Source organism: Galeopterus variegatus, unplaced genomic scaffold (genome assembly GCF_000696425.1).
Source record: "Galeopterus variegatus unplaced genomic scaffold, G_variegatus-3.0.2 Scaffold376, whole genome shotgun sequence".
Classification (NCBI taxonomy): Eukaryota; Metazoa; Chordata; class Mammalia; order Dermoptera; family Cynocephalidae; genus Galeopterus; species Galeopterus variegatus.
The window spans coordinates 550,262-622,350 of record NW_007726487.1 but is presented as its reverse complement, the minus strand read 5'-3'; the positions used below and the strand labels follow the sequence as shown (position 1 = coordinate 622,350).

General features: G+C 41.8%; 1 protein-coding gene and 1 pseudogene across 1 annotated transcript; both read left to right on the top strand.

Annotated features, from left to right (window-relative positions):
* The first annotated feature begins 45,626 nt into the window (after positions 1 to 45,626).
* On the top strand, positions 45,627 to 46,308 carry IQCF6 (IQ motif containing F6). The gene is made up of 2 exons (XM_008568129.1): positions 45,627 to 45,731; positions 45,882 to 46,308. Exons 1-2 carry the CDS (start codon positions 45,627 to 45,629, stop codon positions 46,248 to 46,250), a joined length of 474 nt encoding a protein of 157 aa, XP_008566351.1. The 3' UTR covers positions 46,251 to 46,308.
* A 9,112-nt stretch (positions 46,309 to 55,420) lies between these two features.
* On the top strand, positions 55,421 to 57,198 carry LOC103586797 (annotated as a pseudogene).
* The last annotated feature ends 14,891 nt before the right edge of the window (positions 57,199 to 72,089 follow it).

The window sequence follows — 72,089 nt, the reverse complement described above, 5'->3', positions numbered from 1 at the left end:
ATGATGTTATGTTTTTTCCCTTCATTCTGTTGAAGTGGTGTATCACATTATTGATTTGTGTATTTTGAACCATCCTTGCATCCCTGGGATGAATCTCACTTGATCATGGTGTGTGATCTTTTTAATGTGTTAGATTCAGTTCACTAGTATTTCATTAAGGATTTTTACATCTATGTTCATTGGGGATATTAGTCTGTAGTTTTCTTTTTTGTTGTGTCTTTTTCTGGCTTTGGTATGAGGGTAATGCTTGGCCTTGTAGAAAGAGTTTGGAAGTATTCCCTCCTCTTCAATTTTTTGGAAGAGTTTGAGAAGAATTGGTATTAGTTCTTCTTTAAATGTTTGGTAGACTTTGGCAGTGAAGCTGTCTGGTCCTGGGGTTTTCTTTGTTGGGAGACTTTTTATTACTGCATCAATTTCTTTACTCATTATTGGTCTGTTTAGGTTTTTAAGTCTTCATGATTCAGCCTTGGTAAGTTGTACATGTCCAGGAATTCATCCATTTCTTGTAGGTTTTCCAGTTTGTTTGCATATTGTTGTTCATGTTAGTCTCTTAGGAGCCTTTGTATTTCTATGGTATCAGTTATAATACCTCATTTTTTATTTATGATTTTATTTATTTGGGTCTTCTCTCTTTCCTTCATTTGTCTAGCTAAAGGCTTACCGATTTTGTTTATCTTTTTGGAAAAAAAACCTTTCTGTTTTATCAGTCTTTTATATTTTTTTAAATCTCTAATTCACCTTTTTCTGCTCTGATCTTTGTTATTTCTCTCCTTCTACTGATTTCAGGTTTGGTTTGTTCTTGTTTTTCTAGTTCCTTGAGGTGTAACATTAGGTTGTTTATTTGAAGTCTTTCTTCTTTTTGATGTAGGCATTTATTGCTATAAACTTCCCTCTTAGAATTGCTTTTGCTGTATCCCATAGGTTCTGTATGTTGTGTTTACATTTTCATTTGTCTCCAGGAATATTTTATTTCTCTTTTTGATTTCTTCTTTGATCCATTCATTGTTTACGAGCATGTAGTTTAATTTCCATGTATTTTTACAGTTTCCTATCTCCCTTCTGTTATTGATTTCTAGTTTTATTCCACTGTGGTCAGACGAGATAGTTGGTATGATTTCAGTTTTTAAAAATTTGTTGAAATTTGTTTTGTAACCTAACATATGGTCTATTCTAGAGAATCTTCCATGTATCGCTGAGAAGAATGTGTATTCTGCAGCTTTTGGATGAAATGTTCTATAAATATCTGTTAGGTCTAATCCATCTAGAATGGAGAAAACCCTAATGTTTCTTGGTTAATTTTCTGTCCAGATGATCTATTCTTTACTGAAAGAGCAGTATTAAAGTCCTTGATTATTATTGTAGTAGAGTCTATTTCTCCCATTAGGTCTTGTAGTATTTGCTTTATATATCTGGGTACTCCAGAGTTGGGTGCATATATATTTAGAATTGTTATATCCTCTTATTGAATTGATCCCTTTGTCATTATATAATGACCTTCCTTATCTTTTTCTACTTTTCTTGGCTTGGAGTCTATTTTATCTGATAAGTATAGCTACTCCTGCTAGTTTTTGATTTCCATTTGCATGAAATATTATTTTCCACCCTTTCACTTCTAGTCAGTGTGTGTCCTTACAGGTGAAGTGAGTTTCTTCCAGGCAGCATGTTGTTGATTCTTGTTTTGTAATCCATTCAGCCACTCTGTATATTTTAATTGGAGAAATTAACCAATTTACATTTAGGATTATTATTGATACACAGGGACTTGTTACTGCCAGTTTGTTGCTTTTTTTCTGGTCTTGCTGTCTTCCTTTGTGATAAATGATTTTCTCTGGTAGTGTATCAGTCAGGGTTCTCCAGAGACAGAACCAATAGGATATGTTATAAATATATGATGGGAGGTTTATTAGGGGAATTGGCTCACACAATTGTGAAGAGGAGTCCCATGATATGCCATCTGCAAACTGAATACTGACAGCATGGCTCAGTCCAAGTCCAAAGGCTTCAGAACTAGGGAAGATAGTGGTGCCATTGGTGGAGGTCCTGGAACCCAAAACCTGAAGAGTTTCTAGCTCTGATGTCCATGAACAGGAGAGTAGAGTGTATATAAAGAGAGATTTGCCTTTTTTTCTCCATTTTTTTCTCTCTGGTCCCCCAGTGAATTGGATAATTCCCACCTATATGGAGGACAGATCTTTCCTACCCAGTCCACTCAGGCTCTCACCCTCTTGGACACACCCAAAAAGATAGGGTTCCCAGGTTCCTCAGTATCCTTTAGTCTAATCAAGATGACACTTAGAATTAACCAACATAGGTAGTATATTCTGATTTCTTGCTATTTATTTTTAGTACATCTATTATAGGTTTTTTTTTTTCCTTTTTGTCTTTTTTCGTGTCCGGCAACGGATTGCAACCCTCAGTGTCGCGCCCGTACCGGACCGGGACCGGCAACGGGATTGCAACCCTCGGTGTTGCCCCCACACCCCGCTCAGCCAGTGAGCGGGAACCGGTCTGCATGTGGGATCCGAACCCTCGGCGGGAGCGCTGCCACGCTCCCAAGCGGCGCACTGTAGCAGTGTGCCACCGGGCCGGCCCTATTATAGGTTTTTGAATTATAGTTTCCATGAGGCTTACAAAAATCATGCTATACTTACAACAGATTATTTTAAACTAATACCTACTTAGCTTTGATTGCTAAGAAAAGGAAAACACCAAAGCCAACTCTATGCTTTGACACCCCTCCCCACAGTTTTGACATTTTGTTTCAGGTTACATCTTTTAATATTTCCTATCTCTTTTACATTGTTGAATTTACTATCTTGTTGGGTTTGTTATTTAGTCTTCATAGGAAGGAGATAAGTGTATCGGTCATGGTTTAAAAAATGAAACAAAATTACACCAGACTTTCTTATTCACCACACTTACAACATTGGAATATTATGAGAATGTCTGCATATTTACTTTACTAGTGAATTTTATACCTTCAACTGTTTTCTTGTTACACTTTAGCATCATCTTCTTTCAGCTTGAAGAGCTCCCTTTAACAGTTCTTTTAAGGCAGGTGTAATATTGATGAATTCCCTTAGCTTTTGTTTGTCTGGAAAAGATTTTATTTCTCCTTTGTATCTGAAGATTAGTTTTGCTGGATACAGAATTCTTGGTTGACAGTCTTTTTCCTTCAGCACTTTGAATATATCACCCCACTCTCTCCTGACGTGTGGGGTTTCTACTGAGAAATCTGCTAAGAACCTTATTGGGGCTCCATTGAATGTTATGTGTTTCTTTTCTCTTGCTGCTTTCAGTGTTCTTTCTGTCTTTGGTTTTTGATAGTTTGATTATGATGTGCCTTGGGGTGCTTCTCTTTGGATTAAACTTAATCAGTGGCCTCTGAGCTTCCTGTACCTGAATGTTGTCATCTTTCTCCATACTTGGGAAATTTTCAGCCATTATTTCCTTAAGTATACTTTCTAGGTCTCTTCCTCTTTCATCTCCTTTAGGCATACTAATTATGCATAGGTTATTTCACTTGAAGGAGTCCCATAATTGCTGTAATTCTGTTTCATTTTTTCTTATTCTTTTTTCTTTTTGCTCCTCTGACTGGATAATTTTGTATGTCTTGCCTTCAAGTTCATTGGTTCTTTCCTCTATTTGGTCGAGTCTGCTATTGGACTTTCTATTGAGCTTTTCCATTCAGATAACATATTCTTTATATCTAGAATTTCTATTTGATTTTTTAAATTGATTCTATTTCTTATTTCAAGTTTCTTCTTCTTCTCCTGGATTGTTTTCTAAATATTATTTAATTTTCTATCTGTATATTCTTGTTCTTCCCTGAACATCATTAACAGGATTGCTCTAAATTCTCTGTTAGATATTTCATAAATCCACTGTCTTTCTGGGCCCATTTCTGGTACTTTTCTGGTTCTTTTGGTGGTGTCATATTTCTCTGCCCTTTCTTGATCTTTGTGTTTTCACACTGATGCTTGCACATTTGAGAAGACAGCTATCTCTTCCAGGTTTTATAGGTGCTCTTTGTGGTGTGAGACTTTCACCACTCAATATCAGAACTTTGAATCCAGTCTGTGGTTTTTCTCCATCCTGTGATGGACTAATAGCAACCACTAGCACTTAAGCATGGCCCTGGAACTAATCTGCTGTCCTCAGGTTAATTCCAAAATTGGGAGAAACTTCCTGCAGTGACTGGAACTTGAACTGTGTGCCTGAGCTAAATTGCTTACTGTTGTTTCTCAGGCTGGGGAAAGCTTTCTGAGTGGACTGGATTTTAATTGTCAGCCTTCTGGTCACTCCCAGGTCATGTGGAGTCACCACAGACACAACTGGACTGTGTGGAAATCCCAGCCTGGGACTGGGTCTTTCCTGCAAACTGCACCCCCTGCAGTTCTATCACACTGACCGGTCTCCACTGTGTGGTGCCTGTGCCTATTGGAAGGCAGATTAGCTGCCTACACTGCTCTCTGATGTGCCTCTGGTGGGCCAGACCTCCCTCCTGGCCATGTACACATTTTCCATGAGGCAGGTCCCACATGAGCACCCCACAAAAATTCACTGACCCTTGGCTGAATCCTTCCTCCCATAAGCTATGGTCTTTCCCTCCTGTGCAGGCACTGGGGAACCTTGCGAGCAGCTTTGCTGGTCTGGGAAATGGGATGGTGCACTCTGAATTTATTTATTTATTTATTTAGGTCAGCAGTCACAGCACCTTTTCCCCAGTCAGGGTTTTTTTTTTTTTTTTTTTTTTTTTTTTTTTTTTTTTTTTTAACACAAGCTGCTCCATTTTTATTTTGAAAACTTTCACAAGAGAGAGGGGAGGGGAGAGAGAGAGAGAAATGGAGAGAGAGAAACAGAGAGATTCAGAGAGACAGAGGAACAGAAACAGAGGGAGATGAAGCTAAATTGAGACATGACCAAAGGATTGCCAACCTAAATTTGTCTGAAAGCTTAAATGATGGAGCACCAGCTTTTTTAGAGAAAAGAGGAAAACAAATGGTCAGATAAGTCAAATTCCAATAATGTATAGAGCTAAAATGGAACCTATTCATTTTAGGCAAAGACATAGAGATCTTGGCTATATACTAAAAGGACACAAAGTAACACAAAGTTGGGGGTGGGGTACTAGAAAAGGTAGAATTTGCCCAAGGAAGAGAAGAAAAAAGGAAGAAGTGATCTCTTCTAAAGTCCATGAAGTTGTCAAGTGTGCAAATACTTTATCAGTGAATGCAAGGACAGGTGGGAATTCCAGCCATTGGGGACATACGGACATACAGCCATGAGAGAGGATGTCAAGTTATGAATGAGATATCCAGCCATGAGTGAAGGGATATACCCATGAGTGTGGATGTCCAACCATGCATGGAAAGATATGCAACCATCAGTGGATATGTCCAGTCACTGGTGCAGTATCCAGTAATGAAGGGGGTATCCATCCATGAGATTGAATGTCCAGCCACGGGAGGATGTACGATCATAGGTGGAGATGTATAGCCACTGGTAATTGGTATAATGTCCTGACATATGTATGGGAATGTCCACACACTGGTGGAATGTCCAGCCATTGGAGAGACATGTCCAACCATGCAGGAGGCACATCTAACTATGGATGGGGACATCCAGCCATGGTGAGGATGTTCAGTAATGGAAGGCAGTCCAGCCATTGGGGTGATACTCTGTTATGATCAGGATATTCATCTATGAGCAAAAATGTCTGTCAGTAGCCCAGCTGAGCTAAAGAGAGCTGAGCTGAGAGGTGTCAGAGTAGATTATTAAGACAACAAGCCAGAGGCCAGCAACAACAGAACCACTGCTGGAAGCCATCAGGCTCCTGAGCTGTGGAGAGGGGCACTGTGGTGCAGGCACGTGAACCTCAGCCCTGCCCTGCCCCTTCCCCCACCGCCATCAGCAACTAGGTCAGCAAAGGAGACAGCTGTGAGCCACTTCCACCCTCCCTCTCCCACCCCTCTGCAACATCTCAGAATGTAAAAAAAAAAATAATAAAGAAAAAAAAAGACAAGTCAAAATGAAAGTAACAGTCAAGGTTTTACTTACTTACTGTGATAGTATAAGCAAGAAGCTAAACTGGAGAAAGTACTGACTCTCCTTTTCCCCCCACAGAACAGCACACCAGTCAAGGGTCAGGTGGATCAGCATAGACACAAGGGGTCTCACTGCTGAGGGAGCCCTAAATAACAAACTTCTGCAGTTTTATGAACCCAGGGACTGGGAGGAGGGAGAGAGTGAAGGGCTAGGAATGGAAACATACTGAGTACTGAGTCAGAGGGGGAAAAATGTCTTTAAGAGCCCCCTTCATGAAATATGTCATTGTTAGCCTGGATCAGATGTCCTTAAAGACTGAAGACTTAAAGACTTAGTGAGACATGAAAAAACAGGCTAGCTCTTTATTAGGAAAGGGAGCCAGTTTTCCTCACAGGGCCTCTTTGCACCAGGATGTCAATGTGATCCCAACTGGTTGAAAGTGATTTCACATTGTTCCTGGAAAAGTTTTTGGGTCCGGAAGGTGTAGTATCAACATTGGGCTTGGATCACATACCACAGCACTTGGCAGAGGTGTGGATGGATGCACCACATGCAAAACAAAACTGTAGCCTGACCACCTGGTTTATATAGAACCCCAGCCTCCACCTCCAAGCTGCCAGCCATTTCTGTTCCAGCAGCTTTGCCAGTCTTGGTCTCAGTCAGCACTAAATGATCAAAGTCATGAGCATAGCATATGGCAGTGCCCAGCACTTCAGTGTCTCGTACCAAGGCAGAATCTTCATGGCTCCTTTGTTCTGCTGTGCATTGTTTGGTCTTTAGAAAGCCACGCCTAGCTACTTAGAGAAATAACTATGTACAACTCATCCCCATTATCTGCCAAAGAGGGCCCTTGATTCTCTCTTTTAACAATCAACTCCTCCTTGAATAATTCCAGAGAAGTGGGAAGGTACCAACATAAATCTAGAAGTCCTGAGTTTGTATCCTGCTTCTAGCAGATGAAGACCATGAGTGCATACATCCTCATCTGAAAATGGAAATACACCTGTCCTGTTCTCACAGATGCAGGATCTAGGAGAAAGCACATAGTGACCTGGAGGATGACCATGTCAGCCTGAGGAAGCCTGTTCATGATACCAAGACCCTTTGGATTTCTCGAAAACTTGGGGCCTTGACTTTGTTATTTTTTGCCCTGATCTTTTATTCCTTTTTTGAAAAAAATATTTTCTGTCCTTATCTCTATTATTTTTCTCCTACCTTTATTAGGTTTAAATTGCCTTTGTAACTTCTTAATAAGGATAATTAGCTCATTACCTTTCCTAATGCATACATTTGAAATAATAAATTTCTCTCTAAGCAAGTTTTAGCTGCATCCCACAATTTTTGATATGTAGTATTTTGTTATAATTCAGTTCAAAATATCTTCTAATTGCTATTTTGATTTCTTCTTTGACTTTTGAGTTATATAGAGGTATATTGCTTTATTTCTAAACATTTGAAATTTTCTAATTGTCTTTGTTATTATTGATTTCTGGCTTAATTCAATGGTGGTCATAGAACATAATCTGTATAATTTAAATTCTTCAAAACTTGTTGAGACTTGCCTTATGGTCCAGCATATGGTCAATATTGGTACACATCCCAGGTGTGCTTGAGAATAGTGTTCTATACATGCTAACTAGATCAGTGCTGTTAATTGTGTTTAAATATTCCATATCCTTATTTACTATTTTTTTCTTTTTATTCCATCAGACACTGAGATAAGTGTTGGAATGTCCCACTATATTGTGAATGTGTATATTTCTCCTTGTGGTTCTGTCAATTCTTGATTTATATATTGTGAACCTATGTTATTAGATGCATACAATTTTATAATTGCTATATCATCCCTGTGAGTGAATATTTACCATTACAAAATGAGCATCTTTATTTATAGATGCTTTTGCCTTATAATATGCTTTGATATAATTAATTAGACCAACTTCCTTTGGTTAGTGTTTGCATGGTTTTTAATTTTCGGTCTTTTAACTTTCAATCTTTGTGATTTCATTTGTTTTTTCTTTTTCTTTCTTTTTTTTTTTTTGTGACCAGTAAGGGGATCGTAACCCTTGGCTTGGTGTCGCCCACACCGTGCTCAGCCAGTGAGCGCACCAGCCATCCCTATATAGGATCCAAACCCGCGGCCTCGGCGCTCCCAGCGCCACACACTCCCGAGTGAGCCACAGGTTCGGCCCTCATTTGTTTTTTCTGGTCTGAGCTTTTTTCCTCTCTATCTATTCTTTCCTTCTTTTGGTTTGGTTGTTTTTCATTATTTCATCTCCCCTGCTCCCTGCTTAACCTCATTAACTTGGAAGTTAAACACTTAAAAAAAACTATTTGTTTAGTGATTACCTTAGACCAGCACTGTCCAATAGAAATATAACTCTTGTTGAAAATATAATCTGTGAGCCATATACAAGTATGTAATTTTAAACTTTCTAGTAACCACAGTAAAAAAAAGAAAAAGAGACAGGTGAACTTAATTTTAATAATATATTTTATTTAATTCAATGTATCCAAAATATTATCATTTCAACATGTAATTAATATTAAATTAGTAATAGTATCATATTCTTTTCAAAATCTGGTTTATATTTTACATTTATAGCACATCTCAGTTATCACTAGCCACATTTCCAAGTGTCAATAGCCACATGTAGCTAGGAGCTACCATATAGAGCAGAGCAGCCTCATAAAGAATACAGTACGCATCCTTAACTTATCAAAATCTAATATAAATGTAATACTTTTACCTTACCTCTTCCAAGATAATTCAAGGAGCTGAGAACATTTTAACTTCATTTAATTCCCTCCCCAAATTACACAATTATGTTTAATGTAGTCCATATTCATTTAGATTTTCCCACATACTTATTATTTTCATTGATCCTGAATCTCTGCCTGCCATCTAGGCTCTTTTTCCTTCTGCCTGAAAAATATCCCTTAGTTACTCTTTAAGTGTTGGTGTACTAGTGAATCATTTTCTCAATTTTTGTCTAAAAAGGTTTGTTATCACCCTTATTTCTGAAGGCTAGTTTAAACAAGTAAATAAGTCATTATTAATTTTCTTTCAGTACTTCGGCAGTGTAATTTTTCTGTCTTCTTTCTTCCATCACTTCTGTTAAGAAGTCAGCTATTAGTCTAATTGTTGCTCCTTTGAAGTAATCTCATTCTCTATCTTTTTGACAGTTTTCTCTTTGTCTTTGGTTTTCACCAGTTATGTGCCTATATGTAGTTTTCTTTTTAATTTTCCCTGCTTGGGATTTATAGTGCTTCTTGAATCTGTAGTTTTATATCTTTCCTCCATTTTGTAAATTTCTCAGCTATTATCTCTTCAAATATAGCTTTTGCTTCATACTCTCTTCTGGGATGATATTCTAATTACAGGTATTTGATCTTTTCATTGCATCACCATGTCTCTTATCCTCTCTTTTGTATTTCCATCCTTATGTTTGTGGTTTCTCTTGACCTATCTTCCAGTTCATTAATTCTCTCTTTGTCTCTGTCTAATTTGCTGTTAAATTCACCCATTGAATTTCTAATTGGGTTTTTATTTTTTTGCGGTCTAAAATTCCCATTGGACACTTTTGAAGTTGATTTCAGTTTTCTGCTGAATTCTCATTTTGTCTTCTATTTTCTTTAACACATTAAGCATAGTTATTTTAAAATTTATGTCATAATCTGGATCCTCTGTAAGTGTATTTTTGTTGTCAGTTATTTCTATTGTCTTAAGTTTGTTTATTCTTATTGAGAGCTAGATGTTGCATAAAATTTTTTTTTTCAAAATAAATTGAGGTCTAAGATGATGTTATCTTCCTTCAAAGATGATTTACATTTGCCTATGGCAAGTGGCTGGAGCATTAGCAATCCTGGATCACTTTAACCCAGTTTCAGAGATTGGGATGTAAAACTGGGCTTCCATCATTAGAGATGCTGATTTATTTTCAATTCACCTTTCTCCTTGTATGGTACGCCCCTCTTGGCTCACAACATTAAACACTAGGCAGTTGTGTGCCCTCATCCTTGGCAGGCCTAGTCTCCAACTTCTGTGCCTCATCACAAAGAAGATGTCAAAAATTCTGCTCAAAATTTCGGCTCCTTGGCTATTCATCTGTTTCCTCACCACTGCTCCCACCACCTCTACCTCACATAGTAATGTGAGGGACAAGATACTACTGTTGAGTTGACCCTTTTTATCTTTGGATTCTGGGTCCACACAGATGGCACTACTAAGAACCCTTAGGACACTTAATGTTTCTGATATTAACAATCTGGGTTTCTCTTATTTGTGTGGAACATAAATTTATCTTCTGCTCCCCTTAAAATATTTCTTCAACTTTCTCAGTCTCAATTATAGTTACCTATTCATTTTTGTATAGTTAATTTTATAGAGAAAGACATGGATTTGCATAAAGTACTGTTGTTTCTCTTTTTGGCTTAGAACAAGGACATCCGCAGACCAAGCTTCCTAACCAGTCTTTGAGTCTCAGAAGTTCTGAGAGGTCCCTCTCATCCTTGGATAGTCACAGGATACTCTTGCAACTGGGTGGATATGGTTGTCTTCTATCCAATGATAAATGCCCATAGCTTGTTTCTAGATGGCTCAGTTACCTTGGCATGGAAAAGACTATGGGAAAATTATGAGATCAAAGCGTCTACAGCCCAGGGATTAGGATACTGGCTACATAGTTGAGCCTTCTTCAGGAAAAGGTTCTCTGGAAAAGGATGTAACACATAGGTTAGAGGTCAAAAAAAAATATGGCACCTGAATCTCATTACTCACCAGGTTCCCCTCCTCTGTGGTCCATCCACAATCTCTTCCTTACATAGTCTTTTAAGAAAACAAAAAGGGCCAAAGCCAAATTGCCACATAGCTGGCCCTGATTCCCTGTCCTTGGGTCTAGCTTTCTTTCCTCTCCTTCTGTGGGCTCTTGAGGATGTCCCTCTCAGTCAAATCTAGATGTTGCCCGGCATGCATCTCTCCAGCTGTCCTTAATGATTCCTAGAAAAGTGCATTTTGTTTTCCAGGCTTCATACATGGGGAACAAAAATAACAAGGTGAGCATTGTGGGCAGTTACAAAGTTTGTAACATTCACAAAGTATCCATTTCCAAACCCCTGCTCCTTACTACACATGAGATGGTACAGGAACCCCAAGTATCCACATGCTTGTTTTACAATCTCACCTGTAATGCTGGCACCTCCATTGTCTTCCAGAAGAAACCAGGCACCTCAAGATTAGCTGTGAGAGCCAGTGCAAGGTAGACAGACAGCTTTCACCAGGACTTCCCAGCAGACCAGGTTCTCCTGGACTTTATCCACCCATCTACGTGTCCACCATGGCACTGGATCATAGCTGTGATGAGATAGAATGAAATTTTACTTTGTTTACCTTCATTACAAGAAGCATGGCTTTCCTTGGGCTAGCTCACATGATGGTCAATACAGGATCAATACAGGGAAGAGGGTGTTCTGGAAGGTGCAGGATAAATGGAGTCATGAAACGGAGCATCTCAAAGACCTGACTGGAATGCAAGGGGCTCACCCAAGATGTTAGTGGCATTCACTCTGGACTACTCTCTCCGCTTTGGTTAACTTTTTAGTGTTCTAATTACTACCATTTCATTATGACCTCTATTCTTTTTGTTTTCTCTGCCTTCAAACATTGATTGCTTCATAATTTTGACCTACCCATGAGCACACATGACTCCTCAAGCATCTATGCATATGATCCTCAGCTCTGCTACTTTCTGCCCAATTGTCTCCATTTTTCACAATTCAAACTAGTGTTTCATGTGTTTTCGGGAACAAAGCTCTACATTAAATTTTTCAAGCATCCTGTTATAATTTTTCTGTGTGCTTGATCCATGAGAGTGTGAATTAGGTTTAAATATAGAATTTCTACTTCTCTCTGAAATTCTATCAGTTTTTATTTAAATATTTTGAAGTTATGTTATTGAGTACATACAAATTCCCAGTTATTATAGCTTCTTAGAATAGTGTTCCTTTTTTTGGTTTAAAACAGGAGTTCACAAAATTTATCTGTAAAGAGCTAGATAGTAAATATTTTAGACTTTGCTGGCCATTCAGTCTCTGTCACAGCCATTCAACCTGACCATTGTAGCTCAAAAGCAGCCACAGACAATATGTAAACAAAGAAGAATGATTGTTTTCCAATAAATTGTTATTTATAAAAACAGGTAGTGGGTTCATTAGACTTTGCTGGCCATTCAGTCTCTGTCACAGCCATTCAACCTGACCATTGTAGCTCAAAGGCAGCCACAGACAATATGTAAACAAAGAAGAATGATTGTTTTCCAATAAATTGTTATTTATAAAAACAGGTAGTGGGTTCGATTCAATTCAAGTACCATAGTTTGCCAACCCCTGGTATAAAACATCTTCACTCCTTTTAGTGTTTAAATTGTTTTGTTATAATAGCTCTCTTTTGCTGGAAATTTGCCTGATGTATCTTTTTTCAATCCTTTTGTTTTCAAACTTTCTGTTACTTTATTTTAGATGTGTCTCTTATAAACATTATCTATAGAGATCCATTTAATATATTTAATACAACTTCCGATCAAGATGGCAGAATAGACAGTCTCCAGCGTCACTCACTTCCACAATCAATAAATTTACAACTATTAAAAAGCAACGACTGCCACGCTGAGCTAGAACTTAGGAGAAGAGGAAGAGAGACCTACAGAGCTCATAAAGGAGGGAGAACCCACGATGAGAGAAAGAAAGGACCGCTCTGACCATTTTGAGCCCTGACCACTTCAAGGTAGGCCCTGGTGAGCACACAGAGCAAAAGCTGGCAAAAGCCATAGCTGTGCCCTTTGTATGAAGTTGCTTGGAGGATGCAGGGGTGAAGAGGGCCTTGGTGGTCCCCAGGCCAGCTAGATCACTAACAGTGTACCCGTAGACACACATAGAAGCAAGAGGGCACAGATAACTGAAAAAAGGAGCTACTCAGAGGCCAGTGAGTCATTGTAAGGGACTGGCACATGGCCCGTCCCACGGGAAGTGCTTGGAATGCAGGCGGTGGGGGACACAGGTCCACTAGGGGATAATTGGGGCACAGCTTGAACAGCTGATCTGTCCTCCAGTCAGCACAGGATCACTCAGTGGAGCCTCGTAAGGAATACAGAATTGCTGGGGTTGCAGTTTGCTGAAAAAAGTCAGACCCAGACCAGAATGTCCACACAACCCAGGTGCACCAGACATCATAATACCCAGAAATGTTTACAAGGTCAACAATTAAAACCTGAGCTGCACAAAAAGCCTTCTCCCCAGAGAATCACCAGCAAAGCAGCAACTTAGCTCAACCACAGGGATCAAGTACTTGTCCCCACAGGAAGTTCCCCCATTTTAGAAGTAAGCAAAGGACAACAAATTAGTTCCAGCCCAGAGTTTAAGTGGTGGGAACAGCAAATAATCCAACACAGAACTCAAAGAATAAACAGAAAACCCACAGATTAGAGACAAAATTCTGATAACCAGTAAAGATCTACCATCACCAAAGAACACTTACAAAACCTAAAAGGACCTGAAGTTCCTGGGCTCCCAAGCTGGGGTGGGGAGAGGCCCAAGGGCCTCAGCCAAGGGCTCCTGCCCAACCCTAACATCTGCATCCAGCCCAGTGATGACCACCAGGCTGCTGCAGGATGCACCTGGGGCTCCTCAGCTGGGGTAGTGGGGGGCTAAGGGCCTAAGCCACACACCCCCGACATCCACATCCAGACTGAGCTGCTGCCAGAAGCGTCCTGGGCTCCTCTGCTGGAATAAGGGGGCGTGCCACAGGCCTCAACCATGCCCCCCTCTCCTCTTCTTCATCCTCCCACCCTATTCCCCTTCCTCTCTCTCCCTCCACCCCAACTGCTCCACAACAACATCTTAGAACTTAAAAAAAATAATAATAAGTAAATTTAAATATATATATATTTAATCCAATTTATCAGTTTGCTTTTTAATTGTTGAGTTTAACCTATTATACTTATTGTGATTACTGATCTGTTTGAACTTATTTCTGTCTTCAATCTAAAGATTCAGCTCTGTCTCACCACTAAGAAGTTAGCAATCAAACTCAACACACAATAGACTTTAATCTAGCACTAAGTTTCCTTAGCTCTATAGAAGATACAGGTCAGGAAATCAGCATGCCCAGCAATCTCCTCAGGAGTCCCAGCAACTATTCACATATGCAGATGCTTGTTCCTCCCCCTTTCACCCTCGAGAGGCAAGGGGGGTGCAAACGATTGCCAGGGACAAGGTCAAGGTGTGCATGGTTCACCTTGACACAGGGAACCATTACCTTAGTTTTCCACTGGTCTCTTATGTCACACAGGTACATAATCAGCATTACAATTTACAGCTCTACCAGTCCAGAGGTTTCATAGTAACCAAGTTAGATAACCAGACCCAGGTGCATGGCTTTCTGTCAAACACACACATAGAACATAACAAGAGAAAACCAAGGCCAAAATCTGACTGATCCAAAGTCTGAGTGAGCCACTTTAAATTCAGATAGTTTATTAGTCACATAGACAGAGAAAGTAAGATAAGTCAAAAGTGCCAGCTCCCTGTGGTTCTTGTCTCACAACAAAAGGAATGACACAAAAGGGGTCCGATGACTGCAACGCAAGTTGTGGGACACCCTGTTGCTACACAGCCAATTCTAGACTGCAGCTAAGTGGTCTTATATTCTGTAGCTCTATTCTGAGGAGGTAGGGCAGAAAGTTCCACACTTCATCAAGTCCGAGGAGGAGGTGAGAAGCTGTCTCATGACAAACCCCCAGGAAGATAAGGGGCCTCAGAGCCATTCCCTACCAGCCCCCCATTCTCTCCTATTCCAGGAGGATCTCAAGGTTTTCTGCCAAGACTCAGATTAGCTGGGTTTCAAGCCTTTGTCTTTGTAGTGTATGTGGATATGTGCAAGGGATGGCAAAGCCATTCCCCTAAATTCCATTCCCTGACTTCTACGTATCTAGCTAAGCATTCTCAGGAGCCTAGGCTACCCTATCAGACACCCTAATTAGTTGTACAGATTGGGGCATGAATAAATCCATTTTATTTGTTTTAGGCAACATTGGATGAGAGTGACCTTAACTATGATTCTTAGTAGGGCAATCAGGCCCATTTACAATACTGGCTGCAGCCAGGCTTCCCATCTGGAGCCAAGCCAGCTAAATATGTCATTAGTCCAGATACAGCAAGCAGTGTTGGCAATAGCACATACCCCACCTCCACTGGCCAGCAGGAAGTCCGGAGCAACATCGTTGTTCATTACCACTCACACTAGAAAGTTTAGAACAGTTAGCAGTGTGTGAAAAACATACAAGAGTCTAAAAATGAAAGGATGAGGCTGAAGGGAATCCCAGTGGTGTCCAAAACGTTAATCTTGTTGTGTTGTCTTGAATGAATCCTGTTCCTTTCTGGCTGTTGGGAGGTTTTGAGAGGTTTTAGATTAAGATTCTTCACTGGTCAGTGAGAGTGGTGGTGGCAGTCTGGGTTAAGTTGGCTGGACGCTCTTCAGACAAGAGCTGAGTGATATACGGTTCTTCCCTCCACTTCTGACTGTCCAGGGTAGTGTTCTCTCCTTGGTTCAGCAGATTCTTCCTTATGTACCTTGCTCTATCCTGGAACACCTCCCACCTCCTGACATGTGGACTGCATTAGAACCACCTTAGGAGTTGTTACCTCATATTCATGATCCGACTCTTTCCAAGGAGATGGTCTCTAAGAAGGCAACCTGGAGGTCACCTTTAGAAGCAAGAAAATCTGCTGGAAAGGTTCAGGCTCACTTTTTTCCTTGACTCACAAGGTCCTGCCACATTGCTGGAAAATTCTCAACCATTGTCTCTAGGCATTTCACATCTGCATGCCACATCTTTCTGACCCCATCCCCTATCCCTCTTCCCCTCCCTTACTGTGCTTCTGCCACACCAGCCTCTTCAGTGTTCCTCAAACATGCCTTGACATTTGACTATCCCCCAGATGGCTGCTCAACTTCCTCCCTCCCTCCTTCACCTTTTAGCGAAGCTGTCTCTGACCACCCAGGTGAAACTGAGATCTCCTCTCCATCCCAGAATGCTCCAGCTCCCTTCCCTACTTGACTTTTCTCCATAACAAGTATTACCATATAAACACTCTCTGTAAAGCTGCTCTGTAAGTGCAGGAATCTTGCCTGCTTTTTTCATCACTGGGATCTCAGCCCCTACAATATTGTCTGGCACATAGTAGGAGTTCAATAAATAAGTACTGAGTGATTAAATTTGGTCTAATCCAGTTAAACAACCCTCTCCCCCAACCCTTAGCATAGGCCACTCAGCTCCCGGTCATAGACAAGTGCCTGCCCTTGGCCACAGAACTTGGTCATGATTCCAAGCAACACTAAGCTCAGTGTTCTAAGGTCTGTTAATTCATTCCAAAACTACCAAATCCTGACTATGTGCCAGGGACTATCATAGGCATTTGTTAAAGCAAAGGATAGAACAGGCAAAGCACCACTGGCACAGAGGTCACATTCTGGTGAGGGAGCAACCAACATATGTGTTTTCAATAACTTGGGAAACACAGCAATTTGTGACTGGTGTGCACTGAAAAAAGAGTTTATGGACCACATTGCCTAGTTCTAACAATGCTAATCCTTACCAACATTGGGCAAGTGCATTAAAAAGATTCTTACAAAAAACCCCTAGACTGAAATGTTACTAAACCAGCAAGCACAGGCAACCACAAGAAACTCTGACACTGATACTTTTCTCCCCTAGAGGGAGCTCCTCATCAACCAAATTAAGATGCCATGGACAATGCTTTTAGGAAACAGATGTTTTGAAATGTTTATTTATGTGATTTTGTTGCCAAAAGAATTGTGATTCACCTATAAAGACCCTTATAGCTGAACACTTAAAACGTTAGAAATACAATCTCCTCACTTACTTATCACTTAGTTATCTTCCCCCCAAATGCTGTGTTGGTTTTGGATTCATTTGTTAAAAATATAAAAATGTAACACCTTCTGATTGGTTTGTTGAACAACTGATTATCATTAGGGAGTATGGAATTTTCTAATCAGACTTCGGTAAAAACCTTTGCATAATCGGTGAATGCAACTGGAAAGTGAATGTCCTAAATTAGGGGGCAGAGCCATCAATGCCATCTTCCCTCCAAGTTGCAGATCTTTGTGAGAGCCTTTTCCAGTTTTAGCAGTCATTAAAATTAATATTAAAGGGAACGGAGTTTAAACTCCAGACCATCAGATCACTGTAGGACAAAGGGTTAAACCAGGACTTCTCCAAAAAAAAAAAAAAAAGAAGAAAAACCAAACACCTAATCAAAGAACATGAATAGCTTATAGAAAAAGAAACAGCTGGGATAAAAAGACTCTGAACATATGCAAGGATGCTCAACTCACCCATAAAAAATTAAAGGAACAGATTGGTGACAGGTCCTCCGTGTTGGCAAGGGTGGAATGAAACAGGCAGTATTTTATGTAAATTGGCAAAAGTTCTTTGGATAGCAATTTGATGAAATCTATCAAAACTTAAAATACACAGATCCCTTAATCCTGCAAATCTACTGTGGAATTTTTTTCCTACAGAAATATTCTCAAAAGTTAGTGTTGGAGTGAGCAGGACTGAAGCAATGTTGGGAACTAAAACTTCATGGGCTATAAAAGATTTTTAAAAGACAATTTTTTTTCTTCACATGCATTTCTCTGAGTTCCCTCTTTTCCCATGGTTATTTGATATTTTGGACTTCGGTTATGGGGCAAGATGATATTATTTACATGAATATAAATTTGTTTTCTAGTCACCCTGGAGCTGCAGACTTGCATGACCATCCAGGCCCTGGGAAACCAGGGAAGACATCAATAGCTTTATTGATTCCACTCCTCCAGCAGGACCCTGAGATAACAGCAAGGACAGTAGTAGAAACCAGATGAAGCTGTGGTGAGACCTTGCACCTGGCTCCTTGCACAGAGCCCCACAGCTCACATCTCCTCCCTCCTGCTTTTCATTTCCCACGTTCCATTCCCTCAATCCCCTCTTTAAAAACCCCTCAGTAAATCTGAGTCTTTGAGAGGGCATTAGCCTGGCCATTCTTTTTCAGGTTTACCAGAGAGATGGGTTAGCCTAACATCTCTCCTCAGGTCACTGGTATTCCTGAATTAAAGCTGACTTCCATTTTCACCAACATTTTACTTTTGAGTGGTTTGCTTTTGAAAGGCGGCAGGCAGCTGGACCTGTGCCCAGTAACATCAGCACCCACTTGACACTAAAATCAGATTAGGGCAGTGCAAGGAAAGAAAGATATTGGCCAATCTGAATTATGAACACACATGTAAATATTAACAAACCAAATCCAATGGTGATTTCAAATAATACTTGGATGAATAAGACTTATCCCACGAATGCAAGTATATTGGTCATTGTTCTTAATTACAAATAACATAAATTGATTCATGTTTAACCAAGCAGAAAATGAATGTACTGAAATAATATAGATGCTCCTCGACTTTCAATATGATTACTCCTGACAAACCCATCATAAGTTGAATATATCATAAGTCAAAAATGCATTTAATACACCTAAACTCCTGAACATCGTAGCTTAGTCTAGCCTACCTCAAATATGCTCAGCCTACATTACATTAGCCTACAGTTGGGCAAAATCATCTAACATAAAGCTTATTTTATAATAAAATGTTGAATATCATGTAATTTATAGAATACTGTACTGAAAGTGAAAGACAGAATGGTTGTATGGGTACTCAAAGTATGGTTTCTACTGAATGCACATTGTTTCACACCATCTTAAAGCTGAAAAACTGTAAGTCAAACCATCTTAGGTCAGGACTATCTATATTTAGTAGCTTACCAAATTGTCAGGAAGCCCAGGGGCCAGGCTCGGAAAACAGGCAGATCAAAGAAAAACTACACATCCAGAACCACAGAAAGCACCATGCCACAGAACCAGCCGGCTGGAGATGCCACCGCCAACACAGAGAATGCTACTATCTGGGTTCTCTGTGAAATAGGAGGTGCTCAGTTTCCCTGGGTGTGGGTTACAGGACACATCTCTGGGTTACAAGCCATTTCCCAGGGTTTCAGGTCCCTCCTCTAGGCTATCCCCTACAGGGAAGTTACTGTTGCTACTTAGACCTATTTTCGGCACCAACACAGGAAACTGAGAAGTCAGGGGGCTGGTTTATGCAAATCCAGTGGCTGGGCATGCTCAGTAGAGAAGGGTTATGTAACCCTGGTAGCTGAATGACCTTCCACTAGTGTGCTAAAGAGCACAAAATGTTCTTGAGTATGTCTGGAGCATGTGATGGGATTTGATCAATAAATATGCTCCAAAAAGGAGACCAACTGAGCATGTGCAAGACTATGTTACATAACTGGGAACCAACCCCTTAGTTGAATATTCATTAGATAGTGAAACTATAAAAGCTGAATCCCAGCAGAAGGTGGGGTTGTTGCTCGCTCTCCTGAAGTGAGCCTGCACTGTCTGTGGAGTGTGCGTTTCTTTCTTTTTATATCAAACACTTTCAGCAGGTGGCTGCTCCCTCTCTTGAGCCAGCCTGCACTTTGTACTACATGTTTTTCTTACTGCCGTACTAAAGTTGGGGTGGGCCCTGCCCAGTCTCTGGAGCTAGGACACACTCTCTCTGTGGAACCTGTATTTTTTATCTGTTATATTAAAACTGTTCTCACTTTCTACTGTGATTCTTGAATTCTTTCCTGTGGTGGAGTCAAGAACCTGGTAAGAGGAAACGGTAGATTGAGGCTGGCTATTGGGCCCCCCAGAGCCTTCCTCAAGCATCATCTGCATCCCAACCCGCAGACTTAAAATCCCTAGTGGGTATATTTGATCAGCCAAACATGGTCACATGTCTGTCTCAGCAGTCAGGGGAGCTGGGAAAGCATGGAACTGGCATTTTTAGCCCTATAATTAGAGGCAGTCTGTCTCCTACCAAAACAGGTAAGAAGGAGAGTTCCCAAACATGTGGAAGGGGGGTCAGGTGCCAGGAAGCCTAAAATATAGTCAAGGCCCAACACTGTGAGGTTTCCACAGTAGAAAATCTATCAATGTAATTTACCATATTAACAGATCAAACAGGAAAACCATGGAATCCTCTCTGTAATTGTAAAAAGAAAAGCATAGGCAACTAAGCAGGCTGCCGCCGCTTCCTCAGGGCCCTGCCAGGGTCCTGAGGTATGGAGCCAGAGGAAGCTGAACCCAGCCGCAACTAGACAAACGGCTGCCACTGCCCCAGGACCCTGACAGGATCCTGAGGCACGGATCAGGGAGAAGCTGAACCCAGCCACAACTAGGAAAGCCACCACCACCACCCGGGCCCCACTGGGGTCCTGAGGTATGGAGCCTGGGAAAGCTGAACCAAGCCACAACTAAGCATGCTGCTACTGCTGCCCCAGGGCCCATTCAGGGGCCTGAGACATAGAGCCAGGAGAAGCTGAACCCAGCCACAACTAGGCAAGCCTCCACCACCTCCCCAGGGCCACACTGGGGTCGTGAGGTATGGAGCCGGGGGAAGCCAAACCCAGCCTCAACCAGGTAAAGAGCACACCAAAAACACCATTTTCATACAGGTAGCCCACCAAAAGCCACTGTAATTGCCATGACTGCCACAAAAGTGGCTAGTCTCTATAGCAGCAGTCATAGCCACCATGCAGATGGCACACCAGACTCTCAACTGCACTGACACAAAAAGAGGCATCAGCAGAAACCAAAAAACAAAAACAAAAAAGAAAAAAAGAAGTCCTCTCTCTCCACACAGCACAAAGCACACTCCAGAGTAATAGAAGAAGCATCTGCTTTATGATAACAGGGGAGGACTTGATCACACCTGCCTCAGTACTGGACAGATCATCTAGGCAACAAACCCACAGAGGAACGGTTAAACTGTCAGGTGGAGAGAACAAGTCTATGGTTATTAGAGGGGGAGGGGGAGGGGAAGGAGAGACTGGATAAGGGGCATAAAGAATAAGTATGATTTGTAATGATGAATATGATAATAAAAATAAATTTAAAAAAGAAAAGCATGAATAAAAGTCTTGTTTTAAAAAAAATTAGCTCACCAGAATAGAAGGAAACATACTTAATTTGGAAAGGTTAGGTAAAATAAAACTCCCACAATTATTCTCAGTGGTGGGAAAGTATGAAAGTAAAAACATTCCCATTAAAGTTAGAGGGCAAGCTGCACCCACTGCCCCCAGTGCTTTTCAACATTTTGTGCAACAACAAAGGAAGGAAGGAAGGAAAAAGAGTATACATCTTGGGGAATGTACCTCTTGACAACTACAAAGTTGTCAGTATTTATAATTTATATGGTCATCTACTTTTTAAATCCCAAAGAAACAACTAACAAACTATTATAACTATAAAATGCAAGGAGAATATGATCATTATTGTGAGAGCCAAATATCAGTAGCCAAAAAGGAAGGATATAGTGAAATTGAATAAATAGTAATCAGCAAGCAAAATTCAGCAGATACATACAGAACTTTACATCTTTCAAATAGAGAATAATCATTGATTTCATACATCCACAGAATATTAACAAAGGAGTGGCTTGTACTTGGCCACCAAAGGAAGCTTAGAAACAATAACAAAAAGTAGAGATTTTATAAGTATATTTAGTCATCAGATCCATAAAATCAGAAACAATTTAAAAATTAATAAATGTCTTACCTCTTTAGAAATTAAGAGAAACCCTTGATGGAAGGCAAAATCTGAATGAAATTGCAAACTACCCATAAAAGCAATGACCACTTCCTAATAAAGCCTGGGCTTGGAGGGATTTTCAAAGCCTTAAATGCCTTCATGAATATGGAGGAAAGACCAAAGATGTGGGAACTCAATATTCATCTAAACACTGAGAAAACAATAATCACAACAACAAAACAATCCAAAATAAATGAGGCTGGGCTGGCTGGTTAGCTCAGTTGTTTACAGCATGCTGCTGATAACACCGAGATCCAGGCTTTAATCCCTGTACCAGCCAGCCACCAAAAACGAAAACAAAAACAAAATAAACGAGGACTAGGGGGATAATAATAATACAAGTTTGAATTAATGAAATGGAAAACAAGCAAAAAAAAAAAAACTACCACAAAGATTAATGAACTCAAAACCTGGTTCTTTGAAAAGATCAATAAAATAGATAAACTCTTATAAACCAGAGTAAAGCATAAAGAGAGTAAAAATATACAAGACAGGAAATAAGAACTGAGACATAACTACAGATGTAGTAGAATTAAAATTATATTGAGAGAAAACTCTATGCAAATTTAAGGCAAATCAAATTTGAAAATGTCAAGAAATGAATGATTTCCTAGCAAAATCTAAATTACCATAATTAATCCAAGAAAAAGAGGAATTATTTGATCCCAGAAACAAACCGTTTTGTAGCTAAGTTTTATCTAATCTTTGCAGAGGAGATAAATCCAAAGCTATTTAAACTATTTCATATGACAGAAAAAAGAAAGGAAACTCTCCAACTCTTTTTACAAAGCCAGATTACCCTTACCACCAAATCTGATAAAGATAGTCCCCCAAAAGGAAGATCGACCAGGAGTTGGCACATTTTTTCTGTAAGAGCCAAACAGTAAATATTTAGGTTCATGGGCCATACAGTAGGTCTCTGTTGCAACTCCTCAACTCTATAGCTTGCAAAAGCAGCCCTAGATGATACATAAATGAATGAGTGCAGTACTGTTCCAGTAAATCTTTACTTATGGGTGCTGAAAGTTGTATTTGATATAATTTTCATGTCACAAGATATTGTTCTTCTTTTGATTTTTTTTTTTTTTTGGCAACCATTTAAAAAATGTAAAAATCATTCTTAGGTTGAGCTGTGCAAAAACAGGCAGTGGGCTAGATTTGACCCATGGGCAGTAGTTTGCTGACCTCTGCTATATTTTTATAAAAATATAAAAATGTGAAATTAAGCATTACCAAATAGAATTCAAGAATGTGTTCAAAGAAAAAAAAAAAAAAAAAACCAGCAAGAGTAAATAAGAGTTATTCCAGGAATGGCCCAATATCAAGAAGAATTAGCATGTCTTTACATGAACAATTTAAAGGAAAAACAAAAAGCCTCCTGATCAAATCAATATATGCTGAAAATTCTGCTTAGAAAGTTCAGCAGCTGATCTTAATAAAACTCTGGGTATAATTAGAATAGAAAGAAGCTGCTTAAAACTGATGAAGACTACTTTTTTTTTTAAGGCAAGCAGCATTCTGAAAAACGGAAAAAAAAATATTATACACATTGTTTTGGTTCCAGCAAATGAAGAAGAATGGAAAAATCAGTAGAAATTTTGAAAAGGAGATAAAACTATTTCTTTCTGCTGCTGCTATGATAATATACCTAGAAATTCCAAGAGAATCTAATGAGGACAAAACAGTCTATGAGAATATAGAATTTGGTATGTGGCCTGATTAAAAAAACACACAGAAATCTATAGTGTTTCTCTGTATTTACAGTAACCAAATGGAACTTGAATTGGATGAAATATCCCATCCATAATACCCCCAAACCCCACAACTATTAAATTCTTAGTAATAAGTTAAATATAGACCTGAATAAAGGAAATTGTAAGGTTGAATTAGAAGGCACAAAACAAGATCTGAAAAAATGTTTTTGAACGTTAAGATTATCAACATATTCTCTCAGAGAGAGAGAGAGAATATATATACTGAATACATTTAATAAAATCCCAAAGGATTTTTAATTACAATATGGTATAAAGACATATCTCTAAAAACAAATATCCAATGACCAAGAAATTATTTAAAAAGAATAGTGAGCCCAAACTTACCACTAGAAGTTAACTGTACCTCAAATAGTAGGAATGGGCTCGAAAATTATCAGAATAGAATGGAGAAACCAGAAAACAGATTCTAAATAATATGGAAATTTAATAAATGATGAAAGTATTTTAACTTATGGGAAAACCACAGCTTCTTTAATAGTAGTGACTCTATCTAGAAAATAAAGTTGAACCCCTCATCTCTCAACATATATCAAGATAAATTCCCAGTGAACTAACGTCTAACTGGAAAAATTACCCCTGAGGGTCATCAACTTGTAGCTCTGAAGCGCCTTCTGGACGGCCCCACTCTTGGAGGGATAATCAGACGAAGAGTTGGGCCATGATAGTCTGGACACTTCCTAGGGCGCTGAGAGAGAGAAAGCCGACTTTTTAAAGCCGGTGTCCCCAGTTCCTGGGGTTTCCGACCTGGACGTGTAGCTGCAGCAGAAGCTCCGCCAGCACTCTGCAGGAGTGGCCTACCAGCCTATGGACTCCTGCGAGTCCTTTCACACCCTGGGTATAGTCTGCACCTCCATGACGTCATTCCACATCTCCATCTGCTTCCTAGCTGGACCTCCTCCTGTGCAGAGCTTACAAGACACAGGGAGCCCCCGTCTTGCAAATGTTACTTCATTTTCATGTAGTCTTTCTAATTCCATGACCATGGGGGTTGGGGTGCTAGTGTCAGAGTAACCAGGAGAGGAGTTTGCAAGAGTGCAGCTCCAGATGCAGTCTTTGGATGGATCTTGGTTGCCTCACTCTTGTGGCACAACAGAAGACACACCATTCTACTCGCTGCATGTTCCCTGCCTGTTTTATCTCTTTCATTTCTTAGTTTAGGTTTGTGGGCCATAAGATCTCTGTTGTAACTACTCAACTCTACAGCTTGCAAAAGCAGCACCGCACTTCTTAGGGTCTAAGTGAGGGCATAATTTCTCCTGGATGTCCCAATTTACTTTCTTGATGTTTTCCCTTCCTGCCTTCTAGATTTTCTCTCTGACCAATATTTTTCTCTCCACAAAATTTAAGACAGTATCCTACAAACTATAGGTTTGGGAGAACTTTCTAGTCCAGACAGGAAATCCAGAAGCTAAGAAAGAAAAGGTAAATACATTTGACTACATTAAAATTTAAAATGCTTCATTGACAAAATATACTTTCATAAACAAAGTTAAAAAAAATAGGGGAATTGCAAAGCAGACGAAAAATAAAGGGTCAATGCCTGTAAGTTATAGGTTGTCCAGAACAGATAACAAAACTGCAATCCAACAGAAAAATGGCCAAAAGAATATGAATAGAATATCAAATATATATTATCAATAAATACATTAAAGCATGCCCAATCCTCATAGTAGCCACCAAAATTCCAAATAAAGTAACTATGAGATATTTCTTTATACCCTTCTGGCTGAAAAGAATTTGTGTGATAACGCCTACTGTTGGCAGGAGGCATGGTGTTCTCTTCTACTATGGTTGATGGAATGTGAATTATCAGTTTCTTAAAAGAGCAATTTGACATCATCTATTAAAATTTAACAGACCCATACTCTTTGGCCCAGAAACACTCCACACTCCCCTATGAAAATGCCCTAAACAATAGCATCGGCATATGACAACACCCATAAAGGATGGTCATGCCACACAATACGCAGCTGCAAATAAAAACAATAAACAAAGGAATACTCCTCAGTAAGGAAATGGATGAATAAATAGTGGTTCTTTCATTCCATGAAATATTAATCATAAACAAAAAGGATGGTTAGATCTATACCAGCAGATTTGGTGATATTTCCACAGCACATTGTAAAGTGAGAAAAGCAAGATATAAAAAATATGATCTCGTTTTGCATAACAAAGATAAAACTCCTACATGTAAAATAAAATACTTATTTTCAAAATTGATGGCCAGTTATTCTGGTTTTCTTTCTTTCTTTTTTTGGCTGCTGGCCGATATGGGGATCTGAACCCTTGACTTTGGTATTACAAGACTGCATTCCAACCAACTGAGCTAACTGGCCAGCACCCTACATGTAAAATAGATTGATAGATATGATTATATGAGCAATAGGGAAAGCTATGGAAGGATACACAACTGGTGTTAATATTGTTTATGTCAGAAGGGCAGGTAATGAGGGGTGAGTGGGGAAAAGAGGAAAGGGGAGAAAAGAAAGGGGGAGAGGATAAATATTAAGAAGATATTTTCAGACTGAACTTGAGCAAGAGGTCTGAAGCAATATGGAGCCATTGCAGTCTGAACCAAGCGGAACAAGCCCAAGTGTGGTAGACACCAAAGAGACCCTTACACTGTTCCTGTTCTATGTCCTTACACCCTCTTAGAAGGGCTGTTACCAGTGCTAATAGAGGAGGAACTGGAAACTGATACCAGAACTTACAAATAAGTTTCATGCTTAATAGTATGTGAGTATACATAAAAACTATATAGGACTGATTTACCCTCCTACTTGAGTTGGGGTTTTTTGTTTGTTTGTTTTTTTGTGGTTGGCTAGTATGGGGATCCAGACCCTTGGCCCTGGTGTTACAAGGCTGTGCTCTAACCAACTGAGCTAACTGGCCAAACTTTGCCCTCCTGTTTGAAATAACCAAAACAACAACAACACAACCTCCATATAGATAGATAGATAGATAGATAGATAGATAGATAGATAGATAGATAGATAGATAGATAGATAGATAGATAGATAGATAGATAGATAGATAGATAGATAGATAGATAGATAGATAGATAGATAGATAGATAGATAGATAGATAGATAGATAGATAGATAGATAGATAGATAGATAGATAGATAGATAGATAGATAGATAGATAGATAGATAGATAGATAGATAGATAGATAGATAGATAGATAGATAGATAGATAGATAGATAGATAGATAGATAGATAGATAGATAGATAGATAGATAGATAGATAGATAGATAGATAGATAGATAGATAGATAGATAGATAGATAGATAGATAGATAGATAGATAGATAGATAGATAGATAGATAGATAGATAGATAGATAGATAGATAGATAGATAGATAGAGAAAGAGGGAGAGAGAGAGAGAGGATTTTACTTTAACAATGCTTTTTAAGACACTAGACTTTAGGCAACAAAGGACAGTGATTCCTGAGAGACGAGATATAAACACAGCAAACCCCATGGCCTTGAGAGAGTTTCCAGGCCACGGCACAGGGAGGGAGAAATGAGGCAGAGCCTGGCAGACTCCCTGAGTTGAACTGAGGAAGCTGGGAGTCCAGAGACACCAAGGAGGCTAGAATTCACAATGCAGACCACAGGAGAGAAGAGGGCTTCAGAGAGAGAGAAGTTTGCAGATCTTCAGAGGGTCCCCCTTAAGCATTCAGTAGAGTACCAATCAGCACATACCTGGGAGGAAAGTACCTAAGACCACAGAAACAACCACCTGAAAAAATTAGAGGGAACAGTACTCAGTGCCTACACAGGGTTAGGAATAGTGCCTGTTCCCACCAAACTTCACAGTTCATGGGGCATTGGATTAAGTACTCAGAAGGGTATCCTTCCAGTAGTGGGGAACAATTAACCAAAGATTAAACATGGCTCTCACTTCACCTAACAAAATTTAAAAGCAAAATACAAAAGGATCAAACTATTTCCAAGTAACTTAACTGCACCCCAGAAAAAAAAAAAACAGTAATATTTACAGGAATACAAAAATTATCTAGCATTCAACAAAGTAAAATTCTCAATGTCTAGCATCCAAACAAAAATTACCAGGCATGCAAAGAAACATATGAAGAGGAAAAATCAGTCCATCAAAACTGACCCTAATACCAGAATTAGAAGACATGGACATTAAAGCAGTTAAAATAACTGCATTCCATGTGGTCAAAAAGTTAAACATAGAGACATGAAAGATATAACACAGACCCAAATTGAAGTTCTAGAGATGAAAATTACAATCTCTGAAATGAAAAATACAACTGGCAGGATTAACAGTTTAGACATGACAGAAGAAAATATTAGATATGCAATTATCATGGGTCAATTAAGAAAAAAATAAATTCAAAAGAAGAAAAAAAAAAAAAAGAAAGAAATAGAAAGTAGAATAGTGGTTACCAGAGGCAGGGAAAGGGAGGGGGAAGGGAGAGAGGAGATGAGGAGAAGTTGGTAAATGGATACAAAGTCACAAAGTTACAGTTAGGTAGGAAGAATAAGTTCTGGTGCTCTAGGGTGACTATAACTAATAATATTGTATTATATTTTTTAAAGATAGCCAGAAAAGAGCATCATGAATGTTATAGCCACAAAGAAATGATAAATGTTTAGGTGATAGATGTGCTAACTATTCTTATTGGATCATTGTACAATATATGCATGTATTGAAACAACAAACTGTACCCCATAAAAATATACAATGAAAATAAATAAAATTTAAAAACAAATTAAACAAAAAACCCTGAATCTTTTTTTTTTTCCTTTTTGTCTTTTTTCGTGACCAGCAACGGATTGCAACCCTCAGTGTCGCACCCATACCGGACCAGGACCGGCAACGGGATCGCAACCCTCGGTGTTGCGCCCGCTCCTCGCTCAGCCAGTGAGAGGCCGGTCTGTATGTGGGATCCAAACCCTCGGTGGAAGCGCCGCCGCGCTTCCCAAGTGGCGCACTGTAGCAGTGCGCCACCGGGCCGGCCCAAAACCCTGAATCTTGATAAGAGAGCTTTGTGGCATTTTTAACTTGCCCTGGTCTCATCTCCCACTCCCCATCTCAACAGCAGCCTTGAAGATGAGAGCCTGCAATCCCAGTACAGGTTCCTAGTGCCAGAGAGATTAGAATGGAACTTATTCTCAAAGAACAGTGGCTTTTTGTTTTGACCTGTTTGGCAGTTCCCTGAAGGACCAGCTCAAAGGGCTTGCCTTTATTTTGCCTAACTCAGAATTCTCCCAAGACTGAGGCAACTATTCAGAGGTGTTTGTGGAAAATATTTAAATACAAATGCTTTAGCCACTGTACCTGGTTGGGGCAAGCAAGACAAACTGAAAAGATTGGGAGGAAGAGGCTAGGGAAAGAGACACACTTTGGGGAATATGGACTTTGAAAAGTTCCCACATATTCCTGGGAATCTAGAAGACTATGCACATGCCCAAGGCTGGATGCATGCTCAGAAAAGACCTGAAGAGGCCCTTGCAACAGAAACAAGACAGCAAAGGTTGCTGCTCAAGCATTACAAGTAGAACACCACACCCAAATGGCCCAAGCTTGTGGCCAGGGATAAGAACTTAGGGGCATCTTCCCCCCTAGAAGTCAGGGCTTCCTGCTTTCCCACCCTTCCTTTAAATGGACCATTCAGGCATTTGCCTGTAAACTTAAAGTGACCCACACACTATTCCCCTATACTTGTATATACTGCTAGTTGCCTCTCTGTCCCTCTGTCTCTGTTTCTCTCTCTCTGTGCATATGTGTGTGTGTGTGTCTGTCTGTCTGTCTGTCTGTCTTCCTGACTCTTCATTTCTTCCTCAAGTGGCCCAGGGATGAAGGACTGCCCTCCCAACTCATTGCACAGTCCTTGTGTAGGATCTGTAAGTAATAATCTTTGAACTTGTTTCCTATTGTAGTGGTGTATTGAATTTTCACCTTCCATCTGAAGGACCAGGGGCTACCCCAGGCCAGGTTTTCCCCAGGATGCCAGAGGTGTGCTTCCAGTGTCAAGAGTGATGGCATAAACTGGACAGAGGTTAGACAAGAGCTCCAAGGGTATCTGCCAGTATAAACAAGTTTCTAGTGAGGGACTCCTGGTCATGGGTTGGACAATTAGGCATTAGGCCATCCACCAGGTAAAAGAAGTATCCTGTGAAAGGTGCACTGTAAACACCCATGCCCAGCTCCCCTTCATCTCCCATTAGGGCAGGTTTGCTAGCCACTTTGGTATTGGAATCCCAGTTTAGCTGGGGGCTCTCAAAACAATTGGCAATGAGGATAGGATAGTTGTCACAGGTTATACACCTCTACATCGCCTATTAGCTGCAAATGGCTTATTAACTGCCTCTCCCAAATGGCCCTGTCCCTCTGGGAAAGCACCACAGCTTGCTGGCAGTCTGTAGCTTTGGTTTGTGCAACTTCAGGGGCATGGTGCTGCTGCTGGGTGTTGCCCTACCGTATCTTACCACCCCAAATTGTTGGTGCTGCAAAACAGACTCCCCTGTGGTGACCAACTGGCAGGCCCCAGTATGAGGCAAATGTGTTTCTTGATAATCTCAATTAGACACCCCCCTGGGGGAAAGTCTGAACATTATTTATTTATTTATTTATTTTTCCTTTTTGTCTTTTTTCGTGACCGGTAACGGGATCGCAACCCTCAGTGTCGCGCCTGCACCGCAACCGGCAACGGGATCGCAACACTCGGTGTCGCGCCTGCACCGTGCTCAACCAGTGAGCGGACCAGTCTCTATATGGGATCCGAACCCTCGGCGGGAGCGCCGCACTCTACCGAGTGCGCCACCGGGCCGGCCCAAGTCTGAACATTATTAACTGGCTAGCACATAGCGTACAAGCAAATTCACAGCAAATTCTTGGCCTTCTTGGTAGAGGCTGCACCACAGAAACTGGTAAGATTGCTCGCCACCCCTTGATTAAAACTGTCAATACTCCCCAATATTGGCTAAGACAGAGAAGGAAGACTTGCACCCCGTCATTCAGTACCTACTGCGGGAAAGAGTAAAACACACCATCTCCCTCTTTAACACTCTCCTCTGGCCAGTATTAGGTATTAGAGACCACCACTAATGAGTAGTGCTTAATGATCAATTACCACAATTAAATTGCACATGTTACTTCCATTAACCACCCCCACTCCCAGTTCCTAACAATGTACCCCAGGGGACGTTTTTGCAGTGTCAATTTGGCCACCATGTTTACATTCAGTCCCTGTTGCAGAGGAATCCCAGCAGCAGTTTGCCCTCACTTTGAGGGGATCCAATATACATTCACTCAACTGCCTGTGGGTTACTTCAGTAGCCCTGCCATTTCTCACGATTTGTGCCATCAAGGCCTACTCAACTTCAGGTGTCCCCTTGCATAATGTGGCATTATATTGAAGATATCCTCTTACAGAGACCCTAGGAGGACATTGTGAGGGACACCTTAATCAGAGTGGTAACTCATTTACAAACAAGAGGATGGGCCACTGCCCCCTCATAAAATACAAGGACCAGCCACAGCTGAAAAATTTGGGATATCAGTTGGTCTTCAAAGGGCAGACAGATTCCCCTTCCAGTTAAACACCATAATAAAAATCACTGAAGAGTGGCCTGGCCACTCTTCAACAGGCCCAACACATTCTGGAAGTAGCACATTCCCCACATGTAGCTCATCCCCTGGTGCATTTATGCTGTCACACACAAATCCTCCACATTCTACTGGGAGGAAGCTCAGCAATAGGCCCTACAGATGGCACAAAAGGACATCCATCAGGCTCTGCCTTTAGTTCCCCCTGGCAACTCCTTCTGAGTAGAGGCACTGGCCACTTTAGACTATGTGTCTTGCAGTCTCTGAGCCAAACATGAGCCATCTTGGTTGCCCATGGGCTTTTGGACCCAGTGGCTGCCCTGTGCAGCTGCCCGATATACACCTTTAGGGTGCCAGCTTTTAGCTGCATACTGGGCACTCATAGAAACCAAGGCCCTCTCAGGCAAGACACCTACTCATACACACCCGGATTCCTATTATAATGCCTCCCAACAGTGGCTCTGCACAGCCACGACTTCCTCTTTGCCAAGATGGAAATAGTACCTTCAGGAAAGGGCCAAACCTGACTCAGTGGCCCTTTCTAAATTACAGAAGGATGTCTCTTCCCCACTCCTCAGCCCCCTGCCCACAACCCTAGAGGAACTGGTGGTAGCTTCCCTGCTGCCAGAACCACTAGCCATGTTAAGAGCTGATGGAATGTGAAAGGGAGTTTGTAAATTTCAAGGATGGCAGCACCACCACCAAACGTGGTGAAGTCCTTTGGAGATCAGCTGCCTATCACTCCCCAGCAGGTCTACACACATAACAATGGCAAGGCCAGATGCTCCCAGTTCATGGAATTGGTTGCAGTTCCTTTGGCAGTGCAAAATGCCACGGCTGGTCCTTAGTTCATATTTTTACTGACTTTTTGGGCATCTGCAAATGGGTTAGCTGTTTGGTCAGGTCAAGGGCAAAGAGACAAGTTCTTTATTCAGGGTCATCCCCTGTAAGGTGCCCCCATCTGGAAAAATATAGTCAAGGTGCCAATCCACATTAAAGTCACACGTCGTGGCCCTTCGTTCTGGTCTAGCCACACCTATTGCTCCTCCAGTCTCTCCTGTATGGCCACCTAAACCCTCTCCACAACTTAGCCCTCTTAGCTCAATCCTGATCCCTCTGTTCCAGGCCTCCTCAGTCATCACTTTCATGTGTCCCTCTCCACGGCCAAGTGAGCCCACATATCAGCAGGCCACAGAGTCACCATGGCTGCAAATATGTGGGCCTACAGCAGAGGCATTCCCCTCACAGCGGCCTCAGCTAGATGAGTTGTCTTCAATTGCAAGTTATGCTCCCGGGCCAAACACTGGAAATTGCCTCAATTCCCTGAGGAGACTGCCTCTTTACCAGATGTCAGGTTGATTTCATTGGCCTACTTCCTCCCTCAGAGGGCACTTCCTGTTTCACTGTAACTGCCGTAGATGCATATATCAGTCTCCTTTTGGTGTCCCTGACCAGGAATGCCACCAGTAACAGGTAATCAGGGTTTTTTATTTTGCCAAATGTATCCTCCCGTTTGGAACTCCTGAGGTGGTAGACTCAGATCAAGGATCCCACACCCAACAGTGGGAGGGCATACAATGGAACTTCTGTTTGCCCTGCCGCCCACAGGATTCTGGCCCTATCAAGCACCATAATGAACTGCTAAAATCCTTGCTGCTTAAACTACAGCAAGGCAAATGAATGCCCAAGTGCATGTCCCTTTTACCTCTGGCATTAACCATACTAAACTCTAGGCCATGTGGTCACCATAATTTCAGGGTCTGCAGAAGGCAAGTGTGGATTTCCAAAAGAGAGGAAGATGATGATAGAATGTTTTACTGGGGGGAAAAAAAAGAGGGGAGGAAGTATTAAAATTGGTAGACATTAGCAATGTCAGGAGATGACATCCTTGTTGTGTGCCCCACAATCCCAGGAACAGACCCAGACTTCACTGGGCATATCCACATCCCGACCTCGAGTGGATGGCCAATGAAAGAAAGGTCCTCAATGACCCCATGATAAATGTCCACATGGGGCAGCCCACAGGCAAACGCAGAGTCCTAAAATGTCAACGTTCATTGTTGTTGGCATTACTGTGCACCTATTGAGCCATCTGGGTCTTTGGACTCCACTTAGACCCCAGTCAGGCCACTTCGGAGAACTGTTGGAACCAAACGGCCCTGGTGCACAAATGCATCTCAGGAAAGGGAAAGAGCCCTTGTTTGAAGACAGTCCTACAGGGACTTCATCCCAAGTGCCATAGGTATGGACACAGGGTAATTACAGCCCCTTATGTTAAATAGAACCAGTGGCACCAGTGTTTAACACTGACCTGATCTCTTCAAACAGTCCCAGAGATTCTCACCTTGGGACAATGTCTGATCACACCTCCATTGAGCTGGACTGAGTTCTGTGTCCTCTCAGGTAAAGTTGTTTTGATTCTGTTGGGATAGTTATTTTTCCACCAGCACTATCCTCCCTACCATTTCAACTAGCACTTTGCCACATTCCTCCTCTACCTTAGACACATCCCCCAAGGTCTTCCCAAATGCAGGGTCATCCACACTATCGGAGATAAATGACCACCCCAGACCCTTATATCGCTACCTCCCCGTATAAGCCCAATAGTCCCAATATTTTCATTCTGCAGGCTGAAATCAGAGCCAAGTTTCTCAGGAAACATAGTTATTGGGCCTGTTATTATACCACACCAAAACTTCTCTGTAAACTGTGTGTTTATTCAGCAGATAGTCTAATTCCCCCCAACTTGGCACAATTATTAGCATTACAGATATCTCTCCTGCTAACACAAGACCCCAAAATTACAGCCCAACTGCTTGGTGTCCAAAGAGTACATGTTGCTATTTGCCCCTTCCGATCCTCAAGCAGGGTTTATGTCTTTACATATCTGCCCCAAATTTAACATGACTTGGAGACACTTGGAAGCTTGGTACCACTCTGCGTCTTGGAGACCAGGGGTAACGAGGTCCACTTTTAGGTTTCCTAATTCATCCATGGGGATATACTGTGGTCCTATAGAACTTGGAACTCATTATATCCACTTCATATTCCTACAGCCCCATTCCCACCTCCCTCAATGCAAGGGTGACAACAGCACCCAGACCCAACTGTAACTTCAAATATGTCCTAGTGTCTTTGGGCCTTCCTTTACATTCAACTAGCCACGACCCTCAACCTTAGTTCCCAGCCAGGCCTCATCCATCCCAACAAAGGCAAATTGTTTTTATTTCCATACTCTTGGGAATAGGATTGCTACTTCCACTAGCAGGAACTGGAATGAGCTCTGCTGTTCTGTCCACGCAACAACAAATTATTCAGGACAATACAAATTTGTCAGCTGCACTGGCCAAACACATAAATCTGTTATAGCACAGCCTTAACCAGCTGCAACAATCACATGACTCTCTAGCCCAGATGGTATTAGATTATTGTCTCACCCTCTATTACCTCCTGGTCAAAGGGCAGGGTGGGGAGGGGAGGCTGTACCATCTTAGGAACAACCTGCTGCATGGAGTTACATAAATAACTCCAGCCAAGTACAAACCTATGTAAAAGCCATGGATCAACAAGTACAGGTGTTTCATAACCTTACCCAGGTTTAAAACAACATTCCCACATTTTCACTTGGCTCAACACTGCACAGTGCGGTGGATGGCTGCACACAGGATTTCAGGCCATAGTGTGTACCTTCATATTGTCTCTCTGTTTAATTATGCTCATCAAGTGCCTTACTAGGTGTCTGGCCCAGATTTCTCTGGTAGCCTTTAATTTTTCCACTTTCAAATAGTACCTATCACTATGAACAAGGTCTAATGCCTAGGCATCACGGGGTCAGCCCTAATCTCTCACTTCTGGTTGACCTCCAGTCTCTGCACAATCAGAAAGTGTAGGCTAACCTGCATTGTAAATTGTTGTTCACATTGTAAATAGAGAGTTAAGACATGACCCCAAATTCACACAGAGCCCTTCTGCAAATACTGGGAGTTTAGTTTTTTGCTGTTTGATTTTGTTTTTGGGAGGTTCCAGGCACCTAAGGAAATCTCTGTTAAGTCATGAGCTGACCACTAAGCTAGCAGGATAGAGACATCAGCAGCCACACACAACAAAAAATGCAGACTTTACAAAATTAGTTTAGAAAAGTTACTAAACAAACAAACAGCAATGACTACAACAAGCAGCAATAACACATTCTGGGAAAGAAGGACAATTGGGTCTCTAGAGTTGTCACATTATAATATTCAAAATATCCAGTTTTCAACAAAAAAAATTATGAGGCATGCAAAGAAACAAGAAAATATGGCTTATACACAGAAAAAAAGAGAAGCTAATAGAAACCCATGAGGAAGCTCAGTGTTGGTAGTGTTGGAAGGTGTTTGGGTCATGGGTATGGGTCACTCATGAATAGATTAATGCCCTCCCTTGGGGGCTGGGGGAGTTAGTGAGTGAGCTGTCACTCTGTTAGTCCCCACAAGAGCTGGTAGTTAAAAGAAGTCTGGCATGCACTCTTCTCGCTCCTGCATGCACGCTTTCTCTAGCCATGTGATCTCCTTGCACCCAAACCAGCTGCCTGCCATGAGTAAAAGCAGCTTGAGGTCCAGGCCAGATGCAGCTGTCCCAGAATTGTGAGCCAAATAAACCTCTTTTCTTTATAAATTACCCAGTCTCAGGTATTCTGTTATAGCAACACAAAAATGGCCTAATACAACCAGTAAAAGTAACTACATTAGTAAATATAAAAGCCAATATTATTGGGGTTTGTTTGTAACTCCCTTTTCCCCTTATTATTTAAAAGATAAGTATAAAAACAATAATTGTTAATCTATGTTGGTGAGCACATGATGTATAAAATGTCATTTGTAACAATAACAAAAGGGAGTGGGACTACATAGGACAAAAGTTTTTATATGCTATTGAAACTAAGTTGTATTAATTTGAACTAGACTATCATTATTTAAGATGTTTATTGTGATCCCAGAGAAACACTAAGAAGATAACTAAAAAATATATAGTAAAATAAACAAGAAAGGAATCAAAATAGTATACTAGAAAATATCTATCTGATATAACATAAAGGAGGCAGTAATGGAGGAATTGAGAAACAGGATGTGACATATAGAAAACAAATAGTAAAATGGCAGAAGTCCTTTCTTATCAATAATTATATTAAAATTAAACAGATTAAACTCTCCAATAAAAAAGGCAGAGAATGGCAGAATGGTCAAAAAATCCCACCATGCTCCATCTCCATGCTGTCTACAAGAGACTTTCTTTGGATCCAAAGACACAAATAGATTGAAAGTGAAAGGATAGAAAAAGCTGTTCCAGGCAAAGAATACCAAAAGAGAGCTGGAGTAGATATACTAATATCAGACAAAATAGACTTTCAGACAAACAGAAATTATTACAAGAAACAAATAAAGACATTGTATAATTATTTAAAAAAGTCAATCCATCAAGATATAACAATTGTAAACATATATCCACCTAACAAGAGCACCAAAAAATAAGGCACAAAAAAACCAAAGCTGTCATAAGGCAAAAACTGACAGAAATGAAGAGAGAAATAGTTTAACAACCGTAGTTGGAGATGTCAACATCCCACTTTCACTAATCGATAGATCAACTACACAAAAGATTAACAAGGACATAGAATATTTGAACATTACTATACAGCTACTAGAACTAACAAACATATAGAATACTCCATTCAACAGTAGAATACCCATTCTCCACAAGTGACCACAGAACATTCTCCAGGATAGGCCACATGTTCAATTACAAAATAAGCCTCAATAAATTGAAAAATAATGCAGTCATATAAAGTATCTCTGACCACAATGGAATGATAATAGAAATCAGTAATAGAAAGAAATCTGAAAAATTCACCAATATCTGGAAATAAGCAACATACTTTTAAACAACCCATTGGTCAAAGAAGAAATCACAAAGAAAATTAGGAAATATTTTGATATGAATAAGAATAAAAGCACAATGTACTAGAACTTGTGGGAAACACAAAAAGCAGTGCCCAGTAGGAAATTTATAACTCTTAATGTCTACAATGAAAAAAAGAAAGATTTCAAAATTATAACTTAACTTTCTATCTCAAGAAACTAGAAATAAAGGAAATTGAACACCAAGCAAACAGGAGAAAAATAATAAAAAATAGAGCAGAGATAAACTAAATGGAAAATAGACGAACAATAGATCAACAAAGTTAAAGTTGATTCTTTAAAAAGATCAACAAAATTAACAAACCTTAGCTACACTGAACAAGTAAAAAGATAGAAAACTTATATCACTAAAATCAGGCATGAAAATGAAGATTTTACTGTGATCCTAACATAAATAAAAAGGATTATCAGAAAATACCATGAACAATGTAGTCAACAAATTGGATAACCTAGATAAAATGGGCAAATTCCTAGAGACACACGAAATACCAAAACTGGCTGAAGAAGAATCAGAAAATCTGAATAGACCTATAATAAGTAAAGAGATTGAATTAGTAATTTCAAAACTTTCAGCAAAGAAAAACCCAAGACCAGTTGGCTTCACTATGTATTTTACCAAACGTTAAAGAACTGACACCACTCCTTCTAAAATTCTGACACAAAATAGAGGAAGAGGCAACACTTCCTAACTCATTCTTTAAGACCAGTATTACCCTGTTATCAAAGCCAGGCAAAGACATTATAAGAACAGAATACTGGAGACCAATATCCTTTACAGTATAAATGCAAAAATTCCCAAGAAATACTAACAAATCCAATCCAATAGTGCATTAAAAGGATTATACACCATGACCTAGTGAGATTTATCCCAGGAATGCAAAGTAGGTTCAACATACAAAAATCAAAGTAATATACTACATTAATACGATGGCAGGGATGGGGGGAGGAATCACATGTTATATCAATTGATGAAAAAAATAATTTGACAAAATCCAGCACCCTTTCATGATAAAAACATTCAGTAAACTAGGAATAGAAAGGAACTTCCCCAACCTGATAAAAAGCATTTAGGAAAGACCCACAACTGAGGACTTCTGGGAAGATGGCAGACTAGAGGTTCTCAGGGCATGTTCCTCTGCAGAAGAAGATTGAAACAAACCCTCCACCACTGTTGCCACAGTCACCGGAGTCATTATCTGATCCCAGAACTGTTGCCCATAGTAGAGCAGCTCCCCACAGAGAAGCAGTCCTGCAGGTTGCCCATCACTGCAGCTGCAGACTCTACAGATGCAAGGGAGGTGGCTGCAACCACCGCCACCATTGCCACCACGAGTTAACCCTGTTGCCGCCAAGGACACTTCAGATGTGAAGCAGGCAGTTGCAGTTGCCAGTGCCACTGCCACTCCCATGAGGTAACTCTGCTGTCACCAAGGACACCACAGATGCAAGGGAGGTAATTGCAGCCATCAGTGCCACTACCAACCCCACAAAGTAACCTGCTGCCCCTGCAGACACCATAGACTCAGCAGAGGCTGTTGCAGCTGCCAGTGCTGCTGTCACTCCCATGAGATAACCCCACTGCTGCTGCAGACCCCACAGACATGAGAGAGGCAGTTGCAGTGCTGGTACTACTGCCATCCCACAAGGTAATCCCACTGCCACCAAGGATACAGCCAAGGACACTGCAGATGCCAAGGAGCAGTTGCAGCTACTGGCACCTCTGCTGCCAGCACAGGTAACCTCGCTGCCTCAACAGACACCATATCCATGCAGACCACCACTGTGGACACTACAACCAAATGGGAAGCTGCTGCAATTGCTACTGCCTCAGTCACCACCACCACTGGTGCCACTAGCCAGCCACCATCATTGTGCAAGCAGCCTTCCACTGCTGGAGCCACTGCTACCATGTGGGCAGCCCACCAAAGCCACCTCCACAACCACTGCTGTCACAAGGGTGGTCTGCTACCACAGCAGCTGCAACAGCTGCTGCCACTGTGCAGGGGGACTGCTGGCCACCCAACTGCATTAACACAAGAAAGAGTCACCAGAGGAGCCAAGGGAAGGAGAGTAATAGAAGAAGAAACTGCTTTACAGATGACCAAACATCAACATAGGGATACTAGAAATACTAAATAGCAAGAAAATATGAGCCCATTATAGGAATACAATAACTTTCAAAAACCAGACCCCATAGAGCAGGAAAACTTTGAAATGCCTTAAAAGGAATTCCAAGTAAAAATCTTAAGGAAACTCAATCAGATACAAGAAGACACCATTAGACAACACAATGAACTGAGAAAAACTATCCGGGATATGAAGGAGGAAATTTACAAAGAGATAGATACCTATAAAAAGAATGTAGCAGAGCTCATGGAAATGAAGAAGTCATTCAATGAAATAAAAAAATACAGCTCACAGCTTAAGCAGCAGGCTAGAGCAAGCAGAAGAATGAATTTCTGATCTTGAAGAGTCTCTTCAAAATAATTCTAGTAGACAGAAAAAAAGAAAGAAAAAAGAATTTTTAAAAATGAAGAAAATCTAAGAGAGAAAGCAAACAACCTTAAGTACACAAACAACTGAATCATGGGTATTACAGAAGGGGAGGAGAAAGGAAAAGGTACTGAGAACATATTCAACAAAATAATAGTGGAAAGCTTCCCACATATAGGGAGAGACACAGACCTTCAGATTCACGAGGCTCAAAGATCCCAAACAGATTCAATCCAAAAACGTCCTCTCCAAGGCACATTATAGTCAAACTGGCAAAACTCAAAGACAAACAGAGAATCCTAAAAATGGCAAGAGAAAAGTGTCAAGCCACCTATAAGGGGGTCCCCATCAGACTAACAGCAGACTTCTCAACAGAAACTCTACAGGCCAGAAGAGAATGGGATGATAGATTTAAAATACTAAAAGAAAAAAACTGCTAGTCAAGAGTACCAAACCCAGAAAGACTATCCTTCAGAAATGAAGGAAAAATAGTGTATTTCTCAGACAAACAGAAACTATGAGAATTTACCATCACATGACCAGCCCTACAAGAAATCCTCAAGGGAGTCCTACATCTGGAATCCAAAAACTATAATCACTACCATGAACACAAAAGAAAGAATAAAAACTACTAGTAAAACAAAAATGCAAATGAGAAAGAGAAAGAAACTGTATCTTACCATAACCAACAAACACCAAAGAAAAGAATAAAAGGGAAAGAAAGGAACAAAAGATATTTAAAACATCCAAACGTAAATCAACAAAATGCCTGAAGTAAGACAATACCTTTCAGTAACAACTCGAAATGTAAATGGATTAAATTCTCCACTCAAAAGACACAGACTGGCTGATAGGATAAAAAAGCTAGACCCAGCCATATGCTGTCTACAAGAGACTCACCTCACCTATAAAGACACACACAGACTAAGAGTGAAGGGATTGAAAAATATATACCATGCAAATGGAAATCAAAAATGAGCAGGAGTAGCTATTCTCATATCAGATAAAATAGATTTTAAACCAAAAACTATAAAAAGAGGCCACTATGTAATCATAAAGGGATCTATCCAGCAAAAAGACATAAGAATCATAAATATGTATGAATCCAACATCAGAGTACCCAGATATATAAAGCAAACACTATTAGACATCGGCAAAGAGATAGACCCAAATAGGATAATAGTTGGGGACCTGAACACCCCTCTCTCAACACTGGATAGATCATCTAAGCAACAAACCAACACAGAAGCACAAGATTGAAACCGCTCTTTAGACAACTGGAGCTGGCAGATATCTACAGAACATTTCATCCAACAACCACAGAATATACATTCTTCTCATCTGCACATGGAACATTCTCCAGAATAGACCACATGTTAGGTCACAAATCAAGCCTTGACAAATTTTTAAAAATTGAAATCATTTCAAGTATCTTCGCAGACCACAATGCATTAAAACTAAAATCAATAACAAGTGAAACTCTGGAAACTATACAAACACACGGAAATTAAACAACATGCTCCTTAACAACATATGGGTCCAAGAAGAAATTAAACAGGAAATAAAAAAATTTGTTGAAACTAGTGAAAATAGAGAAACACCACACCAATACTTCTGGGATACCGCAAAAATAGTACTACAGGGGAAGTTTATTGCAATAAATACTTATATCAAAAGAATAGAAAAATTTCAAGTAAACAATCTAATGCTACACTTCAAAGACCCAGAAAAATGAGAACAAGCCAATCCCAAAATTAGTGGGCAGAAAGAAATAATTAGGATCAGAGCAGAACTAAATGACATAGAAACCCAAAAAATAATACAAAAGATCAATGAAACAAAAAAGTTGTGGTTTTTTTGAGAAGATGAACAAAATAGACAAACCATTAGCTAGATTAACAACAACAACAACAAAAATGGAAGAAGAAAAAGAAAGAAGACTCAAATAACACAAATTAGAAATGAAAATGGAGACATTCCAACTGATATCACAGAAATACAAAGAATCATTACAGACTATTATAAACAACTATATGCCAACAAATTTGAAAAGCTAGGCTTCTGGTCCAGATGGCGGAATAGACAGTCCCCAGCATCACTCCCTCTCACAAATCAACCAATTTACAACAATTAAAAAGTAACGACAGCCAAGGTGGGGCCGCTAGAGCTCAGGGGAAGAGGAAGAGAGACCAACGGAGTTCATGAAGGCAGGAGAAGCCACAATGACAGAAAGAAAGTATCTCTCCCATCATTTTGAGCCCAGACCAATTCAAGGCTAGAGCCGCTGAGTACACAGAGCAGGAGCTGGCAAAACCTGCAGTTGTGCCCTTTGTATGAAGTTGCTTGGAGGCTGCAGGGGAGAAGAGGGCCTTGGTGGCCCCCAGGCCAGCAAGACAACTAACAGGGTTCCTGTGGACCTACTGAGGAGCCACAGACAACAGAAAAATGGAGCCGCTCAGAGGCCAGTAAGTCATTGCAAGGGACGAGTACACAGTCCATCCCATGGAAAGTGTTTGGAGCATGGGTGGTGGAAGGGATGGGCCCACCAGGGGCACACTGGGGCACAGCAAGAATTGCTGATCTGCCCCCAAATCAGCATAGGACCACTCAGAGGAGACTGGTCATGAATATAGAATTGCATGGGGTGCAGTTTGATGAAAAGACTCAGACCCAGACCAGAGTTTCTACACAAATCAGGTACACCAGATCTCATGAGACCCAGAAGTCCCTATAGAGTCAACCATTAAAACCTGAGCTGAACAAAAAGTCTCCCCCAGGGAATCAGCAGCAAAGAGGAAATTTAGCTCAACCAAAGAGCTCAAGTACTGGTCCCCACAGGAAGTTCCCCCATTTTAGAAGTAAGCAAAGGACAACAAATTAGTTCCAGCACAGAGTTCGAGTGGTGGAAACAGCAAATAATCCAACACAGAACTGAAAGAAAAAACAAAGTACCCACAACCAGAGATAAAGTTTGATATTAACTAGTAAAGGTCTCATTTCACCAAAGAACACCTGTAACACCTAGAAAGATCGGAAGTCCCCTGGGCTACCAAGCCAGAAAGGGGGAAGGGCTGGGGGCCTTAGCCATGCCCCCCGACACCCACAACCAGTCCTGACAGGGGGGGGCCTTGGGCCTCAGCCACAAACCCCAACATGCACAACCACCCCAGCGATGACCACTGAGCTGCAGCAAGAAGGTCCCTGGGTTTCCGAGCTGGGGTGGTGGGTGACGAGGGCTTTTGCCACACCCCCCTGACATCTGCACTCAGCCTGGCAATGACCAAGACACCACTGGAAACCCCCTGGTCTCCTCTATGGGAATGAGGGGGCTGCCACAGGCCTCAATCCCGCCCCTCCTTCTTCCGTCCCATTTGTTCCCCTTTCCCCTCTCCCCCTCCCTCCCAACTGCTCCACAACAACATCGTAGAATGTAAAAAAATAATAATATTAATAAAAAAATAATAATAATTTTAAAAAACAAATTATTTTAAATTTTAAAAAATTTGTCAGTATGTATGTGGTATAAAGTCTATAGCTCTGGGGGCAAATTTCATGGGAAATTTACTTTCCACCTTATATGTTTCTGCATATTGAAATTTTAGCAACAGACATGTACTGTATTTATGATCAGAAAAAAAATCAAGCAAGAAGAAGAGAACAGGAAGCTGGGGAAGGATCGATGAGAAACAGAGACCAAGGATCGTGGTCTGTGAAAACTTAGTAAGAATCGGGGAGCTTGCCTTATCCCCCCATCCCCATTCACTGCCACTTTGTGAATAACTGCAAAACCGTGAACGTAAAGAGGGTGGGCAGGTTTTTCCAGGGATATCCAAGAAGGAGACAAAGCCAGGATATTATGGCAACTCCCAATCAGGCCAGAGTTGGGGAGGGGAGAGGTCCCTGAGGAAGGCTGCGCTGTGGCATCTTGACCATGGCAACCTGGCGTGGATAGGCTGAGCCCCAGAAACCTGGCCACACCCACAGCTCCCTTCTAACTGATCCCCTCTGTGGTGGTAGATGTTTGAGGCCAGGACTGAGAGATTAATATAGGGATGAAGGCCTTTGGGATGACTGGTACTAGTGCTCTGCTCACCTAGATTGATGATCATTAAAGGAAGCAATAGGATCCACTCTTTGGAAGACTTTAAACATGATGCAAAGAGGTTGCCTGGTTGATAGTGGGGCCAGAACCTGTAAAACACCCAGATGGAAAGTACCACCGTGCTGGTACAAGGCAGCAGGAGCCTCTAATGCACATTAACAGGAGCCATGAGTGGTGTGTGGCCCTACAAGCCATGGGCACCCCGCAAACCTTCATGCAGAAAAATGAACGATAAGATGCATGCTAAAGCCAGAGTTAGAATAGACTTCCAAATCCCAAAGGACTCCCAACATCTCTGCCTCACTCTGCAGTTACAATCCCAATTCTGAATGCTAGAAACACAGCTCTTTCTGCACAATTGCATTCTTGCAGCATGGCAGGGTAGATCCAGGTTTTGTGGAACCTGAAGCTTATGTCATTTGAAAGGCCTACTGTAAGAAAAAGCACACAAAATTACAGATATAAAATTAAGTGAGAAGTGGTGGACTAATGGGTACAAAAACTATGCTACCTACCCTAAATGAATCGTTGTGCAGTATATGCTTGTATTGAAACAATACACTGCACCCCACAAATATGTACAAGAACATGTTAAAAGCAAAAAAAGTTTTCAAGAAGTATTTATTTAGGGCAAGAAAAGAAATCACAACAAATTGCACATTTTTAAAAGTTGGTAAATATCTCAGACATAACATAATGTTTATATTAATTAACTGTCCCATCTCTATAATATTTTTTGTATGCTTTTAGCTGCATAGCCTTTGAGTGCTTCTTCATATGATGATTGTACATCACTTTCTATAGAAGCTTATTATTGACACAAGATGCACGCTGACTTTCACACTGTTCATAATTTTTCTACTGGTTTGTGCCCTGCAACTACAGGGATTCTGAAAAATCCTATTTCACAAAATTCCCATCAAAAAAAGAGAAAAAGAGTGATATGTTTATAATTATGTCATTGCATTGCCAAGTATATTCCTGACAAAAGAGAACTTCAATTTTAATCAGGCATCAGTGAGAATGGAATCTTCCACTTACCATTATACATGTCTGATAATGGGAAGAATCTTCTACGGACTAGCTTCTGGCTCCATACTTGGCAAACGTTACTTTTCCTCTGCTCACATACTTCTGGTGCTGGGCACCATAGGACATATTCACATCACGATAGCAGCACATCTGTTTCTGCATCTTCATGCCATGGCACAGGTGAATGAACACAGCAACTGCAGAATGGCTGGCGAGACTTTATCTATTCCCAAAGGTGACTGTGAACCACATAAATCTATGCTGTTAACCCCAAACTCAGTATATCCCAAATCAGCTTCCCCTTAGTCACATTCCAAAAGAGGCTGCCATCTCACACCACCAACAAAGGTGGAGGGTGACAGAGGGAGCCACAGGGAAAAGAAACAGAAGTACTCTCCAATTGCAGCTAAAATATCTTGCTTTCACAAATTTTATACAAAAACATACAATTCTGTGAACATGTTGCTCAAGCCCCTCCCTGGAGGCCTGACTCTTACGCTTCAGGAAATCCACACTGGCTATGAGTATCCTTAAAATAAAACCCCTTACTTGTAGAAAAACTGCGAATCTCTCTTAACTGCCAGCAGGAGGAACAGAAATAAGTGACTGGAAGGTGTAGAAAGAGCGAGACTTAAGATGCCCATTGGGTCTGAGAAATAAACTGAAGGCAAGAGATAAAAGTAGCCCCCCAAAATGATGGGAATCAATAACTAAATTGACTGGTCAATCCATTAGGAGACACAGCATGAGAAGAGGAGAGAGAGAGCTGTGGGTAAGAGGTGGCCAGACTTGGCCTGATGAGGTGAAGGCGTGTGTGGGCAGAGTTCAATAATGGGGGCGGGACTAACAGTTGAGGGCGGGGCAAAAGACTAGGGTGACCTAAATGATACCTGAGTGGACTCTCAGGACCAGGACCATGGACACACTAAGTGTGAGTAAGGCCCTTACAGGAGGGACTTGCCCAACAGATAATGAGCAGTGTCTAAAGGTGAGTGAGGAATTGTAAATAAGATGGATGGGGCCTAAGACAAGCAGGCAGGGCCACTTGGGCCCCCTTCCTCCCAAGCACCAGTGATGGGGATAGGAATGAGAAGGTTTCCCACTGAGCATCTCTGTGTTCTTCCTCCCCCGCAATCAGTTAGAGAAGACAGCCATAAAGATTCAGTCATGGTGGCGTGGCAACCTGGTGCGCCGGACGTTACTGCACGAAGCACTCAGAGCCTGGGTCATCCAGTGCTGGTGGAGGTCGATGCAGGCCAAGATGTTGGAGCAAAGACGGTGCCTGGCACTAAGACTCTACACCTGCCAGGAGTGGGCAGTGGTGAAGGTGCAGGCACAGGTTCGAATGTGGCAGGCCCGCAGGCGGTTCCTCCAGGCACGCCAAGCAGCCTGCATCATCCAGTCTCACTGGCGCTGGCATGCCAGCCAAACCCGAGGCCTGATCCGGGGCCACTATGAGGTCAAAGCCAGCCTGCTGGAGCTCGACATCGAAATCCTCATGACCTAGGGCGCTGGCAGAACCAAGGAGACTGGCTCTCTCTCCCAATAAAGACACTTACTGACCACAGACTTTCCCATTGGAGATTAGACTCATGGAAAAGGGCTCTGCCCCTAACTTTCCTACCTTCCACCCAGAAAAATTCCTTGGTGTGATCTAGAGCCCCTGTTCCCAGGGCACTCATCCTAGGCCCCTGCTCCTAATGCCATACCTGACCAATCTTGCATCCAAAAGAGATCCCAGGGTTGAGATCAAACTCTGATACCTCAGTCAGCCTGATTTTGGCCCCCTCCACAGTGGGGGTAGGCATCAGGTTTTATTTTTCTGCAGCCCCTGCCTAGGCATCTCCATTCAGAGTAGGGCAGCAGAGAATCTGTTACTGCAGCCAGGGCCAGCTGGGGAGAGGCCAGGATTCCACAGGCATGTGCTGGGCAGGGCCCTCAGGGCCAGCACAGTGCTTGGCAGAGATCCAGGACAACAGGGCGCCTCAGCTGAGCAACAGCAGGACAGACTCTGTGCCTCATGGGGGGCAGCCAGCCAGAGCCAGCCCCTGGGGAAAGCCAGAGCAGGAGCTGAGGGGCAGCAGCTGAGCCTGCCGCCTCCATCCCCCGGGGCTAAACATGGAGGCTTCCCTGCGCTCTGCCGGCCACTTCCTGGAAGAATCAGGCACGTGGTGGGAGAAGAGAGACAGATCCCAGGGAGGTTGGGGTGGGTAAAAAAGCAAAGGAGGAGGAGGGGAGGGCAGCTGGAGGTGTCCCTCTGCCATTGGGGGTCATTGGTTTGGGCACACAGCCTCTAAATCCTACCACAGCCTCAGAAGCAGCTGCATTGCTCTCTCTCCCCCTCCCCAGACTGCCACCCCCTCTGCTGGGCCTGCCTCAGATTTCTCACAGTCTCTGCTTTGTCCTCCATGCCTAAGGTCCCTTACTCTCCCCCTGTGTCCCTCAGATGTTTGTCTCTGAACCTCCATCCCAGAAGTCTGTCTGTGACCCTCTCCAGAGTCTTTCAACAGTGGGCCCTGAATGAGGGGTGGGAGGACCAGTCAGGAGGTGTGCAGTGGTCGGGGGTCTTCATGAGCTTTCCTCAGCCCTGAGCCCCTTCAGTTTGTGTGTATGTGGAGGTGGGTCTCCAGAAAATCTGTGGTGGATGTGAGGGTCCAGGGTTCAGTCTGGCACCCATCGCCTCCAGTAGCTTCAGGTGACGGTGATTCAGCCAGGTACCTGGACTTTCTGACTGGTTCCTGCTCTTCCAAGGGACCACCTTTAGGAGCTTCAGATTGAGCTCTCTCCTTCCCCTACTCAGTGAATGGTGTGAGACTGGTTAGGTCTGCAGCTGAGCATGACAGGAATTCTGCATGACTAGCCATCCCAGCAGTGAGAGTGTTTAAAACCTGATCTGAAAAGAATTAAGTCTCTGATTTTCAACCTACATAGGATATTGGAATTCCCTAGGACACCAAAAAATACCTATTCCTGGACTCACCCAGAGATTCTGCTTTAATTGGGCTGGCATGAGGCCTGGACATCAGGATTACAATGTGTGGCCACAGTATGGGAATTGCTGAGTTAAGACCTTCCCAGCTGACCCATGTAGCATCAGTTGGGGAGGGTCATACAGAATTCCGAGGCTGAACACAGAGGGGCTCAAGGTCATCAGGCTTTCTGCTCTTTGACAAGCTAAGAATGCAAATTGAAACAGGGATCCAGAAGGAGTGAAACTTGGGCCAAAAACTTTTGGAAGCAGGAAGATACAGTCCCTTCTGGTAGCTGGGGGGGTGGATGGGAAGACTTTTGTGTGGAAAGTAGGTGTGACCTCTTGTCGCTTGTAGCTAGTATCTCAGGGAGATAATACTACACAGATGTGAGCAATGCGCCATCCCAGAGAAGCCAAACTTCATCCAAGGCCTTAACCACAATTTGGGGTGTTCCTCCCATCTTCAAAAGACAGGGATGGTCTGGACCTGTGGGTGGTGGGCATCAGAGAGCCCAAAGTAGTGGAAATGAATGAGGCAATGGATGGGAGTCAGAGAAGAGGTTCCTCTTTAACAGTGAGGACTGCGGTTAGTGTTGGCCTAGATCAGTGGAGCCACCTTCCCTCCTCTGGAGGGTGAGGCTGCAGGTGGGACTCTCAGAGGCAGACCTCACTGACCCTCCCTGCTCCTCCACACCATCACTGAGAGTTGACCTGCATAAGGAACTCCTCCTGAGAACACATATACTGAAACACTGGAAGCTGGGAAAGGAAGGGTGTACTTGCAGCTTTGGGATAGGAGTGGGCTTGAGCACTCTGGGGGGACTTGGCATTCCCACTCTTGCTCCTCTTCCAGGTGACATGGTGCCCCTGAGACATGTGCCCCAGGCCCACCCATCAATAAAGAAATGTATTGATGCTCAGAAAATAGTTCAGTAAGTGAAGGTCCATACCCTTCCACCCTGGAAAAAAAAACCCAGATAGCATTTAGTCTCCTTGGCCTCCAAGGTGCTCACCCTGTGCTCTCAAGTCCCTCACCTGATGCATTCAACTTCAGTTCTGATCACACAGCACCAGGGTCTCCATCCTGCCTTGTCTTCTGCCTCTCTCTGTCCCACATGCCAAACCCAAAATGAAATGGCCATGGACACTGCCATGCCATGCTTAGTGTAAAGAAGTCTTTGATCAAATTTGTTTTTAAAAATTGACTTTGTTCAAGTCCACCACAAATTAGTATAGATGGTCCCCAATTTAAGATCGTTCGGCTTACAATTTTTGACTTTACAATGGTGCAAAAGCAATACGCATTCAGTACAAACTGTACTTCAAATTTTGAATTTTGATCTTTTCCCAGGCTAACAATAAGTGGTATGATACTCTTTCACAATGCTGGGCAGCTGCAGCAAGCCTCAGCTCCCAGTCAGTCCCACAATCATGAGGGTAAACAACCAATATTCTACGGTGTGCTATGTTGCCAGATGATTTTGTCCAACTGTAGGCTAATGTAAGTGTTCTGAGCATGTTTAAGGTAAGCCAAGCTAAGCTATACTATTCAGTATAAAATGCATTTTTGACCTTTGATATTTTTAACTTATGATGGGTTTATCAGGACATAACCCCATTGTTAAGTTGAGGAGCATCTGTAATAACAAGTAAGATATTTAATTATTAATTGAAAATTTTCCCATAAAGAAAAGTCCAAGCTTAGGTGAATTCATTGGTGAATTCTACAAAACATTTAAAGAAGAAGTAATACAGACTCTAGACAAAGATATCACAATAAAAGTAAACTATACACAATATGCCTCATGAACATAGACACAAAAAGCCTCAGCAAACTATTAGTAAACCAAGTTTATAAAAGTAAACCAACGATATATAAAAGGATCATACACCATTACTAAGTGGAACTTATCCAAGGAGTGCAAAGTTGGTTTAACATCCAAATACCAATTAATTCAATGTGCTATTTTAATAGAATAAAGAACAAAAATAACGATCATCTTATAGACATAAAAAAGCATTTGACAAAATCTAACACCCATTTATAAAATAAATATCTCAACAAATTAGGAACAGAAAGGAACATTCTCAACCTGATAAGAAGCAGGTATGAAAAAGCTACAACTAACACCATACTTAATGATAAAAGACTGAGTGTTTTCCCTAAAATCAGTAAAAAGCAAAGATGTTTTTGCTTTTGCTACTTGTATTCAACATGTACTGGAGGTCTTAGCCAGTGCAATAAGGAGAAAAAAAGAAAGAAGGGATGGAAGAAGGGAGAGAAAGATAGAGAGAGGAAAGAGGGAAGAAAAATTAAATGCATCCAATCCAAATTAGAAAGTAAGAAATAGGGCCGGTCCCATGGCGCACTCGGGAGAGTGCGGCGCTGGGAGTGCAGCGACGCTCCTGCCACGGGTTTGGATCCTATATAGGACTGGCCGGTGCGCTCACTGGCTGAGCGCGGTGCGGGCGACATCACACCAAGGGTTGTGATCCCCTTACCGGTCACGAAAAAAGAGAAAAAAAAAAAGAAAAGAAGAAATAAAACTGTCTTTACTCAAAGATGACATAATTGTCAATGCAGAAAATCCTAAGAAAACTTTTTTTAAAAGTTTACAAAGTAATAAATAAACAAGTCCATTCATCAGGGTTGCTTATCAAAGATCATATAAAAACCAATTGTATTTCTATATATTAGCAATGAACAATCCAAAAATGAAATTAAGAAAACTATTCCATTCAAAATAGCATCAAACAGAATGAAATACTTGGTAATAAATTAAAGCAAAAGAAGTCCAAGTTTTGTAATCTAAAAACCACAAAGCATTGCTTAAAAAATTACAGAAGGTCTAAATAAATGGAGAGATAGTCTTTTCAACCTTTTGGTATCTTTATGTTTTAGATGTGTCTTCTGTCAACTGCATATAAATGGATATATATTTATATATATTTTTACCCAGTATGACATTCTTAGCTTCTTCACTTGAACATTCAGTCCATTTACATTTATTGCAATAACTGGTTTATTAGGTTTATTTATACCATATTATTTTGTGCTTTCCATTGTTGCACTTTTTTCTACTTCTTTTTCCTTATCTTTTTTTCCCTCCTTTTATTTTTTCCCTCTACGAGTTTAGAAATTATACAGTTTGATTTGCTCCCTTTAGTGGTCACCTTAGAAATTGCAACATACTTGCTTAACTGCTGAACAATTTTCAAATCTTAGAACATTTTAACTCAATTTACTCCTCATCACACAACTTACATTATTGTTGTATATTTTAATTCAATCTTGTTTGTTTTTTACAACACCAAAATACATTTATTACTGTTGTTTCACACAGTCAGTGTATGTTTAAATTTGCCCCCATATTTACCATTTTCTTTCCTCTTTATTCCTTGCTGGTGCCTGGACCTCCCATCTGGGGTCACCTTTCTTCTCCCTGAAATATACTCTATAGAATATCCTTTAGTGAGGACCAGATGTTGGTCAACCCTCTGAGTGTCTATATGACTAAACATATAATTCATTTCCCATCATTCTTGACGAATATTTTCACATAGTATAGAATACACAGTTGGCAGTTATTTTCCTTCAGCACACTGAAGATATCATCCCACCACCTTCTAGCTTATATTGTTGCTGTAAAAAAAATAAGCTATCAGTCTAATTGTCATTCCTTGGAAGGTTTATTCTCTTTTCTCTCTAATTGTTTTTAAGACCTTCTGTTTGACTTTGTTGTTCTGGAGTTCCATTTGATTTCTTTATGTGCTTGGAATTATTTTGGCTTCTTCTTGGTCCATTACTGACTATCATCAATTCTGCAAAATTCTCAGCCATTATAATTTTAAATACTTTCCCTCCCCTGTTTCTCTTTAGCTGTGTCTAATATGCTGTGAAGTCACTAATTTTTTTAATTAATAAAGTTCATTTTTAGAGCAGTTTTAGGTTCACAGCAAAATTACAGAAAGTTCCCATATAGCCTCTGACCCCCACTACACACAAACACACAACCTTCCACACTATCAACATCCTGCACCCAAGTGGTACGTTTCTTAAAATCAATGAGCCAACAATGACACATCATTATACCCCAAATCTGTAGTTTACATTAAGGCTTACTCTTCATATTGTACATTCTATGGGTTTTAACAAATATATAATGACATGTATCTACCCTTGTAGTTTCACATAGAATAGTTTCACTACTCTAGAAATATTCTGTGTCTGCCTATTCATCACTCTCCTCCCCTAATGCCTGACAACCACTAATCTTTTTGCCATCTCCACAGGTCTGCCTTTTCCAAAATGTCATCTAGTTGAAATCATATAGTTCCATCATCATTATGATGACACACATCATCATGTGTAGCTTTTCAGATTGGCTTCTTTTTGAATATTATAAGTAATATTATGTAAGATTTCTCCATGTTTTTTTATGGCATGATAGCTCATTTCTTTTTAGCACTGAATAACACTACGTTCTCTGGATGAACCACAGTTTGTTTATCCATTCACCTACTGGAGAACATAGATTATTTCTAAGTTTTGGCGATTATGAATAAAACTGCTATAAACATGTGTGTGCAGGTTTTTGTGTGGGCATAAATTTTTAATTCATTTGGGTAAATACTAAGGAGCACAATTGCTGGATTATGTGATGAAAGTATGATTAGTACTGTAAGAAACTGCCAAACTGTCTCCTGGAGTGGTTGCACTATTTTGCAATTCCACAAGCAGTAAATGAGAGCTCCTGTTGCTCCAAATCCTTGTTAGCATTTGGTTCTAGTATTTTGGATTTTAGCCATTCCAATAGGTGTGTAATGGTATCTTATTGTTCTTTTAATTTGCAATTCCCTAATGACATATGATGTTAATGTCTTTTTTATGCTTACTTACCATCTATATTTCTTCTTTGATGAGTTGTCTGTTCAGGTCTTTTGCCAATTTTTAATCAAATTGCTCATTTTATTATTGCTGAGTTTTAAGAGTTCTCTGCATATTTTTATAACAGTCCTTTATCAGTTGTGTCTTCTGCAAATATTTTCTTTCACTCTGTGACTTATCTTCTCATTTTCTTGGCATTCTCTTTCACAGAAGGGTTTTTTTTTTATTTTGATAATCCAGCTTATCAATTATTTCTTTTATTTTTTGCTTTTGGTGTTGTATCTATAAAGTCATCACCAAACACAAGGTCATCCATGTTTTTTCGTTATCTTCTAGGAGTTTTATAGTTTTGCATTTGATTTAAGTAGATGATCCATTTTGAGCTGATTTTTGTGAAAGATGTAAGGTCTATGTCTAGATCCATTTTTTGCATGTCAATGTTCAATTGTTCTAGCACCATTTGTTGAAAAGACTATCTTTGCTCTATTGTATTGCCTTTGCTCCTTTGTCAAAGATCAGTTGATGATATTTGTGCGGATATATTTCTGGGCTCTATATTCTGTTCCATTGATTTATTTGTGTACTCTTTCACCAATACCACACAGTCTTGATTACTGTAGCTTTACAGTAAATCCTGACATTGGGCAGGGCCAGCCTTCCAACTTCATTCTTCTCCTTCAGTACTGAGTTGCCTATTGACTCTTTTGCCCCTCCATATTAGGATCAGTTTCTGAATATCCACAAAATTATTTGCAGGGGTTTTGATTGGAATTTCATTGAATCACAAGGTCAAATTGGGAACAGCTGACAATATTGAGTCTTTCTATCCATAAACATAGAATATCTCTTTGTTTATGTAGTTCATCTTTAATATCATTCAAAGTTTTGTCATTTTTTCTCATTTCTTGTACATATTTTGTTAGATTTGTACCTAAGTATTTCATTTGGGGGGGGTGCTAATGTGAATGCTATTGTGGGGTTTTTTTCAAATTCTATTTTTTCACTGCTGGTATATAGAAAAAGTGATTGACTTTTGTATATTAACCTTGTGTCCTGAAATCTTGCTATAATCACTTATTAGTTCCAGGAGATTTTTGTTGATTCTTTTGGATTTTCTTTTTTTGTTTTTGGGGTTTTTATTTTTTTCCTTTTTTTTTAGTTTTAAAAAACATTTTATTTTTTTTTTCTTTTGGATTTTCTACATAGATGATTACATATCTGTGAACAAAGACAGTTTGATTTCTTTCCTCAAATCTGTATAAATTTTCTTTTCTTGTCTTGTCTTATTGCGTTAGTTAGGACTTCCAGTATGACGTTGAAAGGGAGTGGTGAGAGGGAGCATCCTTGCCTTTTTCCTGATCTTAGCAGGAAGGCTTCAAGTTTCTCACCATTAACCATGATGTTACTTATAGGCTTGTCATAAATGTCCTTTATCAGATTGAGAGAGTTCTGCTCTATTTCTAGTTTGCTGAGAATTTTTATCATAAATGGGTTTTGGATTTTAATGACTGCTTTTTCAATACCTATTGATATGATTTTGTGATTTGTCTTCTTTAGGCTGTTAATGTGATGGATTACATTAATTGATTTCCTAATGTGCCAGAGCACAAGTGGATTTTTCTCTGATATTCACTTTGAGAACATGATAGGGTGCCTGAAGGTAAAATTTACAGATGGTTTTTCTACCCTTGCGCTGGTTTCCACAGAGGTTTCTGCTCATGGGTTTTTGCTCCAGTAAGTTGTGATTCTCTGCATCCACCTGTCTGACCCTCCAATTTTGGGGGCAGCACTTTGCCCTGTGACCTCACTTCTCTGGTGGATCTGAGAAGAGCTGTTGATTTTTCAGTTTGTTCAGCTTTTTACTTGTTGTTAAGATGGAGTGAAGTTTTCTAAGCTTCTCACATCCCAGACAGAAAACTGGAAGTTTCATCATTAACTTATTATTGTAGTTATTGTATTTTTTCATTTCTAGAAGTTTTATTTGGTTTGTTTTCAGACGTGCTAGATTATTATTTATTGTTTACTGATGGGTTTTTAACGTTTGTCTTTCACTTATTTAAACATATTGCAAATAGTTAATTTCTTGGTTTGACTGCCCGAATGTTTGAAGTCTTTGTGTATCTATTCCTGCTAGTTCTCACCCATGGTGCCTTGTTTTCTTGTGTGTTTAGGTTTTCTAAGTGTGGTCTGCTGATTTTACCTATGAGAATTACTTGATTCCTGGGATGAAGACAGGTTCCTTCGGATAGGATTGTTGCTTCTGTCAGATGCCTGGGCAGACAACCTATTCAGAAGCACTGTAGGCTCCCTCCCACCACTGCAGCTCCAGCTCACCTCTGCCCCGATGAGCTGCCGGGCGCTGAGAAGGGCACATGGTCTGGGGTCCCTGGGGGCAGTGCTAGCCGCCTGTCATGTCCTGGATCATGGAGGGGCTGGTTGTGGACCAGAGCAGCAGGCAGCTTCAGCCCCTTCTGAGAGCAACTTTCAAACCCCTCCTGGGGTTGCAGCAGCACTTGGGCAGCCCCGTGTGCCATGCGTGTCTGGAACCATGGGGCAGTAACCACTCAAATATTCCCGGGGTGTCCATACCCCCGGGAGCAATACCAGGATGCCGGTCTCTGCCTCCCTCCCCCAGGGTGGCAACCAGGAGTGGTCAGTGAGCCTAACCTCCACCACTTTCATGTTGGGCTCCTCCAGTGACAGCCGCAGTGCCACCAAAGGAGCCCAGTGGTTCCGAGACTTCCACCGAGAATGAGGTTCCCCGTGAGGCCAGCATGCCCCCAGCAGCAACAACAACTCCAGCAGCTGGCTGAACATGATGGGGCCCCTCTCGCAGCTGGTCAGCTGGAGCAGCAGTGTGCTCAGGCTAGAGGGCAGTGAGAAGGGCCCGGCCCAGCAGCACCGCAGACTCCCTCAGCTCCCCCCAGAAGTGGACATCAGCATGGGGGTAGTCACAAAGAGTGGCTGTTCTGTCAGTGGGATAGAGCCCCAAACCCAGGCTACCAGGTGAAGCCTGACAGGTCTTCCTACAAGAAGGAATCGATGCTCTGCACCCAAGACCAGCAGTTTCTGGACAAAATTAAGAGCTACTACAAGAATGCAGAACACCATGATCCGGGCTTTAGGGTCAGGTGCTAGCAGAGCCTAGCCTACATCCCCAAGGGACTAGTGAGAAACTCGGTCTCCAGGTTCAACAGCCTGCCCAGACCAGACTCAGAGCCTGTGGCTCCAGTGGAGCATAAGAGACAGGTGGGCTCCCGGCTAGCTCCATGGGACCTGTTTGACCTCCCAGGATCATGCCAGGTGGACCCTGGCAACCCAGCTCCCATCACAGATGCTGAGTTCTGCCCATCTTCAGAAATTGTGACAATCTGGGAGGGAATAGTGTTTTGTGGGGAGCCCTCAGAAGGGACTGAGTCAGAGCCAGGCCAGTGGCTTTGATCTGCATGAGCCCAGTTCATCCTGGAGGAGCATGAGCTGGAGGCCATCATGGAGGAGTTGGCCACTGCCTCTCCAGAAAGCACCTCCCCCACCCAGTGGCCCCACCCAGCCCACCTGGCCTGGGAGCTGAAAGAACTGGCGAAGGAGCTGAGCAGTGGTGTCCAAGGGGGGCTGGTTGCCCTGCTGCACCTCCACATTGTGTAGTTCTCCCACGTGATGGACAGCCACAGGAGTGAGCATATCAAGAACAAGGTTTACCAGCTAGCCAGCCAGTACAGCCTCCACATCAAGAGCAACAAGTCAGTGATGGCCAGGCCGCCATTGCAGTGGGAAAAGGGGACTCCCAAGAGGGACAAGAAGAGCCCCATCACTCACTGCCTACAGGAGAAGGCTGGAGAGCCACCGTGTGCCAAAGGCAAGAGAAAGCTGTTGCTGTCCCTCCTCAACGATGAGCAGCTGATGGTCCAAGAGCACAGCCCCCCATGAGCCCTCCTCAGCTGGGGAGACATCACCATGGCATTTCTCCTTTAGCCCTTCTGCTGCCAGCCTGAGGACCACCTCACCTGGGGCCCGGCCCCCTGCCCAAAGCCCCAGAAGACCCTTTGACACTGAGACCTTCTTGGAGAAAGTCTGACATTGGAGAGCTCCACTCCAAGTATGTCTCCCAAGATAAGGTGCTATAGGTCCAAGGGCAGCCGTACCTGTGACCCATCTGTCAGCCAGAGCCACTTGGTGCCTGAGAACACGGTACAGCCTCTGTCAGGCAGGATGGGCTGCTGCTGCAGCCTGAGCACCAAGAGGGGTGGGGGAGGTGGACAGACCACCCAGCCCCAGCCTCCTGGGTCGCCGCCCCAAAGTGGGCCGGTTGGAGGTAAGGCCCTATATTTCACAGCAGACCTCACCCTGGAGAATGACTGGCAGGTGATCATCATGGAGAAGGGGCCTCTGCCCAGCCCCATGGTGGAGTTGGAGGAGGAGAGCAATGGGCAGGGACCAGGCTCACCTGTGGCCCTGGAGGGGCAGGGCCAGGATTCTCAGGAGTCTGCAAAGTATCAGCCAAAGGAGGAAGGTCCCAGAGACCCAGCAGACCCAAGCCAGCAGTGCAGAATGAGAAACCTAAGGGACAAGTCCCAGACCTTGAAACCCATAGATTGACTACCTCCTGGGGGAGGGAGAAGTCAAGTTGCATGTTGGGGAAGAGCCTGGCCTAGCTCCCCATAGCCTGGGCTCATGTGAACCCCCACCCAGAGTCCTCAGCAAGGCTGTTCCCCACCACACACACGAGCTCCCACTCTCCTGGAAGAATGCTCCAGTGTGCGGGTGAACTTACCTGCTGCTTGTGCCATGCACTGGTGCTACCCTGGGCCTTGTGACAACTTTACACAGGCCCAGATGAGCCGCTCTTCCCCTCTGAGGCCAGTGTGGCTGCTTCTCTTCTAAGTAGTTCTTCTCTGGTAAGAAGCCAAATATTTAAGTTCACCTCTTCCCAGGGAGAGCAAGCACTGCTCAGGCCTCCAGCACTGAGTGGCCACTGCCAGACTGAGCGGCCCACCCAGGAAGGCACGGGAAGTGGCCTGGGGAGGCTTTGCTCTTTAACTGTGCCTTTTCTTAGTAACTGGGCAGGAATGAGGCCAGTAATTTACAGCTTTCCATTCTGTGGTGTGTGTGTGTGTTTGAGTGTGTGTCCTCCTGTTGTTTATTCTCTTCCTGTGAAGAATGTGATAGGCTCAGTTCAGGTACTTTGGAGGGTTGCCTTGCTGACCCTGTGATTGTCGCAGATGTACACAAATTTCATTATTTGCTCATGGTGCACTAATCACTGCTAACCAACTGAAAAAAAAATAGAAGAAGCACTGTAAACTAAAATAGGACAGTCTATGTAGTTTGAATTTCAGCTGAAAACCTGCAGGAAGGATGGATTTGGTTATAAACCTTCAGGAGCTATTTTTCTTCCTCTACTCAGTACCAAAATTCTATTTAAGACATTTTCTCTTCAGTGTTCAAGAGCTGGAAAGGTGTAATATTTGGAGTTCCAGCTTTATGGAAGAGGATCTCTTATTTGACTTCCCACCTTGGGCATATCTTCTTATCCACTGAGCCCCATACAATTGTGACAACCAGAGCTCAAGTTTTCATGGCTTAGCAAATACCTTCAAGACAAAAAGCCAACTTCAGTACTCCACTTACCTCTCTGAATTCTCACTTTTATTTACTTTTTATCCTGAGTGTTTCTATCTTGCCATATCATCAATGCTTTTAAGATATAGTTTCTAGGGCCGAGCCCGTGGTGCACTCAGGAGAGTGCGGTGCTGGGAGTGCAGCAGCGTTCCCGCCGCGGGTTCAGATCCTATATAGGGATGACCGGTGCGCTCACAGCGCTCACTGGCTGAGCACGGTGCGGCCGGTCTCAAAAAGGACAAAAAAAAAAAATATATATATATATATATATAGTTTCTAAATTTTATCCAACACTAGCTTTTTAGCATGGAGATTGGTCAGGATTCCTAAGGCACTACATTGATGGAAACCTAATATCCTAGTAGACATGCTTTTCCAACTCAGTTTGGCCAGGCCCCTAACACTTTCTAATGGACATATCCACAGACGATGCAGATGGATATATGCCACAGCAGCCATGTTGTGTGCCATGTGATTCTATCTTCTTCATATCAACCAGATCCCATTAAACCTGATCCATTACAAGCACAGACATATAAACAACCTCTGCTTGATAAGGAATATCTAGATCAGTCAGAATCTAATGAGCTGGAATTTGACTTGAAATATGAAGAGAATCATCAAGCATTCAGTTCTAAGGCTTCACCTATGTTAGGTTTCATCAGATAGAGGGCAGGCCATGAGCATTCTGAGAAAACCAAAGCAATAAAGTAGAGAAGTCCCTGAGAGAGAAGATGAGGACATTAGTTAGTTGGTAGCAGGAGAAGATAGCAGAAGTAGAGAAAACCTGAGGAGCACAAGAGAGCATGTCCATAGAATCCTGAGTTCCAAGGAAGGATCTTATTCAGTTCAGGTCTCTGGGATGCTGATCTTTCTACAATTTTATTACTTTGATCCCCAGGACATTTCTACCCTTATTGACCCCTGCAGAGATCCCCCATCATGCATGCTAGCCTATGTGACACTCCTTGAAGCTAATGGAAATGGTAAAACCCCCTCATGACTATCTCACCACAGCCATGACATATTACCATGGTGGATCTATAGGTGGACACATAAAAGTCTGGAAAAACCTGGTCAGAAAAAAGTCCTGGCAGAAGTTGTCTCTCCACCTGAAGCTGGCTGAGTTACAGATGATTTGGGGAGGGGTCCACCTCCTCTGGAAGGCAATGAAGGCACCATCCATGAGGTAATAAAACAAGCAGGTAGAGAACCTGGGTTTTGCTGCCATATCAAGGAGACGAATAAACCTAGGTCTTGGGATGCATGCTATATGAACACTATAAGTATTCCCCCGTGTTGCTCTCCTTTTATTCCTAGTTATGCAGAAGAGAGTTAACATAGCAGGACTCAGAATGCTATCCTTAGGAAGCCATGCTTGCTAGGTCAGCCATTAGTTGGTGTCAGGAAACTTGGATTTTGGAAGTGTTTTCATCATTTCCTAACTGATAAGATGATTTACTTTGTCTAAACTGTTTGTCCAAGCAGTGTGGTTTATGCTTCATACCTGCTTTCTTTTAAGAGTTTGGAATTTTTGTACATACTATCCAGAGGGTGCCTACATGACTGATCCCAGTAAAAACCCTAGATTTCTAGACTCAACTGAGCTTCCCTGGTATACAACTCTTCACACATGTTGTCATGAATTGTTGTTGAAAAAATTAAGAGCATCCTGGGACAACACTGAGAGTATTAAAAGCTTGTACCTCATTTCCTCCAGACTTTACCTAATTTGCCTTTTTCTTTTACTGATTTTGCTTTGTATCATCTCACTAAAAGAAATCTTAGCCATGAGTACATCTATATGTTGAGTCCTGTGAGTCCTAAAGAATCATCAAACCTCGGAAGTGACCTTGGAAACTCCTGACATACTAGTGTACAGAACCCAGAAAATAAAATGGTCATTCATTTATTTATTGTACAAATATTAGGACACAAGACTTAGAGGGTGCTGGTAGCTACGGAATGAGGAAGAAACAGATGGGGGTAGTGAAACCCAGAGCAAGAAAAGACGGGAAGGGCCTGAGACTGGTAAGAGGATATCTTGCACAAATATTCCTGCTCTCTTAAGTGGCTGGTAACAGGAAGGGACTGTAGATGGGCCACGAGAGAAGAGGATTCTGGTACGAAATGGGACTTGGAGACCCTATCTTTCCATCCTGGGCTCTGATTTATCTCTGATGGGAGGGAAATAGGCAGGTGATTGAAGTGCTCCATGGCACTTGTTCTAGAAGACACAACTGTGTGGTGGGTGTAATAACTGCTATGTCACAGTCATGATTATGATCTTATAGTTCACCTCTCCCTTCCTTCCTGCCAGAGCCAGGACACTTGGTAACCATATGAGTATTGGATGTTATCCAGAGTCATGGCCAGATCCACTCAGGTGATGTCCTCAAGACTGGGGACATCTGGTGCCTTCTGAAGTCCTGACATAAGATAGGAAGCCACAGGGAGTAAAACACCATGACCTCTATTCATCCATGTAACAATTACAGAAAAATGGCCAACATGTTGGGATTATAATTGAGAACACTGAAAATAAAATCCTGTGGCCTAAGGAGTACGTAAGTGTATCCATTTAAACAGAAGCAAAAGATACATGGAAGGCCGGCCCGGTGGCGCACTGGGATTATCATGGGTGTGAACTGGTGACTTCTAAGTAGAGCACATGAAAATGCTCTTGCCATTCTCGCCATGTGATACCCTACATTGCCATGGGACTCTGTACAGAGCCCCCACCAAGAAGAACACCTTAACCAGATGTGCTCCCTGGGCATTGGACACTCCCCAGCCTCTAAAACTTTAAGAAATAAATTTAATTTCTTTATAAATTACCCATGAGCAGACAGAAAACTGACTAGTACACCCTCTGATCATTTTATGTATGTTACTTTGCCACACTCCACTTTAGATGGGTTATGTGCTCCTTGAGGGAAGGAATGGAGGCATGACTTTTTCCCATGATATTCAGCATAGGGAGTACAGTAATGAGTCACTTAATGACAGGGACATGTTCTAAGAAATGCATCATTAGGGGCCGGCCCGGTGGCGCACTGGATTGTGCGCCACTTGGGAAGCGCGGCGGCGCTCCCACCCGAGGGTGCGGATCACACATACAGACCGGTTGCCGCTCACTGGCTGAGCGAGGCACGGGAGCAGCGCCGAGGGTTGCAATCCCGTTGCCGGTCCCCGGTCCGGTATGGGGGCAACACTGAGGGTTGCAATCCATTGCCGGACACGGAAAAAGACAAAAAGACAAAAAAAAAAAAAAGATACATGGAAGCTCCATAGTGATAAAAAGAATCTTGGCTATTTAAGTATGGAACCTTGGTATCTCAGGGCAGAGTTTGGTCTTTTTGTTAGACCTGGAGTCTTCTACAAACAGGAAGCAACTGAATATTGGCCTCTTGCTCCCCACTTCCTCTCATCCTCCCTTTCCCAGTGGGGGGCGAGGGGGAGGTCATTTTTTGGAAAAGTGATGGAGAATGGGTGGTAGACAGAAAAGTAGGAAAGTGTAAACAAGGAATGAGGTCTAGAATAAGACTAGGGCTAAGGAAACCATATATGGAAGACCCGGACTCAATATAAAACTGAGGGAATGAGAGTAAAGAGGTGCGGATCAAAGAAAAGAGAATGTGGGGAAAACAGTTTTTAAAAAACACCCAAAGCCTTCTGGGTGAATACATGTCAGCATATGGGAAGCCCCCAAGCCTTGGGCTGAGACTAACAGGTTAGCCATAAAAGAGCAGAACAAATAAGAGGGCCAGTCCCACGGGTGGAGTTTAGAGGGATTGGGTGTAACCTGCAATTATGAAAGCTGGCTCAAGGAACTTCCTCAAACTCACATAGCGTCCTCCGTATCCAACACCCAAAAGGCAGAAAGACCAAAAAGCTAAAATTCACTGAACGAGGTGATGTGCCCATAGTGCGAAAGGGGTCACTACCCAGCTATCCTGGCTGCAAGTGAGTGTCCTAATAATTCCCCTGAACTCTCCAAGGACAGGCTGACTGTTAAGAGGAAAAATAACCCAGGCCCCTTCCAGAGAAACCCAGGGGCTGATATGGGTGGCAGGAAGTTTTATCTCTGCCTAGAAAAAAGAACAAAGAGAGCAAGGGCATCAGTGAAGACACAGGCCAAATGATGAAATAGCACCCTGGTATGCGGCACACTGTTGCACAGACCTCAGGGCATGGATCAGCCAGGGCTTGTGGCAGCTGGTGATGATGAGACATGGAGAAGAGACTGGGGGCATCTCTGATGGCCTACACAGAGCAAGAGAGGAGGAGGCTGAAGCTTCAGTCTTTGGTCCACATATGGCATGTCCAATGGCAATACTGTGAGGTGCTGAATGCCATCTACATCATTCAGTGCCACTGGCAATGCCACTTTTGCCAGACCTGTGTTTTCCTCTGGGGACACTGTGTAGTTACAGCCACTCACCTGCAATTCCATATTAAGATCATCAAACCCTAAGGGCTGGCAAGAAAGAGCACCGTATCTCCTGTCACCAATAAAGATCTAACCTGCTCTGGAGTGACTTAATTCAAGGACTTGTACTCCTCTGTCTCTTCCACTCTGCCTAACTTGATAATAGCTCTATTCCATGGAGCCAGTCTCCAAATCAAAAATTGGGGCCCAATCCAATTTTCATTAATGCCAGAAGCAAAAGTCCAGTTCCCATACCCAGTCCACTCCCTTTCTTCTCTAGTTGGAGAGGTTTCAGGAAGTGTGCACATATTTCTAAAGTCTATAGCATCTTTGCTTGCTTAGATAGCCTTTGATATCCTACTGTGCCATCTGGAGGGTCATGTGGTGGATAGAGGATGCAGTGCCTGTAATACCTGAGAGGTGAGGTATGGGTCTTCTAAGAGAAATGCCATTCCAGTGCAGTCCCAGACAAGAGGCAAGAGTCTGTTCTTTGTAGAAGGTAAGCATAGCAGGGAACCAGGCTTATGCCTTGAGGGACACTGGTGGGACAGTAACAACCCTGCAGAAGAAAGGACAGCATCAGCTGTAGACAAACTACTCCTCCCCCAAGCTTTCAAGCAACTAAGCACTAATGAGGAGAAGTGAGATGTCACAGGATTTAACAAAAGGCAAGAGGTGCTACATATTGGTTAGGATGGGCTAAGTTATAATATGGTAAAAAAAAAAAAAAAAAAAAAAACCTGAAAATTTCAGCAGCTTAGCATAACAAAGGTTTATTTCTTGCTTATATGTCTATTGCAAGTTAGCTTGGGATCTGTTCCATGTAATCTTCATTCTGCAAACCAAACTGGTGGAGTAATTTAACTGGCTTAAAATCCAACACTCTTTAGAGGAAAATGATATAGTTCAGAATCCCTACAATATATCATCTGCAATTTCTAAGATTAAATTTTTTTTAAAAGATGACTGGTAAGGGGATCTTAACCCTTGACTTGGTGTTGTCAGCACCACGCTCAGCCAGTGAGCGAATCGGCCATCCCTATATAGGGATCTGAACCCATGGCCTTGGTGTTATCAGCACCACACTCTCCTGAGTGAGCCACAGGCCGGCCCCTAAGATTAATTTTTTTTAAATTACTAGGCACTTTAAAAGCAGGAAAATGTGACTCTTAATAAGAGAATAATGAATCAATAGAAACTGATTATCAGATGACTCAGATGTTGGAATTAGCTGGCAAGAAATTTAAAACAGCTCGTATTAATGTGTTAAAGAATTTACCGGAAAAAAAAATGGAGAGAATGGTGAGCAGGTAGAGAATCTCAACAGAGAAAGGGAAATTCTAAAAATGAACCTAATGGAAATCCTAGAGTTGAAAAATTAAATATCTGAAATTTAAAATTCATAAAAATCTTAAAATTGGACAGCTAAACAGCAAACTGGACAGAAGCAAAGAAAAAAAATAGTTACCCCAAAGACAAGTTTTTGAAGCACAGAAAGAAAAAATAAATGGAAAAAAGATACATTAGATAATCTAAGATATGTATAATCAGGCTTCAAGAATAAAAGGAGAGAAAAGGGTGCAAGAAATATTTAGAGATAATAAATTTTTAAATGTCCACAATCAATGAGATACATCAAACCACAGAACCAATAGCCACTGTAATAACCAAGCAGGATAAATACAAAGAACAAAAAAGACTAGTTAGGCACATTATAGTCAAACTGATAACCAAAAAGAAAAAGAAAAATTTTAAAGCATCCTGAGAGAAAAGGCACAATACATTTACATTTAGGTGAAAATAAAAATAATGGCTGACTTATCAGAAACACTGAAAGACTGAAGACAATGGAATGATGTTTTTAAAGTACAAAAAGAAAGAAAATTGTCAACCTAGAATTCTTTATCCAGGAAAATATTTTTTAAAAGTTAAGGTGAGGGCTGGCCTGGTGGCGCATGCTACAGTGCGCCGCTTGGGAGCACGGCGGCGCTCCCGCCGAGGGTTCGGATCCCACATACAGACCGGTTCCCGCTCACTGGCTGAGCAAGGTGCAGGTACAGCACCGAGGTTTGCGATCCCGTTGCCGGTCCTGGTCCGGTACGGGTGCGACCCTGAGGGTTGCGATCTGTTGCCGGACACGAAAAAAGACAAAAAGGAAAAAAAAAAAAAGTTAAGGTGAAATAAATATATTGGCAGACAAATAAAAGCTGAAAGAATTTGTTGCTGAGAGAATCTGTCATCAGCAGACCCACATGACAAAAAATACCACAGAAAGTTCTTCAACCTAAAGGGAACTGATCCCGAGATGGAAATCTAAATCTATAAGAAGGAATGAGGAAAGGATGGCAAATATAAAATAATATTGTTATTAATTTCTTTAAGTATTTGACTGTTTAGATCAAAAAGGATAAAAATGGATTGTAAAGTTAATAACATATGTAGATGTAAATGATGACAAAATAACACACATGTGCAAGAGGGGGATACATGAAATTATACTGTTGTAAGTTTCTTATGTTTTACATTAAGTAGTATAACATTAATTTCAGAAAAATTATTTAATATTAATTTAAGATTTTAATTAATTTAAATTTCAATTAACTAAACTACTCTAAGTTAAGGATGCATATTGCAATGCCAAGAATAATTTCTTAAAATTAAATCAAATAGGTATAAAAATAGTTTATACAGAGAGAAAATTAAATGCTAAAATTACTCAATTAGTCCAAAAGAGGGCTACAAAGGAACTAGGAGCAGATGGAACAAATATAAAGCAAGTAGCAAGATGATATTGAATATCAATAATGATAAAGAATGTAAATGAATTAAACACTTCAATTAAAAGGAAGATATTGTGAGACTGGATTAAACACACACACAAACACAAACATGCAAATAAGATCCAACTAAATGCTGTTTGAAAAAGACACATTTTAAATATAAAATCACAGATAGATTGAAAGGAAAGTGATGGAAAAAGATATACTATGCCGTCACTAATGAAAAGAAAGTTGATGTAGCTATATTAATATCAGACAAAGCCAACTTCAAGACAAGAACTATAACAAGAGCTAATGACTGACATCTCATAAATGATAAAAGGATTATTTCATAAGGATAACATAAAAATCCTAAATGTGTATGCACATAACAACAAAGCTTCAAAATGCCTAAAGCAAAAACTGACAGAATTAAAAGGAAAAATAGACAAATCCAGAATCAAAGTTTGAGATTTTAACATTCTCTTATTGTTAATTAGTAAAAGTGGACAAAAAACAATAGGGATACAGAAGACTTTTTAAATATTAACCAACTACACCTAAATAAAATGTACAGAGCATTAAGAAGCAATTATTTTCAAGTGCAATGGAACAATCGAAGTATATTATATTCTGGGCTATAAAACAAACAAGTCTCCATAAATTCAAAAGAATTGATGTAATACAGAACATGTTCTCAGTCTCCAGTGGAATTGTATTAAAAATTAATTTTAAAAATCCTATAAAACTCCCCCAAATGTCTGAAATTTAAACAGCACACTTCCAAAACACCCATAGGTGAAAAAATTAATCACAAGAGAAATTGGGAAATATTTCTAACCAAGTAATAATGAAATCACAACATATCAAGGATTTGTGGGTTACAGCTAAAGCACACTTAGAAGAAAATAGATAAATTTCAATACACATATTCTAAAATAAGGAAGGTTTATGGTTAATAATCTATCAACTCAAGAAACTAAAAAAATAAATTAAGTCCAACAAATAAAAATGAAGAAAATAATAAATAGCAACAAAATAGAAAGACTGATGAATAGAGAAAAATAAACAAATCCAGTTCTTAAAAAGAAATTAATAAAATTGATGAACCTCTAGCTAAACACATCAAGAAGAAAAAAGATAAATTGCAAATTACCAATATCAGAAATGAGAGAACAGATATCACACGGATTCTATCGACATTTAAAGAATAATAAGAGGACATTATCAACAACTGTATGTTCACAAATTAAATAGCTTAGATAAAGTGGACAAGTTCCTTGAAAAAATATGACATTAAAACCGACTCAAGAGTACATAAGATATCTGCATTACTCTATATCAGGTAAAATAATTAAAACTGTAATTTAAGCCATTCCCCCCCACCCTACACACACAGCAAGGAAAAGATGTCTTTACTGGTAAATTATGCCAAACGCTTAAAGAAATAACACCAACCTTATACAAACTCTTTCAGAAAGTGAAGGGACACCTTTCTTCCTCATAAAACCTCATAAAGCCTCATGTGTTTTATGAGGACAACACAGTCCTGATATGAAAACCATACGTGAATATTACAGATAAATATTCTTTATGAAAAAAATTCTTAACAAAAATATTGGCAAATCAAATCTGGCAATATATAAAAAGTACAATTCATCAAATAAAATGTGTAAAAAGTATAATTCATCATCAATATATAAAGAATATAAATCATCCTATAAAAGTATAAAATACCAGCATCATTTATTCATCATAATTCAGTATGTAAAATGCATAATTCATAGATCAAGTAGGATTTAATCCATGAATAAAAGTGTATCTATCAAGGTACAGATATTGAAGGAGAACAAATATGAGTAGTGTGGGATAATTAATGCACTACAGATAATAGTGGATACATGACATTATGCATTTGTCAAAGCCCATAGAATTATACAAAACAAAGAATGGACCCAAGTGTAAACTATGGACTATAATAATGATGTATCAATATTTGTTTATCACTTGTAACAAATGTACCACACTAATGCAAGACATTAATAATAGGGAGAATGGGAGATCCAATCAAGATGGTGGAATAGATGGTCCACAGTGTCACTCTCTCCCACAAATCAACCAAATTTACAACTACAAAAATGTAACGTCAGCCAAGCCAGGGATGCTGAAGCTCAGGGGAAGAGGAGGAGAGACCTATGGAGTTCATGAAGGTGGGAGAAACCATGATGAGAGAAACAAAAAAGCTGCTCTGAGCATTTAGGGCCATGGCTGCTTTAAGGCTCGAGCTGCTGAGTGCATGGAGCAGGAGCTGGCAGAAGCTGCAGTTGTGCCCTTCAGATGGAGTTGCTTGGAGGTGGCAGGAGAGAAGAGGGCCTTGGTGGCCCCCAGGACAGCAAGACCACTAATAGGGTTCATGTGGACCCACACAGGAGCGAGGAGCCAGAACAACTGAAAAAAGGGAGCCATTCAGAGTCCGGTGAGTCATCACAAGGGACTGGTGCAGGGCCCGTCCCATGGGAAGTGTTTGCAGCACAGGCAGTGGGGGAGATGTGCCCACCAGGGGAACACTGGGGCACAGCAAGGACAGCTGATCTGCCCCCCAATCAGCACAGGACCACTCAGAGAAGACTGGTCGGGAATGCAGAATTGCATTGGGTGCAGTTCAATGAAAAAACTCAGGCCTGGATTAGAGATTCTACAGAACACAGATCCACCAGGTCTCTGGAGAGCCAGAGGTGCCTATAGGGTCAACCATTGGACCCTGAGCTGCACAAAAAGCCTTCCCTAGGGAAACAGCAGCAAAGTAGCAATTTAGCTCAACCACACAACTCAAGAACTGGTTCCCACAGGAAGTTCCCCTGTGTTAGAAGCAAAGGACAAAAAATTAGTTCCGGCCCACGCACATCACCAGCACCTTGGGGCCTGCCTGGGAACTGGAGGGTTGGATCTGGGGACCAGACCCCACTCCCACTTCCAGGCAAACTGCACCAGTGCCTCAGGGCCAGCCTCTGGACCTGAAGCATGGAAAAGGCGACTGGATCCCCCTCCCACAACCAGGCACACCACGCCAGCTCCTTGCGGCCCACCCAGGGACCCGAGGCAAGGAGAAGGGGACCAGACCTCTCTCCCACAACCAGGCACACTGAGCCAGTGCCTTGGGTCTCACCCAGGGACGTGGAGTATGGAGCTGGGGACCAGACCACCCTCCCACAACTAGGCACAACATGACAGCACCTCGGAGCCCACCCAGGGACCTGGGGCAAGGGGCAAGGAGAAGGGGAATGGTCCTCTCTCCCACAACCAGGCATACCAAGCCAGCAATTCGGGGCCTGCCCATGGTCCCAGGGCATGGAGAAGGGGACTGGACCTCTCTCCCACAACCAGGCACACCAAGCCAGCACCTTGCAGCCTGCCCAGGGACCCGAGGCAAGGAGAAGGGGACCAGACCTCTCTCTCCACAACCAGGCACACTGAGCCAGTGCCTTGGGGCCCACCCAGGGGCCGGGGGTATGGAGTTGGGGACCGGGCCACCCTCCCACAACCAGGCACAACATGCCAGTGCCTTTGGTCCCACCCAATGATCTGAGGCATGGAGCCAAGAACCAGACCCTCCTCCCACAACAAGGCACACCATGCCAGTACCTCGGGGCCCACCCAGGGACCCGGGAGATGGACCAGGCACATGGTGCCACATCTTGGGGCCTGCCCGGGGACCAGAGGCATGGAGAAGGGGACCAAACACACCCCACAACCAGGCATACTGCCAGTGCCAAGGAGCACACCAAAAACAGCACCTCCATGTGGGTGGCCCACCCCAGCCACCACAGTAACCATGACTGCTGCAAAAGTGGCTAGATGCCACAGCCACCATGCAGATGGTCCACCAACCACTGGAGTGCATTCACAACACTGGAGTGCATTCACACAAGAGTAAGCAGCAGAGATAAAGAAAATAGGAGGATATCTCTTTCCACAAAACTGGCTTCAGAGTGACAGAAGAAGCATCTGCTCTGTGATAATATTGGGGGACCTGATCACATCTCTGTTCAACCCCCAAAATATGTACAATCGATTTTGATTCAATAAATAAAAGAAATTTTAAAAATAAAAATAAATAAAATAAAATAATAGGGAGAATGGTGGGTGGGGAGGGGAGAGGGTGTATATGGCAACTATGTGCTTTCTGTACACCTAAAACTGCTCTTAAAAATATCCTATGAAAAAATGTATTACAAGAATTAGAGCTTACACAATTGTGAGCTGAAAAAGTAAATGTCTAAAAAGTGGAGCTGAAGATCAGAGAAAAGTCACTAACTGGTACTGATGAGGGTGGATAAGTCAGAGCTTGCAGGAAATTTTAGGAAGTATGCATGTCCAGTTGATGGATAGGGATTCATGGAGAGAGAGTAGAGGTTGATATAGAAGTCCATGGAAGGTGGCTGGTTGTTTGTGGCTTCTACCTTTGTGAATTTGCCGCAAAGCATCTGGTATTGAGCCTGAGGCCACTGTTGGTCAGCAAGACTGACTGTCAGGAAGGAGAGCAGGGAAAATTGAGGACGAATTGGAATGCCTTGAAAAGGTCTGTATCTGAATCTCATCATCCCTCACCAATGACAACCTTCAAAGGGTAATATCTGCTGCTTTACTTTCACCTCTCAAATACTGTGTAATTGCACTTTGGACTGACTAACACAGAAGCATACAGGGGAGGGGATTCTGGGATACATAGATCCAAGTGAAACCAAGTTGACAATAAAACAAACACAGCAATTTGATTTAACATTTAAAATCAATTCAATGTAAAGGAGTGACAGCAGCAAGATGGTGCACTAGGGGGTTCCAGCCCTCACACCCTAGAAAAACAATGATTTGGCAACTACCTATGGGTAAAGATAGCTCTGAAAGAGACTCAGAGTAGCAAGCCAATGGAACACAAAAACAGAGGATGGGCATTTTAAAAAGTGAAAAAGCATTTTTTTTTCCTTTTTTTTTTTTTCTTTTTTCGTGACCGGCAACGGATCGCAACCCTCAGTGTCGCGCCCGTACCGGACCAGGACTGGCAACGGGATCACAACCCTCGGTGTTGCGCCCGCACCACGCTCAGCCAGTGAGCGGCCAGTCTGTACGTGGGATCCGAACCCTCAGCAGGAGCGCTGTCGCGCTCCCAAGCAGTGCACTGTAGCAGTGCGCCACCAGGCCGGCCCTAAAAAGTGAAAAAGCATTTTATCTGCATCACCCCATCTTTTTGGCCAGCATAGTCAAGAGGAATTCCCTCAGCCACAATTTCTCCCTGTGGAAGAAAATGATAGCAAGAGGACCCCAGCAGCCTTCACCACTGAGGACCCTATTGACTCTCAATGCTATGAAAAACCCACAACTTTTGCTGCCAAGGACCCCCCACAGTTTTCATACATATAGGCCCCTGTTGACAGAGTCATACAGAGCCCATGCCAGGCCACCGAGAGTGCACCTATGCCCTTGTCCTGGAACCATTGTGCATATAGCCACATCAGGACATGCACCATAACCAATGCTGCCCAGAGGCCAAAATGCTGTGCCCCCATGGAACCAAAGCCACAACATTTCCCCATTTCCTAGCCCTCATGCCACCACTCCCAGGCACCCTGGACAACTGCTGCCACACATTCACCAAACCCAATGCTGCTGTGCCCCCCTGGACCCAGTGCTGTCAAAAACACCCCAGAACTGGTGCTACCATGTGCCTTCAGACTTGATGCCATCATACACCACCAGAACTGTCACCCTCACATGCCCCCAGAAGCAGCACACTGCATGTCCCCAGAACTGGTGTACCCAGAGGTCCTTGAACTTGATGCAGTCAACCACCCCACCCAGATGGTGCCATCACATTCACCCAAAGGTGAAGGGCTTTCCCAACCAAAGCCAGTTCATTAAGCCTGAAAGAGGAGAATGCTTCCTCAAATATGCAGACACAAATACAAGGCTAAAAGGAACACCAAAAAATCAGGGAAACATTTTATCACCAAAGAAACACATAAATTTCCAGTAGTCAACCCCAAAGAAATGGACATTTATAAGTTGCCTGAAGAATAATTCAAGTAATTGTTTTAGTGAAACTCAGTGAGCAACAAGAGAACACAGGTAGTTCAATGAAATTAGAAAAACCATACCTGAGCAAAACAACAGGTTCAGCAAAACAACATGTTCAACAAAGAAGTCAAAATCATAAACAAAAACCAAACAGAAACTCTGCAGCTGAAGAATACAACGAATCACATTAAAAATACAATAGAGAGCTTTAACAGTAGACTCAATCAAGCAGACGAAAATCAGCAAACTCAAAGACAGGTAAGTTAAAATTAGTCAGAGGAGCAAAAAAAGTGAAAAAGTGAAGAAAACATATAAGATTTGTGGGACACCATTAAGTGAATCAAGCAACATATTATGAGAGTTCCAGAAGGAGAAGGGAAAGAGAAAGAGGCAGAAAAATTATTTAAAGAAGTAATGACTGAAAATTTCCCAAATCTGGGGAAGGAAATAGATAATCAGATACAAGAGTCCAAAGGACCCAATAGACAGGTGTTAAAGTAAATTAAAATGGAGACCAGGCCTGAAGAATTTCTGAGTAGACAAAGCTAGTTAGGCCTCTAAGTGACCTTAACCCTGATTGATTTGCAAACACAAGCAAAACTTAA

What these genes read in the sequence shown, in the direction of transcription:
- IQCF6 (XM_008568129.1), top strand. Translation starts at nt 45,627, where the DNA reads ATGATACCTGAGTGGACTCTCAGGACCAGGACCATGGACACACTAAGT. An exon ending in ATAATGAGCAGTGTCTAAAG is followed by an intron (nt 45,732 to 45,881) that starts GTGAGTGAGGAA and finishes CCCCGCAATCAG; the next exon opens with TTAGAGAAGACAGCCATAAA.